The sequence below is a fragment of the Rattus norvegicus genome, chromosome 7 (assembly GCF_036323735.1).
Source record: "Rattus norvegicus strain BN/NHsdMcwi chromosome 7, GRCr8, whole genome shotgun sequence".
Classification (NCBI taxonomy): Eukaryota; Metazoa; Chordata; class Mammalia; order Rodentia; family Muridae; genus Rattus; species Rattus norvegicus.
In genome coordinates this window covers 136,320,629-136,389,420 of record NC_086025.1, presented here as the reverse complement: position 1 = coordinate 136,389,420, position 68,792 = coordinate 136,320,629, and the positions used below count along the sequence as shown (strand labels likewise).

The following is a 68,792-nucleotide window of genomic DNA, read 5'->3' as shown; positions in this document are numbered from 1 at the left end:
GGTTGGTGACCTGGTCTTACCATGTAGCCGTATCATTTCTCTTTCCCCAGATATTTCTCTCTTCTTCCAAAGACTCCACACCTAGTGGTAACTTCCTTTTTCTCCCTTCCTTTTTAAATCCCCGCTCCTCCTTTTGGTTTTTCCTCCCTGTACTTCCTGTTCTGCCCTTCCTCCTTACCCAGCCTTCCTACAACTTCTGTAGGCAGTTAACTTGGGGTTAGGGAATAGAGTTTAGTCTCAGGCTGCAGCAGTTTGGCCAGCCATGGCAGCCTGGGCTGAAAAGAAGCAACCTCAACAAACACCTAACTTCCCAGAGATAGAGGTCGTCTTACCTTTTCCCTCCCCTGTGGCCCAGCTCTCTACCTGACTTACCCAATTGTCTTCTCAGGCACTGGGAATTGAGCCCAGGACATTGTACATGGTACCACTCTAACCACTGAGAATATTCCCAGCTTCTCCAAGGTCAACCTCTATCATATAACCTCCCCTCTATCTTGGAGACTTAGAGAGCCTAGGCCTACCTCCAGAATTAGGTTATGTAGAACCACTAGCCAAATGTTGATTTGAGCCTAGAACAGGAAGGCACTCCGCTTGTAAGCTAGGGGACAGCTGTTGAAAGGGATCTCAGCCAAAGAATCAAGAAACTCATCCTCTTTCAGAGGCTGAGGGAGAGAGAAATGCATGGGCGCTAGGCCTTTGCTATATAAGTTTCGGTGGTAGAGATAGATTTGGGGGCTTTGGTTTGTTGTTTGCTTGTTCATTTGCTTTAAGACAGGGTCTTACTGTGTAACCTTTCCTGGTCTGGAACTCAACAGAGCTCTGCCTGCCTCTGCCTCTTGTGTACTGGGATCTAAGGAGTGCACCAGCAAGCTCAAAATCTGTAACAGATGAGCCAAGAAATTCAACAGATTTTGGTAGAATAGAAAGAAGCAGGGCTAGAGAGATGGCTCAATGGTTAAGATCCCTGACTAGTCTTCCAGAGGTCCTGGGTTCAATTCTCAGTAACTACATGGTGGTTCACAACCATCTGTAATGGGACCCGACGCCCTCTCCTGGTGTGTCTGAAAAGAGAGCGACAGTATAAATAAATAAATTAATCAATTTTAAAAGAAAAAGAAACTTGTTAATTGCAAGTTTTGAAACTGTGAACAACACTACTTTTATATTATTTTCTCATTTGGAATCCAGGGTTTTTTAAAAGACCTGTAAGACTTAGCTTATAGCTCAGCTGCTGAGTATTTGCCAAGCACTCATAGGTCTAGGGCCTAATCTCTAGCACCATGATCTTCATGAGCTGGAGGATCCTTGAGCCCAGGAGTTTGAGGCCAGTCTGTCAAACTTAGTAATACCCCATCTTACTAAATTATATATAATATTATATACTATGTAAGAATGTACACATTGTTATATATATGTTCGAGGATATACTATATATTTATATATAAAATTCAGTGATGAAACACTTTTCTAGTATATGAGGCTCTAGATTTGGTACTGGGGAAAAAAATCGAAGGCAACGTCATACAGCCATCTAGCAATTCCTCTGGGAATAACTGATGGAAATGAAATGTGTACGTTGAAAAGATATCTTCGTTCTTACTTTGTAGAATTGTTCTCAATAGTCAACAATGAATCAGTGAGTGAGTACAGAAACTGTGGCTTATAATGTGCCCAGTGGAATATGCATCAGCCATAAAAAGAATGAAATGCTGTCATTTAATCTAGCATAGATAATCCTGTCCTAGAGGACATTCTGTTGAGTAAAATAAACCAGGTGCTGAAAAACAAATGTCACATGGTGCCGCTCACATGTGCACGGTAAGCAAGTCAACCTGATAACAGAGAGGAGAATCCCAGAGGCTGGAGTAGGTAGAAGGAGGAGATGCTAGCCCAAGGATACATAATTATAATTAGAGTCAGTTTTGGGATCTACATAAAGCAAGGGTTTACTTTTGGTTTATTTTGTTTTTGCTTTTGTTACTTGAGACATGTCTCACTATATATCCCTGGCTGGCCTGAAACTCATAGAGATCCTCTTGTCTCTGCTTTGTAAGGTTGGAGTTGAGATCATGTGCCACCATGCCCATCAAAGTGACTACAGTTAATCATGGTGTGTCGCTTCTTGACAGTTATAAAAAGAGAGTCCCTTCCCCACTAAGTAACTCTGTTATACAATGCTCTGGTTAATTAGCTAGATTTTTTAAAATTTCCCAGTACACTTCAAAATACTGCACATAATCTTAAAAACACAATGTTACTTGTGAAGTAGAATTTTTCTTTATGTGTGAATGTGTGTTTTAAAAGGACACAAGTATTCAGCTGGGTATGGTGGGACACACTTTTAATCCTGCACTTGGGAGACAGAGGCAGGTAGATCTCTGAGTTTAAGGTGGTCTTCAGAGTGAGTTCCAGGACAGCCAGGGCAATACAAAGAAACCCTGTCTCTGTATAGATTGGGAGCAACTGAAAAATCTGCCCAAGCCAGTGGTGGCACATACTTTCAATCCCAGCACTTAGGGAGGCAGAGGCAAGTGAGTCTCTCTGAGTTCGAGGCCAGCCCCTTCTACAGAGTGAGTTCCAAGACAACCAGGGATACACAGTGAAACCGTGTCTCAAAAACCAAACAAAAAGAAAAGGAAAAAAGAAAAAGAAGGAAGGAAGGACGGAAGACTCAATGTCTGCCTTTGTATGTCATAGGCACACACATGCACATACACACAGAACATAAACAAGTGAAAAAATATCTTATAAGCCTTGATTCCTCCTCTAGCTATTGTCCTAGACGAAAAGCACATGAGCGTGCACACACACACCACACACACACACACACACACACATGCACACACACCACACACACACACACACACACACACTAGAAGTGCTCTATCACTGACCTCAGGAATTCCAGCCAGAGACTTTCTGTGTTATACATTGTTACTCATTATTATACAATGCTTGCTGCAACAGACAAACAGACACCTGGAACCCTTGTGAGGTCACTAAACCTCATGATTTAGCTCTGTGATAGGTAGACTCACTAAAGGGTAAGAAGGTCTGCCTATTCTTAGCCTTGCACATGATCCCTAGAAAACAAATGTGTTCATTGTGAAGTGTTGATGGACAAGAAGGAATCTGCAGCCAAGAAAGGAGTGTGTGTGTGTGTTTGTTTGGGGTGAGTAGAGAGATGAAGAGAGCCAAAGGGCTAGTGATCTCCTGAGGAGAACTTTTTCCTGAAAAGCAAGCAGGTGGTTACGCTGGGCCCTATCTTCAGCTTCATGCTATGTGTTAAGGATAAAGTGTATACCATCACACACACACACACACACACACACACACACACACACACACTCCTACCAGTATAGACAGTATAGAGATACTGTTATCTCTATAGAACCAAAAAGCTCTGTAGTTACTGAAATGTCTGGATTTAGGGTACAATCTCTGGCTTTCTTATTCTCCCTGACTGGGCCCTGCCCATGTTTCAACATCCTGTCTTGGCTGGAAATACTTCCAGAGAGAGCTAGAAATGGCAGGCAGAAGTGGAAGTATGAGGGAAGTCCTGGCTCATCCACAACCCCTTGCAGTCTCAATCGGATGTGCACTGGAAATCCTGGTGCTCCAGGTCCCTCCCTGATGGGCTCCAGATGTGCTCACATCTGGGAAGGCCATCCCAGGAAGCTGACACTCCCACTTACAGCTCCCACCCCGGATGGGTCTCTTCTTTCAGCTTCCAGGCCTTCAGCTAAGAAATATCAGTCACCCCTTCCCTCTCCAGAGGTAGGAACTATGAGCAGTCGGGGAACAATGACAGAAAGGAATGGGGGTGGGGTAGGAAAGTAAATCAAAGGAGGTCAATGTTTAGGACACCCCTGAGGATCTTATTTTCCTTTTAACTTCCTATCTGGGTTATTAAATTTTGCTGTGGAGCTCTGGTGACTCCCAAAAGGCTGGGAAAGAAGAGAAAGAAAAAATGAAGGAAGTTGAAAGAGAAGGTACTTAGTGAGAGTGGCTATTTTTTTTCCACTGGCCAACTTGTACCAGGACCAGTACTTTTTATCACAGTGTCCTTTTTCTATCCATGCTCATCACATACCCCCATCCCTCTATTCTAGCCCAGTCCAGAAAACTCCCAGTTTTCTGTGAGTTCCAAGCACCATTTCAGTCACTAGGTTCAGAGTTCCACGGCCCCAAGAGGACCTAAGCATTTATCTCCAGGACTGCTCTGGACACCCTGGCAAACACCAACTCCTCCTACATTCGGAGGGAAGTCGGGGCTGGGAGGAGAGTATAATCTCTGGGACATGAGGAGGGGTTTCTCCCAGGGCAGACGGGTGGGAGTGGTAAATGGTGACTCACAGATGATGGAGCCATCAGTTCCCCTAAACAGAGACCTGAGTCAGGGCAGTGACAGAGCCCCTGAGTTCAGAGGCCTTGCTCCTGTACTTTCCCACTTCCCTTTCTGACAGACAGCAATGCGCCAGCTTTAGTAGGCTCTGCCCCTAGGGATCTTGGTATAGATGGACAACTCCTGTAGTTTCATCCTCTTCACAAAGGGCTCCTCTTCCTCCCACCGAGGTCTGGCTCCTGCTCATAGCTCCAGTTTGGGACGAGGGGTTGGGTTCAGCAGTCAAACCTCTCCTCTGTCTCCTTTTCCACTGACCTGTATTTTTTTTTTTTTTTTTTTTGAGAACGTTAAGTCTGAGCAATACCTCAAGTAAAATAAAGGCTGCTCTGACCAAAAGCCACCTAGCCTAAGGTCTCTGGCTGTGCCAATCTCCCCAGTTTTGGGGAGTCTCAGAAACAGTCTATTCTAGTATACCAATGGCCTAGCTAGAAGAGGTTTGGGGAGAAAGGGGATTTGGGGGGAAGGATGGAAGGGGGGGTGCTTATGGGGTTTTTGTTTTGTTTTGAATTTATCAAGTTTCTCTGTGCAGCCCTGGCTGTCCTTTGTAAACAAGCCTGGCTTCAAACTCAGAGATTCCCCCCTGTCTCTACCTCCTGAGTGCTGGGATTAAAGACTGTGTCACCACCTCCATTGGTTTTTCAAGACAAGATTTCACTATGTAGTCTACACTGGCCTAGAATTCATAATCCTCCTGTCTTGGCTTCCCCAGTGTGGGGATTACAAGCATGTGCCACTGAGTCCAATCAGTGAGAGGTTGATTTTTTGAGGACCTCAGTCCCCTTTATCCAGACAAACTTTTTATAGAAGGTAGAAGCCTACTTCTTAAATTCAAAGCACCCAACCTCCGGACTCTCAGTTTCCAGGCATTTGAAAGAAGAAGCTATTGAGTCTTACCCCAGAGAAATTGTGCACAAAGAAACCCTCCAGTTTCAGAGGAGTAGTGCGGTTGTATATACAATCCTCTTCTTCTACCTCCAGGGACAGCAGATCTAGATTAAGATGCCTACTCCCCTGGAGATGTCCAGCTTTGTAGAGGCCTAACCATGGGAAGAACAAGCTCCTCTGCCCTTCTCCCCTTCTCTTTCTGTAACGTTAATAGCCACTCCTTTGAGGCTGTTTCCTAACATTAAAATTAGGACAGTTTTACCTTCAGTGCTGGGCCTTTAGGAAGATTCCACGGAGAAACAGCTTAAAGTTCAGACTAGAACCCAACATATAACATGTGTTAAATAAGGCATCACTGTTTCACACCCTAACCTGGCTGCCAGAGGTGTCAGGGCCACTGGGTGAGGACCTTGCATCTGCATCTGCATTCCTCTGTGGAAATTCACTCTTCTGCTTCTAAACTTGCAGCCTTCAAAGAGGCAAGGGCTGACAACAGGAGCTTGGTGAGTAGTGCCCTGGCCTTGTCTTTCACCCACTGTGCGGCCATCATGGAGCACGCTATGATAAATAGTAGCCACCAAAGCAAATCATTACAATGAAACAACAGGACAGAGGCTACCAGAGACCAGATCTGAGAGGGAAACCAGGGATACACAGAGGGGTACACAGATGGACCAAAGAGAAGATGAGATATACAGAACAGGGAGAAATATTGAGAGGAGACAGAGGACACAGAAGAGAGTCATGGGCTTGGAGTCAAAGCACCCAGGCTGGGCTAGCAAAATGGTAAAGGTACTTGCTACCTCAAACCTGATGATCTGAGTCTGATCCCAGGGAGTCACATGGTGGGATAAGAGAACCAGCTGCTCTGTAGTACTCTGACCCATACATGTGTGTCATTATCTGTGCACGATCTCACACATGCAAAATAAATGTAAACAGACAAACAAAATTTTAAAGACTCGGGTTCTAAACACTCCACAACTGGTTAGCCATGTGACCTTAATTAAACAGTCATCACTCTATAGCAATTTTCTCTTCCAAAGAAGATTAGATGGATAGCCTCTGGGGATCTTTCTCTAACTGGCCTGGAGGGTTATGCTGAAGCATCTCCAAGCAGGAAGAAATTCCAGTTAAGACTCAACAAGATGTAGAGAAAAGGGAGGCTAGGCAAAGGCAAGGAAGGCAAGTGAGAACGCCAGAGGTGTCAGGGCCACTGGGTGAGGACTTATAAGGGCAGAGAGAGCCAAGAGAGGAGGGATATTGGGGAGAGTAGAACAGCTAGCCAGAGAATGACTAAGGGGCTCCTGTGTAAACAGGAGCAAGGAATGGACAGGGAGGGGGCCTGTTTGAGTTGGCCAATGGTGGGGGATTGAGGAGGAGGACCAGGGCAGGACACCATGTCCCCTGTCCCCCACCAAGGCTCCTGGGAGGATCTGAGTCACACACCTCCCTAGCTGCATACACCCCCCCCTCCCCTAGCTCCTAAATCCTGGGAAAAAAATCTAAAAGTCTGGGCTGAGAAAGGAGAGGGCTGGATTCACACATGTGGGACCAAGCCTCACAGGGGTGTCTATAAACAGTAAAATTCCATCCTTCTCTCCAACTGGGGTCCCCCTGGCCAGTCACACCAGAGGTACTGCTTGCCCCAGATCCTGACCCACAGATTCCTTAGGTTCCCCACCTGGCAAAGGGTCAGGACCTGCAGATGTGAAAGTGGAATGGAGCCATCGTGGCTGTGTTCTGTCCAACTGGCCTCTCTCTGGGGCTGCAGTTGACTCTGGAGATCTGCTTCTGGTGACTGGGGACAGAAAGCAGAGTAAGAGTAACAGAATGAGAGGAAGCATACAGTAGGAAGAAAAATGACTCTGGGGTTTTTATTTGGAACTCCCATAGGCCACAATGGGTCGAAAGAGAAGGGCAAGAAGGGGGCAGGATTTTACTTTATGGGCATTATTTTGAAAGGAGAGAAGTCCTGAAGGGAAAAGGCACAGAAGAGAGTAGAAAGGGAAGGGGATTAGGGGAGACTCTAGGCCTCTCACCCCTCCCCCAGACCAAGATAAAGGCTAGAATCCTGAAAGGTGATCTCATCACACACAGCCTGAGCTAGGGACTAGAAAGGTACCTGCACTTACACAAGCCATAGGAGTGTCTTTGGGTTCCCCACCACCAAGAGAAACTGAGAGTTGGTTCCCTTTGAAGACTCCCCCCCACCACCATCACAACTGCTACTTATCTTTCTGGGGTTTATCCAGGGAATCAAGCAATTTGATGAAGAAACTGAATTGAGGGGCTGGCCACTTGGTCAAGTACCAAATCCAAGAAAGGGCCATAACAGAGACTTCCAACCCCTACATTAACAGCTAGAGAGCTAAGGCCTAATGCTCTTGTGTCAGAGACCCCAAAACTCCTGTGCTTTCCACTCTATCAGCTTGGGGAGGGGCAGCCGCGAAATTCGTGAGGGCAACAAAGTTGCTCTAGGAGGCTCCCTGAAAGCATTAATAACTGGGCTGCAGAGTCCCCAATCCAGCTGGCAGGAACCGATGCACCCAGTGGCCCCGGAAGGCAAGGGGAATCCCTGTTGGCTGGACGCCAGAGGAGTCCCCTGTCGCTCGACCCCAAAGTTTTTTTCCCCGAAGAAATGAGGGAGACCCCCGCACACAATATTCAGGCTCCCTCCGCCCCCCAGAGGTGATTCCTTTCCTCATTAGGAAATTTTCTGCTCCCTTTTTCCGACTACTTTTCCGAGCGTTTACGTTGTACATCTGGAAAGGAGGGGGAGGGAGGAGGGGGAACAGGAGAGGAGGGAGAAGAACCCAAGCCCGCCCAGTCTGAGCCAGGCCAGACCACCGGCCTCCAGCTGGGGCCGGAGCCAGGGGTGCAGAGGTGCGGCCCCCCACGCCCCTTCGGGGTGCGGGGCGCGGCCTCAGCGTCCCTGGGACCCAGGAATGCCCCCCCGCCAGCCGACCCGGCGGCCGGGGGGAGGGCCCAGCCGGGAGTTGGGCAAACTCCTCCCCGCGTTGAGTCATTCGCCTCTGGGAGGTTTAGGAAGCGGCTCCGGGTCGGTGGCCCCAGGACAGGGAAGAACGGGCGCTATGGGGAGCTGGACGCCACGGTCGCCACGATCTCCTCTCCATGCGGTGCTGCTGCGCTGGGGGCCCCGACGCCTACCGCCGCTGCTGCCGCTGCTGCTGCTACTGTGGCCGCCACCACTCCAGGTTGGGGGCTTCAACCTAGACGCGGAGGCCCCGGCGGTGCTCTCCGGGCCCCCCGGCTCCCTCTTTGGCTTCTCCGTGGAGTTTTACCGGCCGGGAAGGGACGGGTGAGTGGCGAGGTTGGAGGCGGGAAGCGGGCAGGGGGCCACCTGGAGACTGGGGGCGCGCCGAGTACTGGAGGCGACCAGGACTTGAGTTGGAGGGCGGAGTTTGGAAAGACTAAGACTTGAGTTGGGGGCCCTTGCTAGAATTGGGGGCCCGCGCTGCAGCAGGGAGGGACCGTGGCCGACGTGGAGTGTGAGATCGTTGTCGAAACTTGTGTGGCATGAGGAGAGAACTCGAATCTAGAAGCTGGAGAAGTACAGGCAGGGTCTATGGGCCAACCGGGAGGAGAGGGCGCAGAAAGCTTAGGGTCTCTGGCGATCTGTGGGCTGCGGGAGACCTGTGGCGGGTGGGAGTCCAGGGGGGCGCGGAGGCCGGGCAGGACCTTAGGGAGCAGTGGAAGAACCTCGAGATCTTCCGTGGGGCCATTGAGAGGGTTGGAGCTGGGTGAGCGTGTGCAGTAAGAGGGAAGACAGACTGAGGGGGTCGGAAGGTTACGTGGGGGCCAGTCTCATCCTCCCCTCCCCCATCAACTCAGACTCGGGAAAGACCCGGGAGGACAGAGGCTCCCTCCTCTTTCTCCTCAGTCTCCTGAATTGCCTTCAACCCCCAACCTCTTCAGGCGAGGGGATCCAGGAACTTAGGGAGAATCCCAGGACCCTGGCACTGGGGGTACTGGGGCTAGAGGCGGGATCAATCCAGGGCGGTGCACGGATGTGTCGGGAGGGGTGTGAGTGCGCGCGCCTGAAGGGGGGTGGGCGGTTTCCCTCTTGCTCCAGCTCTTGGGAGGAAGAGAAAAGCTGATTTCCTGTAGCTTGTCGGCTGTAGTAGAACTGAGACTCAGACTTCTGGGACTAGGGTCAGAAGCTGGAAAGACATAGGCTGTCTGGGCCTAAGAGCATCAGAACGAAGGTTCCTGAAAATCTCTTTGGAGAATCCTTATTTCCGGGTAATAAGCGGACCTAGACTGGTGCCCACAGGCTTGGGGAAATCAGAGGCCACATTGAAACAAACTGTGTTTGTTTAAATAAGGAGAGGAGGTCGGGAAGTAAAAGAAAAGTGACAGTCCCAGCTGCTGGGCCAAGGAACCCCAGATGCCAGATTCCTGAACCCCTTTGATGACAGCAGTGGATGGATGTTTCTCCACCTCCTAGCTCTGAGCCTCTCTCTGCCCGTAGCAACACTTATACCAACCCTGGGATCTTAGGGCTTGATAGGACCTTTGTCAGAAGTCATCTGATTTTAGCTGTTATTTAATTAGGGGCTTGAGGTGGGGTTAACTCTAGCTAATTTGGTTGGGGAAGGGACAGTTGTTTTTTTTTTTTTTTTTTTTTTTTTTTTTTTTTTGCTTTTTGCTTTATCTGAGGAACTTAGGGATGGAAAAACAGAAAGATAACTAGGCCACAGTCGTTGAATTTGAGTTTTTCAAGGTCCCCACCCAACCCCCACCCCACACCCTGGCCTCTTGCCCAAACCTCATTTCATCACTCTGTCCTGGAGCCTCTGCCAGGGTCCCCCAAACTTCTTACCACAACCCTAATGGAGCAGAAAGAATGGAGGAATATAGGGTCTTCACTTCAGGGTGTCACTCCACCCCACACAAAACTGTCAGTTCTCTTTCAAAACATCTGTTGGACTTTGCACTCCTGGTGACCCCTGACCTGATCCTTCAGCCCCTGAGGTTTCTAAAACAAGACCCAGCCTCTTCTTTCCTCAAGAGAACTCAGGTGTCCAGCTCATACTGCACTCCCTCCCTCCCCTTTGCTCTGAGCACAAGCTCTAGGGCAGTCTCCTTCCTTATGACCTCCCTCTCAGCACCTGTGTGTATTAGCCCGCCCCCGCCCTCGCCCTCTGGTGAGGAAAAACGTATGCCCTTTGTGGCTGTGGTCTTGGTATTCCTTGTTTCTCCCACATTACTTCTCTTGTTGAAGAGAACAGGGTGAGCTCTGCAGAGGTTACAGACATAAAGGGTGAAGCCTAAAGTCAGGCAGCTCTGGGTCTAAGTGTTTACCATTTACTAAAGAGCTGGGACTTGAGCAAGTTACTTAAACCCTTGCAGTTCAGCCTTCCCTTGGACATGATGCCTAACTTATTCTTAGGACTGACTGAGACAATATCTAAAAGGTGCCTGCCCACAGAGGTTGAGCAACATATGCAAGGCCTGAGTTTTGTGGGGGAATTCCTGATTCTGATGTTTTTCCCTGACATCCTCCTCATTCTAAGTTTTCCTCTCTTCCTTATTTGCATTCATTCATTCATTCATTCATTCCCAGGCTGGCCTCAAATTGTGTAGCCAAGGATGGCCTTGAACTCCTGATCCTACCTCTCTAGAGTGCTGGGATTGTAGGCAGGCTCTGTCACACCTTCCACCACACCCAGTTTATGGAGATTGAACCCAGGGCCTCTGTGCAGCCTTTGCAAGCAGTCCACCTGCTTGGGCTACATCCTCAGTCCTTACATGCTTTGCAGTACTCACTAATAACTATAGTAGTTATAATAGTTTCCTCGCATATCTCATGAGCTTTCATATCCACTTCTCATTGGATTGTTTTAAAAAAAACTATGTGGAGCAGAGAAAGAGTTGTTGCTTCAGAAGTCATAGAAATTTAGAGCTAGAAGTTAGCTTAGGAATCCCTCAAAAGCAACTCATCACTGAGAAGGCTAGAGGAGTGAAAGTGACCTTTAAATGGACCAGTCTGCTACAGGCAGCTCTTACTCAGCCAACCAGATGTCTCCCATTGGGATGTACACTGGGATGTACACGGGGTCCACCTCTGGCCTGGCCAGGAATGACGTAGGAGTGCGGGAGCGGGGCCCTGACCCGCTTACTGCTCTCTACCCTGACCTTGTCAAGCCAGGGGAGTCAAACAGTAACTGAATATTGAACAAGGGCTTAGTTAATCAGAAGCCTGGCTAGAAAGATAGTGAAGAGAGGAGGGGATGTTTTGGCAATGGGGCAGAACAGAATACTAGCCTAGGAAGCAGCATTACAGGAGTCCAGGATTCTGTTCACATCCTGGGAAAGATTCTGAGCAACCCTGGATGGGCGCGACTTCTCTTGGGTTTAGTCTCTCAAGTAAGGTCGTAAGACTAGGGCAGCAGTTTGGGGACTTGTTGAGGGATGTCAGAACCGAGGTGGCCCTCGGAGGGCATCTGCATTAGTCCTAAAGCCAGTGGATGTTCTGCGCAGTGACTTCCAGATGGTCTCAAAGGACTAACTTAGAACCTCCAGACACTGAGGCTTCCAGAGAAATGATGCCAAGTATTCCTCCCTTGGGCTCTAATAGAGTCTAACTGCCAAGCCGTATCCAGTGGGAGATAATTAATGGTCTTTTCATCTTTTCTGAACCAAAAGTATCTACAGCTGCCAATCATAGCTTCTGACCAGCCTGAGATAACCAGGTTCCCCATACCAGTTGGTGTAACGCCAGCCAAAAGCAAATGCACTTTGAGTTTTAATTAGCCAGGGATGCTTTATCAGGTAAATGCATGATTTCCGTTAGGCTTTCTGCAATATTGAAAATAGCCCAAGCGACCCTCCCTTGGTACCCTCTTGAACTACTATGAGGATTCTACTGCTGTAGATGTTAGCAAGCAGCAGGTAGGAAAAGAATAAGGGTAAAAAGCCTACATATATGGGCTGGAGAGATGGCTCAGTGGTTAAGAGCACTGACTGCTCTTCCAGAGGTACTGAGTTCAGTTCCCAGCAACCACAGGGTGGCTCACAGTCATCTGTAATGGGTTCCGATGCCCTCTTCTGTTGTGTCTGGAGACGGTGACAGTGCACTCACAATATATAAAAATAAATAAATCTTAAAAAAAAAAGCTTACATGGCAATCTTGGCACAGGCACCTCACCTGGCATGTGTGGGTGCCAGAATGAGGACTACTAAAATGGACACACCACAAAGACCTCGGGTAGACGTCAGGCCTGGTCTGGATCCATGACCCCTGTTTGCATTCTGGGATCCTCAAACCTTCACACAGTGAACAGATATGCCCCTGGCCTATGGGTTTACAAACTTCACAGTCTTTGAAAGGACTGACAAGTGCTTCTTTCTTGGTTTCTCCACAAATGCAGGCGGTATGGGAGAACTTTGGGGATCCTGATAGAACCCAGAGGAAGAGGAAACTCAAGCCCGTGTTGAGCTAGGGCAACAACAGGAGCTCTCAGCTCCTGGTGCAGCAGTCTGGTTCCTGGGCTCTGCTCTCATTCTTGTGGAACCAAAGGCAGTGGACAAGTTCTCTGTAGCAGCCTGAGGACCACACCCCTTTCCTCCCGGGAGGTGGGGCACCCCTTCCCCTCCCTGGGGGCTGTAGCTTCCCATTTTTCCCAGAATCCTCTCGTGAAAGTCACTAGGCTGGTGGGGTGGTATCTCAAACCTCTAATTGGCTTTAATGCCTGAGAGGTGGGAGACAAATGGAGAAGTGAGAGGCTGAAAACTGACAGGAAGCCACAGGCAGTAAACATTTCCTGTCCCCAGGGTAACCAAAGCTGGCACCTCCCCTCTCCACTCTATAACTTAAGGCACCTCCTGTCTGTTCCCATCCTGTTTCTCTGGACCCCTGCCCTATCCATTCTCACCTGTCCTCTCACTCCACCCATACTCCCTGGTGTCCTGGGGACTGCCTTCCTCTCTGCACTCATCACCTATTCATCTTAGACTCCTACTCTCCCCCTCAGTATACCTGACTCTCAGAAGACATCCTCACCTTTTCTCAACAAGTCCCCTTCTGGGCCCTCATTCCTATTGATAAAGACTGAGGAACAGCCACTGGCAAGAAAAGGGTAGGTGTTGGGAATGTTGAAAGCAGACAGGGTACAGAAACCATGAGGGGTGAAGAGACCTGTGATTTGAGATCAAGAAAGAAGCCAGTCAGTGGTGGCACAAGCCTTTAATCCTAGCATCCTGGAGGCAGAGGCAGGTAGATCTCTGAGTCCAGGGTCAGCCTGCTCTACAGAGTGAGTTCTAAGACAGCCAGGGCTACACAGAGAAACCCTGTCTCGGAAAACAAAACAAAAGGAAAGAAGAAGAGGTTAAGAACATTGGCTGCTCTTCAGAAGACCAGGGTTCAGTTCCTAGCACCTACACGGCCACGCATGACTACCTGTAACTCCAGTCCCAGCAGATCCAGTGCCTTCTTCTGGTCTCCTCTGAAACCAAGTACCCACACAACACATAAACACACATACATGCAAAAGTATCCATACATGTTAAATGAATAATTTTAAAAGATAGGAGGGGACCTGGGCATCTAAATCAGGAGAGCAAACAGTGCTGGGGACAGGCGGGGGTTGAGGAGCAATGCCAGTGGCAGCAGGGGAGGAGAGCAGAGGCCAAGGCTGGCAGGGACACTGGCCCAGAGCTGGGGAGCCAAGGAAAGCTGCCCAGACTGCCAGATGCAGTCATTGCAGGGGATCCTGAGGAGAGTGCCAGGAGAGAAGAAGGCTGTGGCTGTGTGGAGGGCCTGGAGGCAAGGGACCAGGACTAGTAGAGGAGAGTTGTGTGGAGACCCCAGAGGCAAAGGACCAGAGCTGGTAGAGGAGGAACGCCAGCAGCCATTCCTTGGAGGACCCCATCTCAGACATGTGTGTCCAGGAAGAGGATCCAAAAGAAGAGCATTTGAGTCCAATGTTCTGGGGCCGATTTGTGGGAGAGTGTGGCAGAGCCCCAGCTAGGAAGGTGAGGTCCACTGTGGGCCACAGGGTGGGGCAAGCCAGGCCCAGGAAGTGGCCTGCTTTCATAGTTCTGATTTCAGAGACTCACATTTTCCTCCAACATGCCCCAAGACTTAAGTGGCCAGTTGCCCGAGTTACAGCCAGGGGAGAAAAGGCTTGGGAAGAAAGGATACAAAATAGGTGAGGCTCTATAGGAGCCTGAATTGTCCCTTTAATATAAATGTGTATGTATATACACACATACATATATATACACATACATATATATACACACACATACATATATATACACATACACATATATATACATACACATATATATATACACATACACACACATATATACACACACACATATATATGCACATACACATACATATATATACACATACACACATATATATACATACACATATATATATGCACATATACACATACATATATATACACATACACATACATATATACACATTCACACATATATATGCACATATACACATACATATATATACACATACACACATATATACACACACATATATATACACATACACATACACATATATAAACATGCACACACATATATACACATACATATATATGCACATACACACATATATATATATATATGCTGGGTAGTAGTGGCACACACCTTTAATCCTGGAAGTCAGAGGCAGGGAAATCTCTGTGACTCTGAGGCCAGCCTGGTCTAAGGACTGAACTCCAGGATAGCCAGAGCTACACAGAGAAAAACACACACACACACACACACACACACACACACACACACACTAATCCACTTTCAACCAAAGGTCATACATTGCATTTGGTATTGTTTCTTAGCCTGGTGCTAGGGGCCTTGTGTGTGCCAAGCACATCCTCCACTCCTGGGCTACAGCCCCAGTTGGACTGGACATCTAACCTTGGCAAGTAGATGGAAGAGACAAAAAAGCCAGAGTCCAGACCCTAGCCTTCTTTTCCCTTTCCAGGAACTGACTCTGGTTTCTCCTCTCTAGTAGTAGGGGAAGAAGGTAGGGGAGTGTGGGAGGAGGAGGGAGGAGCTGAGTTAGTGACAGCAGCACATGGGGAATGCCTGAACTCCAGCCCCTGCCTCTGGCATCCGTGGCATCTTCTGAGATATAAATACAACCCAAGGGACATCTACCCCACCCCCTTTCTTCGCCCGAAGGTCTGGGTGCATCCTGCCTCCAGACACTGACCTGGAAATAGGACCCGTCCTAATCCACTTCTCCTTTCCCCTCTGCAGAGTCAGTGTGCTGGTTGGGGCACCCAAGGCTAACACTAGCCAACCAGGAGTACTACAAGGTGGCGCTGTCTATGTGTGTCCCTGGGGCACCAGTCCTATCCAGTGCAGCACCATTCAATTTGACAGCAAAGGTAGGCTGAAAGAGTTCAAGGAGGGGCCTAGCATAAGTGGGTGGGTGGGTCTGCAGTTTGGGGTTAGGGCCTGGGGATCCTGCTGTGAGGGGTGCTCCCCGGTAGTAGTTCTGGTGCTCCATCCAGCTCCTAGCCATGGGCTCCCCGTGGCACTCACTCCATGTTCCCAGCCCAGCCCAAGAGGGGCGGGCATGATTCAGAAACATGTGGCTCTCATTTCCACTGAATCACCCACAGCTCTGGGAGGCCAGGGCCATAATGCAGACAAAGGCAGAGGAGGCTGCAGAGTTCTGTTCCTCAGCTAAGTGATAGTGCACACTGGTCACAGCGATTCAGCCACTGCCCCAGGGAGCTCAGCCCTCAGGCAGATGGACTATGGAGGCTGAGGCTGTTCAGCAAGCGCTCAGGGAGCTTTTACTCCATGCTAGGCACTGTGGGGAGTGCCTTGGCTCACTTAATCCTGCAGCAACTGTATGAAGTATTAGTGTCCCCATGCTGTGAGGGAGGAAGCAGAGGTTAAGTCACCCAGCTAGTAAGAAAGCAAGGCTGTGAACTCAGGCAGTCTGTCCCCAGAGATAAGGGCAAGAAAAAGCAAGCATAAAAATGTGGGGGCCAGCTAATTTCTGAAGGCATTGAACCCAAAGTTTTATGCATAGTAAAGATGTGCTGTTTCACTGAGTTACAGCCCCAATTCCTACGGCTGACTTCAAAAAGCCTGAGGGCACAGGAGGCTAAGGCAGAAAGAGTGTCAGAGATTCAAGGCCAGCCTGGGCTACACAGTGAGACACTTGTCTTAAAACAAACAAATAAATAAAAATTCTGGAGGACAGTAAGAAGAGCAAGGAAGACAGTGCTACAGAGGGCAGAATTCAGACTTGGAAAAAGACAGAAAGGGAAGTCTAGTGTGGAGGCGAAAGGAGAGGCTGTTAGAGACACAGGGCTGGCTACAGACAGAGATCAGCCATGGGACTTGGCCAATCTTCCCCAGTACCACAATGAAAGTGTCCTGTTCCAGCTACAAGGAAGTCAGAGGAGCCAAGGAGCCAACTTGGGAATCTGGTGTGAGTGTGTGTGTGTGTGTGTGTGTGTGTGTGTGTGTGTGTATGTGTCTGTGTCTGTGTGTATGTGTGTCTGTGTGTGTGTTGTGTGTATGTGTGTGTTTCTGTGAATGTGTGTCTGTGTGTGTGTTGTATGTATGTGTGTGTGTTGTGTGTATGTGTTTCTGTGAATGTGTGTGTGTTTCTGTCGATGTGTGTGTCTGTGTGTGTGTCTGTGTGTGTGTGTCTGTGCCTGTGTCTGTGTGTCTGTGTGTTTCTGTGTCTGTGTGTCTGTGTGTATGTCTCTGTGGATGTGTGAGTATATGAGTGTGTGTTTCTGTGAGAGTGTGTGTGTTTCTGTCGATGTGTAAGGAGAGTGAGAACCAGTCAAGTCCAGCTACACAAAGGAGTCTAAAACTCCTTCCGTATACCTGTCCCAGTGAGACTCTGGGGTCTAGAAATGCTGAGTGAATCCTAGGGCAAGGCTAGGTCGCCTTCCTGAGAACCAGTGTGACAGTCCACTTTCAACTTCCCCAAGGCTCCCGCATCCTGGAGTCTTCATTGTATAGTGAGGAACCTGTGGAGTACAAGTCCTTGCAGTGGTTCGGGGCAACGGTTCGGGCCCACGGCTCCTCCATCTTGGTGAGGCATGCGTGGGCTCCGTGGTGTGGTCGCTAAGGGTTAAGCTGTGGTAGAGAGGGCCAGGCCTGTGGGGGGTGGGGAAGGGAGTGGTCATCTTTCAAAGCTAAATCTGAACACCCCCTGCCCCGCGCCCTCCCAGGCATGCGCTCCACTGTATAGCTGGCGCACAGAAAAGGACCCACAGAATGACCCAGTGGGCACCTGCTACCTCTCCACAGAAAACTTCACCCGGATTCTGGAGTATGCACCTTGCCGCTCAGGTAGGGGCCAGAGTGTGTGGAACGGCTGTGCCTTCTCCATGGGAGGGCCCCAGGCGCTTGGGGCTTAGCTTGTACTTACTTCAGTGCTGCTCAGGAGACTCTTGCCCAGTCTCCTCTCTCGCTCTTGCCTCTCTTCCCTGTCAGCACTCAGTGTGCCGCTAGCTCATTTTATTGTCTTCTTCCCTCACAGATTTTGGCAGTGCAGCAGGGCAGGGTTACTGCCAAGGGGGCTTCAGTGCCGAGTTCACCAAGGTGAGGTGATTGGGGAGGGGAGGCGGTAAGTGAGGATCTAGAGTCAGTACCAGACGGTACGGTACGGTATGCTCATTCCCCTTCTCCGCACCTCCCCCACAGACTGGCCGCGTGGTCCTAGGAGGACCTGGGAGCTACTTCTGGCAAGGTAAGCCCTTCCTCCGCCCTCTTCTGGCCGTGGCACCACATCCTTTCCTTGATCCAAACTTTTTCTTTTCTTTTTTTTTTTTAACATGTATTTATTTATTATGTATACATCATACAGCTTTCTGCCTGCATGTATGCAACTACAGGCCAGAAGAGGGCACCAGACCTGATTATAGGTGGTTGCGAACCACCATGTGGTTGCTGGGAATTGAACTCAGGAAGAGCAGACAGTGCTCTTAACCTCTGAGCCATCTCTCCAGCCCCAAAGAGGGATTTTTTGATTTCTTTCTTTTTTTTTTTTTTTTTTCGGAGCTGGGGACCGAACCCAGGGCCTTGTGCTTGCTAGGCAAGCGCTCTACCACTGAACTAAATCTTCAACCCCCCTCAAACTTTTTCTTTTCCTTTTTTTTTTCTTTCATCTCTGTTGGTTGGTTGGTTAGTTGGTTGGTTTGTGTTGTCTTGTTTTTTCAAGACAGGGTTTCTCTGTGTAGAATTCACTCTGTAGACCAGGCTGGACTTGAACTCAGAGATCCACTTGCCTCTGCCTCCCAACTGCTGGGATTAAATGCATGTGCCACCACTGCCCAGCTTTGATCCATACTTCTAAAATCCTATCCAGTCTCCCCAAAGCCTCTGTGACCTCCCCCTGCCTATCACCCTGCTCTCCTTCCAGGCCAGATCCTGTCGGCCACTCAAGAGCAGATCTCGGAGTCCTATTACCCACAGTACCTCATCAACCCTGTTCAGGGGCAGCTGCAGACCCGCCAGGCCAGCTCCGTCTATGATGACAGCTACTTGGGTAGGCAAGCGGGCAGGGAGAGGATGGGAGGGGAAATCGGGGGCCTCTATCCTCACTCGGCTCCCTGCTTCTCCCACTCAGTGCCGCCAGCTCTGCTGCCATACTTGTGTACAGGCTGACAATGAAGGGATTGAGGGCCAGAGAATAGGGGTCCCCAAGGAGGCAATGCTAACATCCACGCACTCTGTCCCCAGGATACTCTGTGGCTGTAGGTGAATTCAGTGGTGATGACACAGAAGGTAAGCGAGTCTTCGGGCCAAAGTGGGGGCTGGAGAGAAAGCCCAAAACAACATTCTGAGTCCACACTGTCTTCACCTCCGCCCATCAGTTTCTTCTCTTTGCAGACTTTGTTGCTGGCGTGCCCAAAGGAAACCTCACCTATGGCTATGTAAGACCCTGCCCGCCACCCTCTGCCTCTCGCCCAGACTAAGTACAGAGCCTTGAGTGGCAGTTTGTTGGGGACATTGAAAAGATAGATCAGAGCCTAGGCTCTGGGAGAACACACCAGATTTGAGAAGTCTGGTTCAAGGGAAGGAAGTGTGTGAAGTCAGACGCAGGTTCAAATTCCGGCACTGGCTCTGGACAGGTTCATCTGTTCTTTTATCGCTACACTGTCCCCTGCTTGACCGCTCTAAGTTGCTTCTTCCATGTACAATGGGGTAATAATAGTTCTGACCTCACAAGGCACTTGTGAGGGGAATGAAAGCACTTGTAAATCGTCAGACCGTGTGCAGGCACCGGCTATTATTAGACCGTGACAAGTGCCGCACACGGTCGCTCAATTAACAACATTTATTAAGGCAAGGTGAGAGATGAGATGAAGACATCTTATCCCATCTCTTAAGGAGAACCTAGTCAAATACGTGGGATAAAACGCACAGCTTTAATCTTGATGAAGTCACTGTCCATGAGCCTCTCGATGTCCCAGGCACTGTCCGTGCATGACGGTGTTCCCTTCCCCACCACAGGCCCGTGGGGTGCAGCACAATTTTGCCAGTTTGCACATAAGAAAACTGTTGTCCTAAAATACCAACTATGTTGCTTAGGGGCAGCTGGATAAATATTTAATATCTATCATATTCCAAATCTCATGCTCTTTCTGAATTGGAAGTTTCAGATAACAGCACATTTTAGGAAAGCAGTAACCTCCTTCCAGAGAGGGTGCCTCAGAGAAGGTTCTGTGAGGGTCCCACACAGATGGGGCAGGAGGGAGTCCCAGGCACAGGCATGAAGAACACAGAGAATATAGGACTGGGACTAGTTTGCAGCCTCATAAGGTAAAAGAGAGTGAGAATCATAAGGGAGGGTTGAACAAGCACAGGCAATGGGGCCAGACGCCAGAGACTTAGAGGGCTGGCCCAGAGGCAGGGACTGACAGTGGCTCCAGGGTCCCCTGGAGTGTACAGGTGGGAATCACAGTCCTCCATCTGCTCTCCGGCACCAGTGCCAGGGGGAAACCCAAGACCCAGTCCAGCCAGTCCTGGGAAGGCTCATACCAGATCTCAGCAGAGCAGTGGGGCAGAGAGCAAGATCCAAGAGACTTGGAGGTCTGCTAGGTCAGTGGCTAAGAGGAGACAGCAGAGATGTGAGTGCCTTGCAGACTCTGGTAGATGAGGGATGGCTAGAGTTCTGAATCTGTCGGGTTTGGAGCCCCAAAGTGTATCCAGTCACAATTACTGTTTGCCTACTGCCTGCTAAGCTCTTCTTCAGTCTCTGAGAGGCAAAAACCAAAGACCATGCTCTGGGTCCCACTAATCTGATTCTGGTCACTAGAATCTAGTGGATAGGGATGAAAAATCCAGAAAGGATATGGAGAAAGAAGGCAAAACAGCGAAGGAGTAGAGAAAACCCATAGGTGGAGGGAAGGCAAATTGGGAAGGAGTCAGAGGAGTGCTAAGGTTCTCCTAAGAAATACCTGTCCCATGTGTCCCAGACCTTCAGACATGGGGCATCCAGGAACTATAGGCCTTTGTCTTCATCTCCAGGTCACTGTCCTTAATGGCTCAGACATCCACTCCCTCTACAACGTCTCAGGAGAACAGGTGAGGGTACCCTCACTTCTCCCTCTTGCCATCTAACCTGCAACCCTGGGCCAACAGCATCAAACTTCCCACCTTCTTTGGAGCCTCTGAATGTCCACTTACAGCCTCTCTTGATCCCATTTACTGACCAATCTTTTTCTGACTCCATGCTGCCCTTTGTCCCCATAGATGGCCTCCTATTTTGGCTATGCCGTAGCTGCCACTGATACCAATGGAGATGGGTGAGTGACGGGAAGGGATGCATCTTCCAGACCTGGTCGGGGGTGTGAACGTGCAGGCAGACTACTCCCTCAGGGTGTTTTTTCTAGACTCAGTTCATGCTTGCCTTCTCCTTGGTCAGGGCAAGAAGAGCCCTCAGGTCTCCTGGGAATCCAGAATGCCTGGGTCTCCCCCACAAGGGCAATAAATTATAGCAAGACAAGGGTTATCAAGATGCTTGGGTCTTCCCTTTTCCTCAGGCTAGATGACCTGCTGGTAGGGGCACCCCTACTCATGGAGCGGACAGCTGACGGGAGACCTCAGGAGGTGGGCAGGGTCTACATCTATCTGCAGCACCCAGAGGGTATAGAGCCTACGCCCTCCCTCACCCTCACTGGCCAAGATGAGTTCGGCCGATTCGGCAGCTCCTTGACACCCCTGGGGGACCTGGACCAAGACGGCTACAATGGTAAGTATCATGGCCCAGGGGGCTGAGACCGAGTTGAGGGAATGCTAGTTGGTCAAGAACTTAGTGGGAGGGTTTCTGTCAACTAAACTACCAGGCCCTCTTGACTTTCCAAGGGTATTGGGGTTTAAAGAGATTAGAACAGGAATTAATGGGTAGATTGGGGACGGGGAGGATCCTGAGGTTGTTTGTTTGTTTGTTTGTTTGTTTGTTTGTTTGTTTTTGGTAGGGATTTGGACCCCTGGCCTCCTAACCTAATGAATAATGTGTGTTGTGTCTTGCAGATGTCGCCATTGGGGCTCCGTTTGGTGGGGAGGCCCAGCAAGGAGTTGTATTTATATTCCCGGGAGGCCCAGGAGGACTGAACACTAAGCCTTCCCAGGTTTTGCAGCCTCTGTGGGCAGCTGGCCATACCCCAGACTTCTTTGGCTCTGCCCTCCGAGGAGGACGAGATCTGGACGGCAATGGATACCCTGGTAAATTGTGTCCATTGCCTTTTCCTCTTAGAATTCAAACTTCCGGGTGCAGTGCTAGCTAGCTGCCACCAGATGGTGCAGTCCCCTGGCTCAGGCCTCTGAGCCATGAAACTAGAAAGCCTTGGATGAAGGCATTCCTGATTTGGGGCTTGCCATAAAGAGTAGTATCTTGACTTTCTACAGATCTAATCGTTGGATCCTTTGGTGTGGACAAGGCTCTGGTATACAGGTATGAACTCAGGGAGACTAAGGCAGCCTGGGCAACTAGTTTTCCCTTTGAAACTAAGACTGAGGCCGTCAGTACAGAGGAAACTGGTGTCCTGGAGCAGGTGCCCAGCCTTAATTCTGCTTACCCCACATCTACTCTTGGCAGGGGTCGGCCCATCATATCTGCCAGTGCGTCTCTCACCATCTTCCCCTCCATGTTCAACCCAGAGGAGCGCAGCTGCAGCCTGGAAGGAAACCCTGTATCCTGGTGAGCTGAGCCAGGAGCCTGCAGAGATCTGTACAGGCAGGGGGGCTGCGTCTGCCTCAGGAAGGGACAAGCAGGGATGTCCTAGTCTGGGTCTTTCTGAGGCAGGTAGGAGGCCAGTTCCAGTCACTCAGCACTTTCTCCTCCGTCTTTCTCCAGCATCAACCTTAGCTTCTGCCTCAACGCCTCTGGAAAACATGTACCCAACTCTATAGGTGAGAGAAGCTGCTCACGTGGGGCAGCGTGGGGTGGGGCAGAAGGACTAGGTCGAACAGGTAAGAAAAGCTGACTCTGTTTCCTGGCCACAGGCTTCGAGGTGGAACTCCAACTGGACTGGCAGAAGCAGAAGGGAGGGGTCCGGAGGGCACTGTTCCTGGCTTCCAAGCAGGCCACCCTTACCCAGACCCTGCTTATCCAGAATGGGGCTCGGGAGGACTGCAGGGAGATGAAGATCTACCTCAGGGTATGGCCTGAGGATGAGGGTGGCCTAGCCTGGGTAGATGGTCACATAAAACAAAGGACTTTGGTGGTGGTGGTGATGGTGGTGATGGTGGTGGTGGTGGTGGTCGTAGGTGTGCATGTGAGCTTGCATGTGGCTGGATGGCTGACTGGGAAGTTCTCCCTGAAGAGCCTGGGGCTTGGGGGAGGCTAAAGAAGAGGCCTTTCTGTCAGAAGAGCCAGACACCAAGTGCCTAGGCCTACAGAGCGATGAGATCAGATTTGGGCCCTGAGCAGATAACGGGGGAGAAGGTTGAGAAGAGGGTCACTGAGGCCCCAGAATCCCTAATCCCATGAATTCTCTCCCCTGACCCTAGAATGAATCAGAATTCAGAGACAAACTCTCCCCAATTCACATTGCCCTCAACTTCTCCTTGGACCCCAAAGCCCCCATGGACAGCCATGGCCTCCGGCCAGTCCTACACTACCAGAGCAAGAGCCGGATAGAGGACAAGGTAAGGAAAGAACTTGGAGGGAAGACAGCCCTCGCCCCAGAGACAGGGCCCTGGGAAAGGGGTGGTAGGACCCCTCTCAAGACTCTTCCACTCCTCAGGCCCAGATCTTGCTAGACTGTGGTGAAGACAACATCTGTGTGCCTGACCTGCAGCTGGCTGTGTATGGGTGAGTGGGGCTGTCACATAACAAAGGGACAGGGACACTGTCGCTGAAACTGACATGGACGCTGAGCATTTCTGGGTTTGGGTTTATCTACAGGGAGCATTCATTTCCCTAGCTCTAGACAAATTAAACACAGTATTCTGCATGCAGCATCTTGCCTTACGCCTGCCAGAGCCTGGGACCCAGTCAGCAGGGCCAGTCCCACTGTGCTATTCGCATGCCCCGTTGCCCTGGTTGATGGATTCATTCTTTGGTGTCCTTACTCTGTGTGCCCCTCCAGGGAGAAGAAACATGTGTACCTGGGTGACAAGAACGCCCTGAACCTGACATTCCTCGCCCAGAATCTGGGCGAGGGTGGGGCCTATGAAGCCGAGCTGCGGGTCACAGCCCCCCTGGAGGCTGAGTACTCGGGGCTTGTCAGACACCCAGGGGTGAGAAGGCACTCTCAAGGGGGGCTGCAGTGGTAATCCCCTGCAGAGGGGCGCCCAAGCCTGGCTGACCTGTGCCTGCCTATCCCCAGAACTTCTCCAGCCTGAGCTGTGACTACTTCGCGGTGAACCAGAGCCGCCAGCTGGTGTGTGACCTGGGCAACCCCATGAAGGCAGGCACCAGTGTAAGTGAGGGGTAGAGGAGGAAGGGCTAGGAGAGAGCACAAGCAAGCCCTGGCACATAGGTAGACGCCCTATCTAACAGCCCCTTTCTCCTCCCTGTTTGTTGCACAGATCTGGGGTGGCCTTCGGTTCACTGTTCCTCATCTTCAAGACACAAAGAAAACCATCCAATTTGACTTCCAGATCCTCAGGTAGGGAGTGACTGGGCCTGGACTGGGACTGAGTTGTGAGTGAAAGAAGGGAAGGCGGGGCAGGCAGCAGAGCCTGGGGGTTCCCTTCAAACTGCTTCACTCTTACCTCCGTCCCACAGCAAGAACCTGAACAACTCACAAAGCAACATGGTCTCCTTCCCACTCTCGGTGGAGGCTCAAGCCCAAGTCTCCCTTAACGGGTCAGTGCCCAGGCAGAAAGGGGCCTTTGGAGGGAAGGGTGACGGACTTCTAGAGAAGGACACATTGGTCCCTTTTTGTCCATTCTAAACTATCCTCCTCTTCAGTGTCTCCAAGCCTGAAGCCGTGATTTTCCCAGTCAGCGACTGGAATCCTCAAGACCAGCCTCAGAAGGAGGGAGATTTGGGCCCTGCTGTCCACCATGTCTATGAGGTGAGGAGGGTTGGGAGACAAGCCACAGGGGTCTGGCTACATGAAGGGAAAGAAACCTAGGACTGGAGTGAGGAGAAGAGAAGAAAAAGGGCCAGTCTGGAGAATGCAGAGGACCTGTGAGAGAGATCTGGAAGAGAGACATTCTGGTCCTTTGCCTCACAAAGTGAAGCTGTTTTGGGAGGATACTATGAGTCTCAGACTAGCATGGATTACAGAGTGAGACCTTGTCCCTTGTCTCACCCTTGAGTAATGGCTCAAGTGGACGTTTGCTGCCGTTGGATGTTCTTTCAGTTCTCAGACTGATACACTGTGGCCAAGACCTGCATGTCAGACCAGCTTTCCCTTCCTCAAAGTGTGCTCTTCCTTCTCAGCTCATTAACCAGGGGCCCAGCTCCATCAGCCAGGGTGTGCTGGAGATCAGCTGTCCCCAGGCTCTGGAAGGCCAACAGCTCCTCTATGTGACCAAGGTGACGGGACTCAACAACTGCACCTCCAACTACACCCCCAACTCACAGGGCCTGGAGGTGAGGACCTGGTCATCGTGGGGTGGAGCGATGGGGTTATGGGACAGGGAAAGGTTGCCTGGAGTGGATTGGAAGTGGTGAGGAGATACAGTCTGGAGGGAGGGAAAAGATCCATATCTACTACATTTGTGTTCTTTGCCCTGAAGTTGTCTTCCCTCTCTCCTGGTGTGCTATCAGATCTATGCTACCTTGTCCTACGAGACCTGTCCTCTGGCCCTCTTTGAGAGTGTGTTTGTTTGTAAACAGCATTTAATGAAGTAAATGTTAAAGTGAACACTGCTAGACCTAGGAAAACCCCACACCAAATGAAACCAAAAGGTCCCCGCACTCCTGCAGCTTGTAGCTAATGAAGGCTGGTAGACAATAAGAAGTAAAAAGAAACCGGGTGGGGCTGGAGAGATGGCTCAGTGGTTAAGAGCACTGACTGCTCTTCCAGAGGACCTGAGTTCAATTCCCAGCAACCACATGGTGGCTCACAACCATCTGTAAATCTGTAAAGAGATCCGATGCCCTCTTCTGGTGTATCTGAAGACAGCTACAGTGTACTTATATATAATAAATGAATAAACCTTTAAAAAAAAAAAAAGGAAAGAAAAAGGAACCGCGTTGTGGTGGTGCACACCTTTAATCCCAGCACTTGGGAGGCAGAGGCAGGAAGATCTCTGAGTTTGAGGCTAACCTGGGCTACAGAGTGAGTTCCAGGACAGCCAGGACTTACACAATGAAAGCCTGTCTCGAAAAATGAAAAGGAAGGAAGAAAAGTGCTGACACCTATAATCCCAGCACTTGTGAAGTAAGGCAAGGGGATCAGAAGTTCAAGATTATTCCCAGCCATTTACATGAGACCCTGAGTGACATAGAAGATGGACGGTCACACCTGTAACCTTAATCTTAGAAGAGGCTGGAACAGGAGGACAACCATGAATTAAAGGCCACTCCGGTCTATAAACTGAGTTCTGGGATAGCCAAAGACTCACAGTGAAAAGTTCTTGGAGGGAAGAAGGAAGACAGGCAAGTGAATCTGTGGGGTACAAAGCTGACCTCTGACAGCTCTTGAAGAGGTAGCCATTAGCCAGGTACACTTCACCTACTATTGCCCAGGGTTCAGTCCCAGCACTGCTAAGTAAACAAGTAATGATTCAACTGAAGCCTGAAAGACAAAGCTGTAAGACAAGGGACAAACATTACCAACAGAGGGAACAGCCAGTACAAAGGCCCTTAGGCAGGAAAGACTTAATGATTTCTTTATACATCCCCTACACAGTGCAAAGCAAGGTACACTTTGCTCTTGGCAATAGGTGGGCTGGCTGAACACAGGGACAGAGACAGAATCCAGTCCCTGGCTCTGGAACATAGGTTCAGGCTGACGTAGGTGCTATAATGGAGCAGGAAGTGCAGCTAAGGATGTCTCTTCTTCCAGTTGGATCCAGAGGTTTCTCCACATCACCTGCAGAGGCGAGAGGCTCCAGGGAGGAGTTCTACCACCTCAGGAACACAAGTCCTGGTAAGTCACTGCAGGGAAGGAAGTTTGTCCCAAGTGTCGGACACCTGTTTGAGTTCTCAGGGTCACCAGAGCAGAATTCTGAGCTCAGACACCTTCTTTCTTGCCAGAAATGCCCTGAAGCCAAGTGTTTCAGGCTGCGCTGTGAGTTTGGGCCACTGCATCGCCAAGAGAGCCGGAGTCTGCAGCTGCATTTCCGAGTCTGGGCCAAGACCTTCTTGCAGGTAAGGGAGCTTTATGCAGCCTGGACCCCCGACCTTTGGTCCTAGCAGGACTGACTCTGTTCTTTCCCTGCTGTCTTCCCTTCCACCTCTGCTTTGGTTACTGGACAAGCACACACACACACACACACACACACACACACACACACACACACACACACACACCAGGTCTCCCTCCTGCACCCTGACTGGTTTAGACCAGTCGTGTGTCCTTGGCGCCCCCTCTTGGTCACAGTAGGAGCAACTACTTCCCTTTCTGGCCCTGATAGAAGAACAGTAGAAGGGCGAGCATGCCTTTAATCTGAGCACTCAGGAAGCAGAGGCTAGTGGATCTCTGTGAGTCTGGGGCCAAACCTGGTCTTCATAAGTGAGTTCCAGGCCAACCAGGACTACATCTCTCAAAAAACATATCTCAAAAAACAACAAAAACGATAAATAACTACACACAAAAAAAGTAAAACCGTAGAAGGAGTGGGGGTGTAGGTCAGTGGTCAGTGGTAGAGTGCATAACTAGCACATGCAGTCCATAGGTTTAAAGACCAGAGTGGGTAGAGCCGGAGAGATGCAAACATGAAAGCCAGACTTCAGATCTTCAGCATCCACGTAAATGAATGCCTAGCTGATGTGCCAGCAACCCACATGTAATCCCAGCACACGGGAGGCAAAAACATGGACTCCCCATGGTAGGTCAACCAGACAGTTGAGACAAAATGGTGAGTTCTGAGTTCTAGGTTCAATGGGAGAGCCTGTCTAAATGTATACCTGACAATCAGTTTCTGACCCACTCACACTTGCACCCACACACACCACACGTGCATGAACATATGAAAGAAAGAAGAGAAAAGGTAAACAGAAAAGAAGGGCTATGAGATGGCTCAGTGAATGGGTAAAAGTACCCACCTCCAAGCCTAGCAACCTGAGTTTGATCTCTAGAACCCATGTGACAGAATGAAAGGCTTGATTCCCTCTAGCTGTCCTCTGACTTCCTTATGCAAGCCTTGGCATGTGCATACCTAAACACACACACACACACACACACACACACACACACACACATACACACACACACACACACACACACACACACCTCTCTCTCAAATGAATTACTGAATGAATGAATGTTTAAAAATAAATAAGAAAAAAGAAATGAGGACTGGGGAGATGGTTCCGTGCATAAATGAACTAGTCTGTAAGCCTGACCACTTGAGTTTAATTCCTAGGACCCAAGGACAAAGCTGAGTTCTGTGGCTTAGCTAAGCCTAGAGTATGTAGTACATACAGTGGAAGAAACAAAAGAGACCCAGCCTCAACAAGGCGGGAGGCAAAAACTGACTTGTAAGAATTATCCTCTGACCTCCACATATGTCTCATCAAACATGTGCACTGGCATGTGTGCACATACATATAACACGTATGCACATATGTACACATATAACACACAAGACAGAGTTTCTTTGTGTAGCCCTGGTTAGCTCTGGAGACCAACCTGGCATGGAACTTAGATCTGAGAGCCTCTGCCTCCTGAGTGCTGAGATTTAAGGCATTGGCCACCACCACCCACCTAATATTTTAGAAAACTTAAGAGAGTAGGGGGTGAGATGAATCAATGGTGAATAGACAAGCAGAAGCAGGAAGAGAAAAAAAGCCATCATTTATTGAATACACACTATAGACCAGCCATGGTCCTGGATGTTAACCCATATTAATCATTAAAAAACATGTATTAAACATGTAGTTATTTGGTTATGCATTAGTTATAATTACCCAATTTCACATTTATTATCTCTCTTAAGGGGCATCGAGATAATCAGAGAGAGTGAGTTCATAATAGGGGACGGTCACATCCTGAGAGACTGTAGGGAAGCCCTGTGTTCTCTATATTCCATAGGGGTTGCTCTGACCACTTCTCTCCACCCACAGCAGGAATACCAGCCGTTCAGCCTTCAGTGTGAGGCTCTATATGAAGCCCTGAAGATGCCCTACCAAATCCTGCCTCGGCAGCTGCCCCAAAAGAAACTCCAGGTGAGTTCAGGGTCAGGGGTCTGGATCAAAGAAGGCAAGCTCAAGAATTCCAGAAGCGGGATGAGGACGTGGATAGAGGCTGGTCTTGCTTTGTGCAAACATTTCCCGACTCTGTAGGTCCAGAGATAAAATGATCAGCCAGATTAATGTGTGTCTCTGCTCTGGAGGTCACAGCCTAGAGGGCAGTGACATCAGTGTGACGTGTGGCAAGACGGTCTACAGAAACATGTCATGGGAATACCTGAACCCAGTCTTACAGAGTCGGGAAGGGCTTCCTGGGAGAAGGAAGGGTGAGCAAGCCGAGGCATGAAGGAGTCAACTAGACTCCTCCAGGGAGGAAGACTCTGGGTGTGAGGAAACAGCAGATGTGCACTTCGGACTCTTAAGTTCAGAATGCTGTCAGCTAAAGATGAGAGTTGGGTCCAGATCTGACAGACGTAGCCAGGAATAGGGTGAGAAGAGTTTACAGGTTCTCAGTGTCATTGGCTTGTCCGCAGGTGGCCACAGCCGTGCAGTGGACCAAGGCAGAAGGCAGCAATGGCGTCCCACTGTGGATCATCATCCTCGCCATCCTTTTTGGCCTCCTGCTCCTAGGTCTGCTCATCTATGTCCTCTACAAGGTCAGCCACACCGAGCCTTGGCTTGGCTTCCCGCCTATCAGACTCTGCCTTTTACCCAGGAGAATCAAAGAGGCCACCCTCAGATCTACGTTGCAGGCCCCCATCTCTGCCCTAGCTACTCACACCCCATCTTGTCTTTTCCTATTGGACCCCTCCCTTCAGTCTGCAGCCCTCGGTTTACAAAGAGACCTCCTGTCTCAGGATAAGTTTGCCCACATTGCAAAACCCCAGATGGCAAATACACGATGACATTTGTGCTGTCATCTCTTCTAACATCTATCTAACAATAAATGATGGCGTCCTACAGGTGGCAGCTACTGCTCAGCAATCAGATGTGGCACTTGTTGAGTTGAACTTGTTTACCCTTCCTGGCTAGACTCGTATCACTTTAAAACTCTGACAAATGATCACCCCATAAAAACCCCCTGATTTTAGATCTCCCACATCTACTGGACCCCTTGGGAAAGTATCTGAAGGAAGCCACTTTGGCAGGATGGGAAAGGTAGAGGCTGGAGAGCCCTCATTCCCCTGGTCAGGGAGAATATAATCTCTAACTGTGCCTCCTTTCTCATCAGCTCGGCTTCTTCAAACGCTCCCTCCCCTACGGCACAGCCATGGAAAAAGCTCAGCTCAAGCCTCCAGCCACCTCAGATGCCTGAGCCCTCCTGATCTCAGAATCCTGATTCTGAAGAGCCAGTCCGCTATCTTCCGGTAGGGAGGGACTAGGCACTTCCTGAAGGTGCTGAGGGCTGGGGAGAAGCACTTCTCCCTAGCCCAAATACATACTTGAAGGGCCAGAGCTGGGGGGCAAGAAGCTTGTGGATCCTTCCCCCCACGCACTGTGATGGACCCTCGTTTACACATGCCCTCTCACGGATGGGGGCCTCAGGTCCAGGGACAGAAGCCCCAGCCTTCCTTCAGCCTTTGAATTTTAGAGACTTTTCTGAAATCAACTTGGAGCTGTAATTAGGGAATCTAGTCATGGTTCTCTGGGCCGGGCATGCCACCAGGACTTCCTGTCTGACTCCCGCCTGCAAAGATTCATCTTTGGCCTTGCCAGAGAACTAAAGGAAGCCTGCAGCGAAGAGCCTGAGACTTGGGGACCGAGACCTGGCAACTTCAACAGCCCCTATCCTGGAAGGCCAATAAAGAACACTAAGCATGGACAGTGCTGCAGGACCAGCTCAGGACAAATCCCAAACAAAGGTCAATGCTGGCCCAGACCCAGATCCATGGAAGTCAGCGTGAGAATGGAGCCAGACCCAGTCTGGGGCCTGGGGTTGATCTGGAACCCAATCTCAGATTCTAAGAACCTATGCTCGCAGACCCAGGATGACATTTGGGTCAGCTGCAGACCTGGGCCTAGGACCCTATTTATCCCTGACTTAGGGCAAGTCGGGAATTACCCAGGACACAGTGGCAAACAGACCTGGAACCTCAGCCTGACCAAACAGGCTCACTCATTCCCCAGAGAACGGGAAGCCCCAGGCCTGTACGACCTGGGTTCTGCCCACCAGCTGCACTGACGCTGCCCCTCTCTCCCTAGCCAACCCTCCCCTCTCCTCCAACCCCCCCAACTTATTTAAACTCTGTTGCAAGTGCAATAAACCCCACTCACTGCCCCACTGACCAAAGTTGCAGTCTGTCCTTCCATCCTACTCACCAAGTCTATCCTAAACCCATAAAGTAGGGCAAAAAGGAAATGTCTGTCTCCTGTGGGCCTATTCCCACTAGAAGCCGAGAGTGTTATTTCCCCTAACCCAGAAACGTCTAAGTCATTAAAAGACAAAAGAAGGGACCTAGGTATGCTGGCACGTGCTTACAGTCCCAGAATTCTGGAGATGGGACACGAGGATCAGTTCAAGGTCATCCTTAGCTACTCACTGCATAGTAAGTTTGAGGTCTGCCTGTGCTACATGAGACCGAGGGAGAGAAAGGAGGGGAAGGAGTCAAGCGGTAGTTGCCTTTAATCGCAGCATTTGGGAGGCAGAGGCAGGTGGATCTCTCGGTTTGAGGCCAGCCTGGTCTAGAAAATGAGTTCCAGGACAGCCAAGGCTACGCAGAAATCTTGTCTTGAAAAACCAGAAAGGGGATTCGAGGTCTTGTCTCTTGTTGTTCTCATCCAGCTCCCACTAGGGGGCTTACCTACTACCAAGGAGAAAAAAGAAATCTCTCTGGGGTTGAGAATTGTGAAAGCTGCAGAGAGGTCCCTGTGATAGGTGAGGGAAGATTGGTACAACACACTCACCTGGGCTTCCCTTAACCCAGAAAAATAAACTGAAAGGAAAGCCCACTAGGTTTTTTGTTGTTGTTTGCACGTTTTTTTTGTGTGTGGGGGTGGGGTGGGGAGGGGACACATGCCACAGCATGAAAATGGAAATCAGAAGACAACTTGTAGAACGTGGTTTTCTTCTACTAAGTGAGTTTAATTGAATTCATGCCAGGCAGAGGGTGACACATGCCTTTAATCCCAGTACTAGAGACAGCAGAGGCAGCTGAATCTGAGTTTAAGGCCAGCTAAGGTTTACAAAGCAAGTTCCAGGACAGCCAGGGCTACACAGGGAAACCCTGTCTCAAAGAAAAGAAAAAGAAAAAGAAAGAAAAAGAAAAAATAATCAAACTCAGGTTTTTGGGCTTAGGGACAAGTGCCTTTAGTCACCAGTCTGCGATTAGTGTTGTGTACCAGTGCAAGGGCAGGATGAAGGACTGTAGACGGTTCACATACGTGATCTCATCTGATTCTTCTTCCTGTGTGTGTATGGCCTCTTGTATTTATGTGGAAGTCAGAAGACAAACTTGGATATTGGTCCTCATCTATCTCGCTTGAGACAGGGTCTCTTGCTACCTGATGAGCACAGTAGGCTACCTAGCCTAGCAGTTCTCCCTCTCCTGGGTACAATGAGATGTCAGATGTATATGCTGTTGTGTCCAGCTTTTATGTGTGTTACAGAGCTCTGAACTCAGGTTGTCGGCTTGCATCATAAGCAATCCTGTGATGGCACCATTAACCCCATCCATACCAGGGAACACGGAGGACCAGAGCTTATGTAACTTGCTCAAGGTCACGCTGTAGAGCAGAACAGGAGTCACACTCAGTATTGCCTGACTGTGAAATCCCTTATTCTTAACCAACATGCCAGACAGCTCAGGTCTTCAAAGAGAAGTCATGTAACATGAGAGAGCCCCAAGATCCTCTTCTCAAGGTCTGTGCTGATGTGCAGAAGGCTAAATAAGGCAGACAGTAATGACACGCTAGGCCAGGATTTCACCACCAGAGGGCAGCATAGCTACAAATTTCTGGAGATCTCTGGCAGGGAAGTATGAGACCCAACCCTCGCCATCAGCAGGGCTATTATTATTAACTCAGACTTACGGCACCTTCAAATATCCCTCCACCTGAACCACACACCAATCTAAGGTCTTAAAATCCTATACTTAAGGAGTGTCTTCCCAGAACCCACAAAGGAAGAAGGACTGAGGCAGCAGAGACACAGTGAGGCAGGGAAGCACCCAGTACATCCAATGATAGCAGGAACTCTCGATGAGGAGTTCCTGTTGAAAAAGGCTAACACCAACTCCAGGGACTGAATCGAAAATGTCTCCTACTCCAATGAGGGAATGGTGAAGATCAGTGAGCTGGAACCCTGGGCTGGTGTCAAGGGTATGTCAGTGTACGGTAGGTACTGAAGAGAGTAGCAAGATCTCCCTCTAATTAAGGGATTCCTTGGGTTCAGACATGCCATGGGTGTGAACTAGTACCATCCCTGAGCTTACTTCTTTTGATTCTTCTATGTCTCTGAGCTGAGCTGCCTCTCTTCAACCACCCTACCCTGCAGATAGAATGTGTCTTCCACTCTGAGGCCTAGCAGCCCAAAGGAGCATGGAGTCTGTGGCGATCAGCCACCCGAACCCTCTCCTTGCCTGAGTTGGTGGAAATGGAAAAGAGGAGTGAAGGATATGCCAGAGGGGGAAGGGGCTCAGGAGAGGCATCTGGCGAGCGGGAAGATGATCTGGGGGTCTCAAGTTTCTTGACATCAATTAGGGCAGCCGGCTTAGACTCATTAGTAGCCTGGGGTGCAGGGCTCATCAATAATGAATCTGCCCCACACAATGCCCCCCCAGCTGCTTGCAAGGTCACCCCACCCTCTAGCCAGCTGCCTCCCATAGTAAACTAAGCAATCCCTCATCTGAGTTCTACCTAGCTCGGGAGACCCTAGAAAGACAATGTGGGCAGGCAGGCCTGAAGGGCAAAGAGGTGGGGGGCTTTCGGATAAATCAAACCCAGTTCTGGCCCTTGTTTAGTGGTCTCTTCTCCAGGGGAGAGACCTGGAAGAGGAGAGAAGGGGCTAAACTTAAGAAGCAGGCTTTCTGTTAAAGAAGTGCAATAGGATCCCGGCAGGTTAGACTCAAAGCAAGAAGTTTGCCTCTGGTGGACCCAGAGACCCCACATCTTTCCTCAAAGCAGGATCACAGGACCCAAAGACCACGGTGCTGGCGCCTATCTTTCACCTAGCCTTGAGCCGGTGCATCTTGGCAATTGCATTCACAGATGCAAGGCAGACATTGCTGGGGCTCACAATAGGAGGGAGCCTAAAATCCCTGAGTTAGCCATTAAGCCCCAACTTCCCACCAGAAGCTAGAAATTCCCTCCTTTCCTCAAAGTTTCCGGATCCAATCCTACCACTCTTGATCCTACATTTCAGCTTTGCCTCCACCCTCCCTAAACCCTGAGTGTTCCAATTCCCAGTCTCACCCCCTTTCGTGCTGGCTGGGTTGGCCTAAAGCTGGCTGCTTGGCCTTCTGGGAACTCTGCCGGCAGCCCTCCCTCTTGTGGCAGGTACAGACAGGTTGAGGCAGCTGCATCTTCCCCAGACACCTAGCCAACTCTCACACTCCAGGAGGATCCTGTTTGCCTTAGGAACATCCCATTCTCAGACGTTCTCCCCAGCCTTCTAACACCCCTGCCACCTGAATCAAAGCTCTCCTTGGTGAAGGTGTCCTGCATCTAAGCCCGAGATAGATGCTCCTCCTCCCCAACTCAGTCCAGGACATCTCTATAAGGTTAAACCTCGCTGATTCTGATCTTCTGTCATCTTCCAAATAGCCTAGTGATAGCCACTGCAAGCTTCTGTTTCTACCTCCTCAGGACCACTGAATGCAATTTGTTCACTTAGCTTCCCTAAGAACACTGTCAGATCAACCTCAGGTCCCTCTTCAGACCCACAACTCACCTCTAATCCTGCTCCGAAGCGGAACAAACTAGGACCCAGGCATCCTCCCTGCACCTCCAGGGCCCAGCCCCATTGCTCTAGAGGGGCATCATTATCCCACTCAATCCAGGCTCTGTTCCTCCCCAGAGCACTTAGGATCCTGTCCCCCAATCAGCCGCGAATGAGTCTTCCCGCCCTCAGACTGAGCCCCTCAGGAGCCCAGGCATTTTAGTTCCCAGCCTCCTCCATAACCTCACCATCTTGTTCCCCAACCCCAGCTAAAGCGACATCGTAAAGCCCAGAGATTGGGGGCGGTAACTGAAAGGCTGGAGGAAGCCGGAGGCTGCCAGGACGCCCCCTCGCGGAGCCCCGGGTGCCAGGGTGCCCCCTCCGGTCTTCACCTGCTGTGGGCTCCGCCCCCGCTCCGCCTCGACCCGCCCCTGCTCCTCCCCGACTCCTCCCCCCTGTACCCCCAGTCGGACCAGAACGGCCCCCGGGACAGAACGACGCGGAACCCCGGGAGCCAGGGTCCCCAGCATGATCCTCGGTGAGTGGTCTCCACTACTCTGGGCTCTGGGTACCTGGTTCCTTCTCACTGGGTCACCAACCCCCCCTTCACCTCCGCACCGCGGTGACTGCGGCCGCCGGTCTGCCACTCATTCCCCCTCCCCCCTCATCTGGCTGCACATCTGGGGTCCCTCTCTTCCTCTCTTCCCCTAGCTGCGGCTTCTCCTGGTAAGATAGGGAGGGGCAAGAGGAAGGCCGAGAGAGTGAGACCCCCGCCCCATAATGAAACATTGCGTATTCATGAGGCTCATGAATATTATAAGACAGTGTAGGAGAGACTGTGGGAGGGGGCTGGTCCTGGCCTGGTGGAGTTGAGGTAAAGGTTCTGACCCGTCACCCCCAGCGCCTTCCCCCACCCTTGGCTTAGCCACTCCGGCAGCCTTCTGGGCCCAGGATAAGAGGGAAAGGAGGAAGTGGGGGGCGGAGGATGAAGATGCTGGGTGTAGCTTCGAGGTGAGTGCGGTGGGAGGTGGGAACCTGACGGGTGAAGATAAGGGGGCTGGGTAAAAGAGCGGGTGGGATACTGTCCACCCCGGGCTCTTGCGGCTTAGATCCTGTCTCCGCAGCCATCCTGCCCCGACACGCTGGGACCTGCCCCTCTCTCCCTGAGCCGGCTGCCTGGGCCCTTCTTCCTCTCTTCCTTCTTCCCTTCCACCCCAGCGGTGGGTCGGGGGCTACAGGAGACCAAGGAGAGAAGGAAAGTCAGAGTGGGGGAAGGGAAGTCCCGCTGGGCTCTGACAGCCAGCCCGTTCAGCCTTGGCCACCCCATCTTCATGACCTACATCGGGAAGGGAGCCCCAGGGATGGGGGAGGAGAGGGCCTAGCTGTACTCCGGACTCTGCAGCAGCCCCTGCCCACAACCCTGCTGCTACAGCAGTGCAGGGCCTGCTCTGACCTCTGACCTCCACCCTGGCTAGGCGGGTTCCAGGGCCCTGTTTATTGTGAAGCCCCCTACCACTCTCAGACACCTGTGGTCTCCCTGCCCCCACTGAGGACACCTGGTTCTGTGCTAATGCTGAAGGGCTGAACTATATCCCTTGTCCTCATCCCTCTCCCAAGGCTCTCTGCCTGTGTTCTCTTTTTTCCATTGACTGTGTATCTTCACTAGCCCGGCTCTCCACTCTACCCTCCTTCCTCCCTCTAGCTGTTGTGTGGTCTCAGCCTCTCTCACGACTTTTATGCCTTGCCTCCCTCCAGCTGGCCAACTATCATAGCTATTTAAATGAATGAGAGAACCAAGATGTGAATGTCTGTCACTTCCCTCTGCCCCAAGGCTGTCTCTAGTAGGTGGTCTGCCTTCTAACTCCAGGAGACACCCCCAACACAGTTTAGAATCAGGACCCTAACACACAGGCTCCACATTCTGCCTGCCGGTGTGTTTCCTATACTCTAGCTGTACCCTGGGCCATCTGTAGTGGCTATAGCATGCTTGCACAGAACAGGCCAGGCTAAGACTTGCTTGCCCTGGTCTAGAGGCCTCAAAAAACTAGGTGTCAGACCTGGAAGACCCCTACCAACATCCAGCCACAAGAAGACTGAATCCAAATTCTCTGACATTGGACCCTGCCACTAACTGGCCCCAGCCATCTCTTTGGAGGGCACGATAATTAACTCTGTCCTATTGCCAAGTCCACAGAGGGGTGGGAATCTAGTGGTGCCTCATTCGGCTTAGCTCTTCCCCCCCCCCCAAACCCCTTAAATCCCCTCTTAAGAAGGAAAAGAGGGAGGAAACTGCCCATCAGGGCTCAAAACTCACCTTCAGAATCGTACTAAGGTGTTCGGGTCTGAATGCTAAGGTCACCGAGTCCTCTACAAGGCAGCCCTAGAGGAACCCTAAGATAGCTATACCCAGCTCAGCTGAATGTGGTGGCTTATGCCTATTATCTCAGCAGATTGAGGGAGAAGGTTATTGGGAATTGAGGCTTAAGAATGAGTCCGTGGCCAGAGTGGCTACAGGGTGAGAACCTGTCTCAAGTCAAAATTAAAGCATACGTAAGAATCAGGGCCTCAAGATTCAAGATGGTAGTTCTGAATTCAGATTCCCTAGGCTGCCATCATCCTTGGCAACTAAGTCTCTGGTTTAGTGAGGGGCAGAAGCCTGGAGAGGGAGGGCTTTTCCATTCAGGTTGGGAAGATTTCCCTAAGCTCTGCAATAAGCCCCTCCCACCCTAGGCACCGCCCTCCTCAAAGCCCCACCCCCACCCACACATATACCCGCAGGTTAGTAGGGCTGGTGTTTTTACTTGTGCACAATCATCCCCTTGTCTCTTTCATCTTTGACTTCAAAGCCTTTCCGGCCCTCTGCCCGCCTCCTGTCAGGATGAAGGAATTGAGGCAGAGGGGACAGATTCACTGGACTTGACCAAAAGGATAAGAAGCAGGAGTTCAAGCCTTCCCCCACTACCCTGACCCTAATTTTGGCCATTTCTGAGGAAGAAGCTAAAATCCCTGAAGGGAAGCAGAGGTGGTTAAAGATGAAATCTCAGTCTCTTGTTTTGCCTCAGAGGCGGGTTCCCTTCTTAGCCTCACGAGGTCCTTTTCACCACCATGATTTCAGTCTCGCCCCAGTGAGACAGTCACTCACAGCCCTACCCTAAAACCTTCCCTGTTCCCGCCCTACCCTGCTGAGCCACTTCCAGAGCAGACTCGCCCAGGCTGTTGCTTTTCCCTACAGCAAGCCTGCCCAGCCCACCTAAGAAAGCCCCGGGGCCATGGCACGGGACCTGACCAGACCTTTTAGGAGGGGGGGGGGGGGCGCAGCCCTTGCTGAGATGCAGGAAGCTAGATATGGATTGACTGCGGGATACTGAATGCAAAAGTACCCAGGGCTAACCCGGGTTTGGAGATGGACAGGTGCATTCAGACCAAGAGTCTGCAAGCTCACCCTTGGAAACCGCCTTGAATAGAACGTGTTAACAATCCCCCAGGGAGTGAGGGTGGGGCTCTGTCTGTTGTAGGTAATTACTCTAATGAGCTTCCCTCTAGAGTAGCCTGCTCCAGCCCGACCTGACTCCTCCCAACCCCACCTAACCATCTCCTCTTCCAACCTTTATGCAGCCCTCACCTTCCACAAGACAAATGCCTTGAATTTGTTCCTTCCTCAGCCCTTCTTCATCTCCTGTCTCCCCTTTCTTCTCCAGTCTTACCAAGGAAAGCATGATTCTTGAAAACCTTACTCTGGAGAGAGACCCATTTAAGTTCCCCACTAACTGTGTGACCTTGGTCTAGTAATGCCCGACATCTGAACCAACTGTCATTTATCATAAAAGAATTCATTTATTCAGCAAACATTTATTGAGTGCTCACTGTGTCGTGCCAGCACTTTACACAGACTCGTTCAATCCTGTCATCAACTCTGGGAGGCAGGTACTGTTGTTCTGGTTTGACAGATGAGAAATGAGACTGAGCCAGTCAGAGAAACCAGCTACTCACCCAGTTAGTGCACAGTGAAACCATCTCATGGGAGATTGTTTATATAAAGTCCTGTCAATGAATAAGCCTCAGGAGGCTGGAGAGATGGCTCAGCAGTTAATAGCACTTGCTGCTCTTGCAGAGGACTTGAGTTGGGTCTCAATACCTACATTGCAGTTTACAGCCAACCCTTGATTCCAGTTCCAGGGGATCCAGCACCCTCTTCTGGCCTCTGGGGGTACCAGGTACACACGGGGTACATTTTTTTATACATGTAGGCAAAACACTCATACATATAAAAATAATTAGGTTTTTTTTTTTTTTTAATTTGCCAGTTGTGGTAGTGTACACCTCCCAGCACTTCGGAGGCAGAGGCAGGCAGATCTCTGTGAGTTCAAGGTCAACCTGGTCTGCAGGTCTGCATAGTAAGTGCCAGGACAGCCAGGACTATAGTCTCAAAAAAGAGAAAGGAAAAAGGAAAAAGAAAAAAAAATAAACTTTATAAAAAAATGGCAACTATTTTTCTCAGAAAACAGTAGATGGGCCTGAGGCTTCAAACAGAGAAGCAAGTGCTCTATCACTGAGCCTGAGCCCCAGCCCTGAAGAGCCGGGTTTCTGCTCACCCAGCTCTTAAGATGGCATCTGCCCCTCTCCCACCTCAGATTTCAGAGTGGAGAAGCCATGAGAATCCAGGGAAAGTCCCTCACCAGTTGCCCATCCCCCCACTTCCCTCACTCTGACCCCATCTCATGCCTTTGTCCCATCTCTCTTCTCACCCCAACCCTGTTCCACATCAGTTCCAGGCTACAGGCAACTGAGTGGCTTCGGTCTGTTCTCCTCCATTTCTCCTCCTGTAAAGCTAAATGAGGACTCCACACCCAGGAAAAGCGAGGAATTGCTTTCCGCGTTCTCTGCTTAAACCAGATGTGAGCCTGTGCTCAGTCCTCCGATTCAGCGTTAAATGAGAGCCCTCTGGGAGCAATGTAGCAGAGGAAGAATTTGCTAGAGTGCGACAGATCTTGATTTGATTCTTAGCCCTGACTTCTCAAGGCTGTGTGGCATCAGCCAAGTTTTTTAACCTCTCTGAGTCCCAGTCTTCTTGCATGATGAGTGGAAGAAATAATACTGGCTACTTCACAGACTCGAAGCCATCTCCCAGACTTCCCCATCTCCAAGCTTAATCAGATAAGACTCCGGCTCATGGCCTGGTACATGGCAGTTCTTCGAATGTTTCCCTGTGGCTTTTTCTGGAACTCATCTCTCTCCTCTAAAATGGATTTGGGAGTGGGATCCTAGCGAGTTGACAGCCAGGGACAAGGTCAAGGAGCCAAGCTGTGTTGTGGAAGTGCCAGCCCTGAGCCAGCTGCTGGGAGTGGGAGCGGGGGACACTTCAAGCACTCGGGTTTCTCTCACCATTCCTGAGGCTCGTTAAGGTTGCCCTAGTGTGCCAGGCAGTGAGGAAGGGTGGGGCTTAGAGGAAAGGCCTGAGAGGACAGACCAGAAGGAGGAGATGACCAGCGAGTGTGTCTGTCCCTGTCTTCACCTTGTCTTTCTCACCTTATGGTCTCTGCCCCAGGGTCTTCCTGTCCTCATCTAGGTCTGCATCCTGCCTGTCAGGTTTTAAACTCCCTTCCTACTTTCCCATCTTTAGCCTCTTCAGTGTCTGTTCCATTGCTAGTCATCTATTCCTGCTTCTGCCACTTTCCCACATATTGTCTCTCTGTCTCTCTGTCTGTGTCTGTGTCTCTCTCTCTCTCTCTCTCTCTCTCTCTCTCTCTCTCTCTCTCTCACACACACACACACACACACACACACACACATCCCAAATGTGAAGGTAACACTGACTGAGGCATTCAGACTCCCAACAGTTCAAAGGCCAAAGGCAAACATCCTAGCCTCTCCTTCAGGCCTTAGGATTTAGAAACCAAGCTCCCAGCAGTCTTAACCCCTGTCTGCCTCAGGCACACTGACCTCCAGTGTTGGCATTGGGTGGAAGAAACAGACCCCTCCAGATCTTTCTGGACCTCATTCTCCACCCCCAGCTGTGCCTGAGCCCTCCCCACCCCCTCCCTCTCTCCTCAGATTCCCCTAATCCCTGCTCCCCCGCCCTCCCCTCTGCCCCACTTTTCCAGAACTCTGATTGGCTGATTCTACTGACTGGGCTGGGGGAGGGGGATGGTAAAGGAAGGGGGCAGAGGGCAGAACCAAGGGAAGGGGACGCTGTCAGGCCCAGGCCCCTAGGGGGCCAGGGCCAGGCCACTGCCTGGGGGGCAGCAAGTGCCAGCTACAGAAGGTATGACAGGGGTGAGTCAATGGAGGGACAAGAAAGGAGCCTGGGGACCCATTACCCTAAGAAGGTCAAGGGAGGTCCAGGGCCAGGCAGGCAGCCTCTTGGTCTGGCCTTTGTTCCAGAAACCCCTGCAGCTGGCAGAGGGTGCTGGAGTAGTAGAGGGCAGCAGGACTTGCCCAACTGATTGACTACAACGCTTCAGGAGGAAACTGGGCCAGTGGAAACCCTGAGGGTCCTGAGTACCTTTAGGCTGGGTCCTTTGGAACCTGGTAGAGCCTCCTCCAAGACTCCAGGGGGAGGAGAAGACTTCTGGGGTGGTACTGAATGGCTGGCTGGACTTTCATTTCCCCTTGGGGTCACATGGAGGCCCTTCTCTCGCAGAGGCGGTGGCCATGGTTCCTCTTGCAGAGCTGGGACTGAGCCTGCCCGGTGAGACAATGGGGTCTGGTGGTACCAAAGGGGCTACAGAAGGGTCAGAGCACATGGCGCCCAGAGGTGGCAACAATTTTTCAGGAATTATGACCTGAGCAGCATTGTAACTTAGGGAGCCAGATGCAGCAGCCTCCTCTGAATCCAGGTTTCAGTGTCCCCCCTCTGGACAGTGTGACAAGTCACCCCCTTGACTCAGATCTGGTGATGCAACAAACCTCCAGATACACAAAGAACCCCAGACCAGAGGAAGGAGTCTGGGATTCAGAGTAGATCCAGAGGCCAGAGTAGGCTGTCTGCAGAGGAGGTCTAGGCCTTTCTTGGGTCTGTAAAAAGCCTGAAGGGCTTGGGGAAGGAGGATGCAGAAGGGGGAAGTGAAAACCACCCCCAAGGGAAGACCAGCCTGTGTCCCCAGGCCCACAGTGGATCTGCTTCTTGAGCAGCAGCAAGGGGAGTGTGCGTACGGTTCCTACAGATGTACACTCACGAGGCCACACTTCTGATTATGGGAACCTCAGCTAGGGAGCACTGTGTACTTGGGTGGGGTTCCCAAGCTCAGTCTTCCTACTCCACAGAATGTTTTCTCTGCTCTTCAGGCAGCCTGAGCCGAGCAGGGCCCCTCCCTCTGCTCCGGCAGCCCCCCATCATGCAGCCCCCGATGGACCTGAAGCAGATCCTGCCCTTCCCACTGGAGCCAGCCCCAACCCTGGGCCTCTTCAGCAACTACAGCACAGTGAGTACTGTCTGTCTCCCCTGCCCCACGCCCCTGAGTCCCCTAACTCCCAGTGTACCTCCGTGCTGTCCTTCTAAGCCTAACTCGTTCTCACTTCCTGTGACCCTGTGTTCCTCATGTCTAGTCCCTGGATTGCTGACTCTCTGATGCTATAGTAACTGCAATGAAAACAGTGTATGTCCTGAGAGTTCTCTCTGCCATCCAGTCACTGCTCCATTCCACTCATCCTTCAGTAAAGTGTTCAGCCATTCAGAGAATAAGAAGGTCTAAGTGGTAGTGTCGTAGGAAGTCAAAGAGCCAAGGATGCTGGGTTTGGAAAGAACCAAGGGGCAAGAAGTATGCGCGCGCACGTGCAGGTACACACAACATACATGCCACTGTACAAGTGTGGAGGGCAGTGTTATGTGGGTCCTGGGGGCCACTTTTTTTTTTTTTTTTAACCATCTCCAGCTCTCCAGAGTACACAGCTGGGTGGGTAGGATCAGTTTGTTGCTGGAGGGATGGCAAAGTCTTCTATAGTTAATAGGAAAGAAACAGAGAGCTCCTTCCCATTCTTTATCAGGGGAGTGCCTTGGTAAGACTTATGATTCAGGAAGATGACCAGGACAGCCAGTAAAGGGGACAAATCCCCTAAATGCCTAAACGGGCAGTAAGATTGGGAAGGAAAAGAAGGAAAGGCTGGGGAGGTGCCTGCAAGGAAATATTGACCCGCCATGGTGACCAAGTGGCGTTGAAAGAATAGAGGCGAGGGAGAGGGTAAGCTAAGGATGAGTCCAGGGCTCGGGTCTCTGGGAGACCTAAAACCACCCCTGACAGAGACAGCCTAGCAAGGTAGACAGAAGTATTTCAGTTTGACAACAAGGGTCAGAAGCTGAGGCTCAGAAGCACTTAGTAACTGATAGGTGTTGGTTGACACAGTATGTGCCTGAGATGTAGTTCAGACAAGCCCTGGGTTTGATCCTTGGTACTTAAATGAGATGTGGCAGAACACACTCTAGCCCCAGCACTCAGGAGGTAAAGATCGGAGGATCAGACGTTCAAGGTCACCCTCAGCCTGATGTACTTGACCCCTGTCTAGAGACAGAGAGATCTTCAGCTCGTAGCTGCAGCCTCCAAACACCTCCTAGAAACCTAAAGCAGCCTCTGCACTGCACTCTGACTCTCACAAAGTGTTTGTCACATCTCAACCTTTGGGGTGGCTGGTGACATTAGCTTAATTTTACAGATGAGGGAACCTAGCACTGACTGTAAAAATAGCACTGTCCTAGACCCGTGCTAACAGTAGGGTGAACAGAAGACAGTTTATCCTCAGTGAACTTACATCGGGAGATAGATAGGCGTATATGCTACAAAGCAGAAGGAAGGTTATAAATATTGTCGCAGACACGCTAGCGAGGATGTGATTTCGGTACACAAAAGGTAGAGTCAAAAAGATCAGGAGTTCTATTTTCAGTCACATAACAAGTTTCAGGCTTGAGATTCATGAGACCTAGTCTCAAAAAAAAAAAAAAAAAAAAAAAAAGGGTAGGCGAAGGGTCTTAAAATACAGCTCAGTGGTAAATAACTTGCCTGGCACGAGTGAAGCCCTATGTTCAATTCCCAAAACTGCCAAAAATAAATAAATAAATAAATAAATAAATAAATAAATAAATAAATAAAGCATTTAATAATGATGGTGATGATGAGTCAGTTGGCCACTGCCCGTAGGTTGCCCATGTTTTAGCAGAAATAATATCAAGTTAACTATAACCCTGAAGAGCCAAGTTGAAGGCGTTTAGTTTACATGAGAGCACAAGGGGATACCAAGACAAATCTGCTGGATGTAGGGGGACCTAAAGAGCCAACTGGAGTTAAGCAGGATAAAGAAAAGCAGAAGAGGGGTTGGGGATTTAGCTCAGTGGTAGAGCGCTTGCCTAGCGAGCGCAAGGCCCTGGGTTCGGTCCCCAGCTCTGAAAAAAAAGAAAAAGAAAAAAAAAAAAAAAAAAAGAAAAGCAGAAGAAAAAAGACTTAATCTAGCTGGAACAAGGACTCACCACTTTTGCTTTGAAGAATCATTAACAGTTTTTGTTTTGTATTGCTTTGTTTTGTTTTTGAAATAAGGTCTTCCTGTGTGGCAGAGACTGGTTCCAAACTCTTGCGGATTCTCCTGTCTCAGCCTCCCCCAAGTACTGGAATTTCAAACATGGGTCATAACACACAGAGTATTCACAGAGTTGTAAAAGCGGCCTTAGAGAAGAGCTGGAGAGATAGCTTTATTATACTGCCTTTCAGGGGACCTCGGTTTGATTCCCAGAACTTTCATGGCAGCTCATAGCCATCTGCAACTCCAGTCCCAGAAGGTATGGTACCTCTTCTGGCTTCAGAGGACACCAGGCATGCATGTGGGGTGCATACAAACAGGCAGACAAAATACCTGATACAAAAACCCAGTTTGGCAGCACATACCTTTAATCCCAGCACCTGGGAGGCAGAGGCAGGTGAGTCTCTGTGAGTTCAAAGCCAGCCTGGTCTACATAGTCAGTTCTAGGATGACCAGAGCTTTAAATTATTATTTTTTTTTTTTTTGGTTCTTTTTTTTTCGGAGCTGGGGACCGAACCCAGGGCCTTGCGCTTCCTAGGTAAGCGCTCTACCACTGAGCTAAATCCCCAGCCCTTGAGCTTTAAAAAAAAAAAAAAAAAGACTAGCCCAGGAAAACACACTTCATACTTCATACACATAAAATAAAGCAAACTAAGATAAAATGAAGGAAGATCATTTCAGATTGAATCAAATCACATGAACAATAGCTAAAAAAGGATCATTTGGGAAAGTGCAAGTGACCTGGTGTAATTAGAATCAAAGGGCAGGGAATGCTGTCCTCTATCTAAATACCATATTCTCAGGCTCTGCAGCCCGGGAACTGTCCCCATCTATAAAAGAAACGCAGAGGTTAAATGACTCATCTGAGACTCATCTTTAGTCCACTCATGTAAATATGTTTTGTTTCTTGAATTGTTTGTTCCTCTGGTATTTGCCTCTGCCTCTATAAGGTCAGAATTATAGGTAGATGCCTGCCACTCCATCCAGTTGTAGCCAAGGGTTTCTTTCTCTCTTTTTGTTCTTTTTTTGCCAGCATTTTCATGTAATCTCAAGTATTTCAACTTCATATGGGCCTTCTTTTCTTTTTTTTTTCTTTTCTTTTTTTTCTTTCTCTTTACTGCATTTATTTCTAATGTCTACGTGAGGTGATACTATTGTGCCAAGGTGTGAGAAGGTCAGAGAGCAAGGTCGGGAGGCAATTCTCTCTTTCCACTGTGGGTTTGGGGGCTTGAACTTACGGTGTTAGGGTTGGTGGCAAGCATGTTCATTCACTCAGCCATTTTGCTGTCCCTGCACTGGAATTTCTGACTCCCTCCGTTCCGTGGCTTCTGGTGGAGCTAGTTAAAGCCTTGAGCACAGCAAGCTGAGGCTCTTGCTCAACAATTTTTGTTGGTTTTTGTTTGTTGGGGTTCTGGTTTGGTTTGGTTTGTTTGTTTAAATATTTATTTATTTTATGTATATGAGTGCACTATAGCTGTCTTCAGACACAGCAGAAGAGGGCATCTGATCCCATTACAGATGGTTGTGAGCCACCATGTGGTTGCTGGGAAATTGAACTCAAAACCTCTGGAAGAGTAACCAGTGCTTTTAACCACTGAGCCATCTCTCCAGCCCCCAGGTTGGTTTTTTGAGTTAGGTTTTGTGTTTAAGCCTGGCTGTCCTGGAACTTTGTAGATCAGGCTAGCCTCAAACTCAGAGATCTGCCTGTCTCTGCCTCCCAGGTGCTAGGATTAAAGGTGTGCACCACCACTGTCTGGCTTAAAAAATATATTTTTTATTATCTTTAGTTGTGTGTACATGGTGGGTATGTGTGCATGAGTTCAGGTGCCACTAGAGGTGTCTGTCCCTGGAGCTTACCTTACATGGGTGCTAGGAATGGAACTCAGGTGATGCGTTCTCTGCTAGAGTATCAGGTATTCAACTGCTAAGGCATCTCTCCAGCTGCCTCAAGCTTCAGCTTCTGCCTATGATGCATGAAGTCCCGGGTTCAATCCTCAAGATTAACATTAAAGAGAAAAATTAATAATAATAAAAGGGTTGGGCACGGTGGTTATACCTGGAACTGTAGAACTCAGGAGACAGAAAAGTAGGAAGGATGTATGTTCCAGGCACACCTGAGTGACCTAGCAAGACAATCTCAAAAAAAGCTGGTGAGGTGGCTTAGTGGGTCTAAGGCATTTGCCATGCAAACCTGGTAACCAAGTTCAATCCCTAAAACCTACATTAATGGAAGGGGAGAACCAATCCCACAAGTTATCCTTGGCCATCATATGCACACCATATGTGCACATGATATATGTGCACATGTCCCCATGTGATCATAAAGTAACATTAAAAACTTAAAACTAGGGGTTGGGGATTTAGCTCAGTGGTAGAGCGCTTGCCTAGGAAGCGCAAGGCCCTGGGTTCGGTCCCTAGCTCCGAAAAAAAGAACCAAAAAAAAAAAAAAAAAAAAAAAAAAAACCTTAAAACTAGACCAGGCAGCATTGGCCTGTAATGCCAGCTGTTCTAGAAGCTGAGGCATAGTAGAGCCAAATAAAAAGGAAACACTAAGGTGGAAGGATTACAAGTTCAAGGCCAGCCTGGTCTACAGAGTGAGTGAGGCTATTGAACAAAACTGAGGGGGTTGTGGCTCAGTGGGTAAAAAGATGCTTTCCATGAAACCTGAAGACCTGAGTTCTATCCATATGGTGGAAGGAAGAACTTATTCCTGCATACACACACACACACACACACACACACACACACACACACACACACTATAAAATTAAAATGTAATGAAAAAGGAAAGAGCAAGATATAAAACACCAGGTACTGTTTATAAGACTGAAGGAAGGAGCATGATCATATGTGAGTGCTGGAATATGTCAGCAGGGTGGATACCCAAGAAACTGCAAATGATGCCACTCTGTGGGGGAAGGGGAAATTACAGTTAGGAACAGAGACGTATTTTAACATTGGCTTTTACTACTCGAAAATATGTTGGTGCATGTATAAGCATGTACAGTGGAGTGCAGGTGCCTCAGGAATGCAGATGTATGAGACCCTGGTGGAACTGAAATTACAAGCTGTTGTGATGGTGTAGGTACTGGGATCGGACCTCAGGTCCTACAGAAGAGAGCAGCGTGTACTCTTAACTGCTGAACCATCTCTCTAGCCTGAGAGGTAGGGTTGGTTTTTGCTCTGTTTTGTTTGTTTAAGACAAGGTCTGACTTTGTAGCCCTGGCTGACCTGGAACTCACTACATAAAATAGGTTGCTCTAGAACTCACAGAGATCTACCCACCTCTGCTTCCCTAGGGCTGAGATTAAAGGCATGTGCCATCTCACCTGGCTCTGAGGCAGTTTTTTTGGTTTTGTTTTTTATATATTTAGTTATTCAGGGATGGAGAGATGGCTCAGTGGTTAAGAGCACTTATTGATCTCGTAGAGGACCCATTTGGTTCCCAGCTCCCAACCATTCTAGGGAATTTGATACCCTCCTCCACGGACATCAGACACATACATAGTGTACAGACATGCACATGCAGATAAACATATTCACTTAAAAATAGTGAATCGATAATATTTATAATTTTGTTTGTGTATGTAAGTGCAGGTGCAAGTGTGGAGGTTAGAAGAGGATTAGGAGTTGGTTCTCTCCTGCCACCTTTGAATCAGAGGTCAAACTCAGGTTATTAGGCCTGAGGGCGGATGCTTCTGTCTGCTGAGCAGCCTCCCCAGACCAAGGTGGACTTTTTATTATACTATCATCTCTTGTCAGTCACGAGCACTGAATCCAGGACCCCAAGAGTAACAAGACTGTGGATGGTAAAGTCCTTTGTATAAAGTAACCCAATATTCACAAATAACCTACACATCTGCTATACTTTGAATTGCTTCTGGTCATTTATAGTACCCATTCGAAATGTATTGTTTATGGAATGATGACAAGAGAATAAAAGTCTGGGGATGGCTAGATGGCTCCATGGGTGAAGGTGCTTGCTGCCAAGTGTGAGGACTTGGGTTTGGTCTCTCAGGCCTACATAGTCAAAGAAGAGAACTGATTCTTACAGGTTGTCTTCTGACTCTCGCAAGCACACTGTGGCATGAATGTGTATAAAAGACGTCTATTCTCACACACACACACACAAATACGTGTAATAAAAAATATTAAAGAAAAAGTTTTACATGTTTAATACAGCCATGATTTTTTTTTTCAAATATTTTCAGCATACCGTCAGTTAGACCCAAAGGCTTGGAGCTTTGGCCAACTTCATACCCTTTTGTGTTTTGGGTGCTTTTCTTTTATCAAGCTTGTTTTGTTGTGTTTTGGTTTTTAAGATGTCAGTATTGTGTACATGTGCATATACATTCTACAGCATGTGGGTGGAGGCCAGGGGACAGCTCCTGAAAATTGGTTCTGTCCTTCCATAGTGGGTTCCAAGTCTTCAGACTTGGGTAACAAGTGCTCATACCATCTCAGCTGTCTCACTGGTCACCCTTTATTTTTGGCTTTTTTGAGGGGATGAGGGGACAAGGTTTCTTTGTATAGCCCTGGCTGTTCCAGAACTCAAAGTGATCTGCCTGTTTCTGCCTCCCAAGTGCTGGGATTAATGGCATATGCCACCACTACCCCGGCTATTTGTGAATTTTTGAGACAGTGTCTCAATATGTAGTTCTGGCTAGTGGCTAGCCTGAAACTTAGTATTGTAGATCAGGCTAGCCTCAGATTTGTGGAGATCCTCTTGTCTCTGCCTTCCAAGTAAACTGAATCACCCTGTCCAGACTATGAGGATTTTGTTTTGTTTTGTTTTGTTTTTTGGGACAAGTTTTTACTATGTAGCCCAGGCTGGCCTCCAACTCCCAAAGATCCTCCGGCTTCTGAGTGCTGGGATTCCAGGCATGAACAACTACACCACCAAGCTTTCTTCTTTTTATTACATTATCTGTCTGTCTGTCTGTCCATCCATCTGTCTATCCATTCATCTATCTATTTATCTAGACAGGTCTTTCTATACAGACCTATTTGTCTGTAACTCACTCTGTAGACAAGCTGACCTCAAACACACAGAGACCCATTTGCCTCACCCTCCTGAGTATTGGGATTAAAAATATACACCACTGGGGTTGGGGATTTAGCTCAGTGGTAGAGCGCTTGCCTAGCAAGCACAAGGCCCTGGGTTCAGTCCCCAGCTCCGGGGGGGGAAAAAAAAAAGATATCTCAGTCTTGTCTGGGCTGGGGATTTAGCTCAGTGGTAGAGCGCTTACCTAGGAAGCGCAAGACCCTGGCTTCGGTCCCCAGCTCCGAAAAAAAAGAACCAAAAAAAAAAAAAAAAACCTGTTTCAAAAATATACACCACTGCATCCACTACACATTTTATTTGTTTATTGTGAGGGTGGGGGTGGAAACGTGTACATACAGCATGCGTGTGGGAGTCAGAGGAAAGCTTGGGGAATTAGTCCCCTCCTGTCCACTGAGTTTTCCTCCTTCCATTCATAGATTCTGGCAATTGAACTTAGGTCATCAGACTTAGCAGCAGGTATTTACCCAGTGAGCCATCTACACACACACACACACACACACACACACGCACGCACACACACACGCACACACACACGCACACACACTCTTACACTTTTTAAGTGCAAGATAGAGAATGCCTCAAAATAGGTGTGGAACCAGGTGTGGTGGTTCAGCATTCAGGATGCTGAGGCAAGAGGATCACCACAAATTTCTAGCCAGCCTGGGCTACATGGTGAGTTCTGGGCCAGCCTGAACTAAAGCAAAACTTTGCCGTTGGCAAAGAGTGAAGCCCAGGGATACAGCTCAGTGGTAGAGTACTAAGATGTGTGAGTCCAGGGGTTCAGCCCCCCAATACCTCAGATGGAGTGAGTAAATAAATTATAGCAATAAAGCCATGAGTATGAATAGACCTGGGAGTGCAGCAGGGAGGCAAACAGCACCACTGATAGCATCTGACTTCTAGGACATGAACTGATGCTGCAAACCCCTTGCTTTATAAACTTAGGCAAATCAGTTAAGCATCCCAAACCTTAAATTTACCAACTGTAAAAGTAAATATTGGTCAGGCCTGTCAGCAGAGGCCTGTAACCCCGGCACCTAAAAGGCTGAGGCAGGAAGATCACAAGTTCAAGGGCGGATTGGGCTACAGAGTAAGACTGTCCAAAAAAACAAACACGGGGGGATGGGGGTGGAGGGGAAGTAATGTACAAATTCACAAGGCCCTGTGAATTGTATTACAAAATCATAACACCTAGCACTGAGCTGGTATTCAGTCAGAGTTTTGCCACGTGATCACTGTTATTTAAGGGAAAAGAGGGAAAGGAAGGTTGGATGACCAAGGCTATGGCCTCGGAAAAGAAGCTGAATTGGGTAGTGGGAACAGGAGGAGGAGGCTCACGGAGCCAGCAGCTGGAGGGGTTAGGGAGGTAAGTAAGTCTGTTCTGTAGAGGCAGAGAGGACAAGAGAGAGTATCTGGTTGCATGACGGTTCAGATTCTGCAGGGCAACGAGGACTGCAGAAACACTGCACACCCGTCTCTCAGAAGGCCTGTGCAGCTGCTAAGTCCATGGCTTTGGAGTCAGGCTGCTCAGGTTTAAATTCAAATCCCAGTCCAGCAACTTACTAGCTTATGACCTTGAGCAAATCATCTAACCTCTCTAAACCCCAGTTCCTTCATCTATAAAGTAAAGACGATAATAATAGCACTTACTTCAAATCGCAGTTGTGATGATTAAATTAGATAATCCGAGCATAGAGCCCAGTGCAGAGCTGGCACATTCCAAGGGCTCAATCGACAGTAAGTGGTGGTGGTGGTGGAATTACGGCAGTCTCTCCCTGTGGATTAGTATCTCCCTCCTTCTCTCCTACATGGGCAGTTGCTGCCCCTCAGACAGTTGCAGTATTATCTTCCCTCACTCTTCCCTCACTCAGTCCACTGTTTGCCTTTGCCCTTGGACATCCATCACTCTCCCAAAGTCGGCTTTTCTTAAACCAGTATCCAGCTTAACATCTCTCTGGTCGCTGCCCTGGGTAGGATGGGCGCCATGAGATCCAGAAGTGGAGGCCTTGCCCAAGGAAAATGAAGTGTCTTAGCCGTGGGGAAGTCTTTGGCCTTCTCAATACTGCCCCACTTGACCACCAGAGGGCAGTAAGTGCACGAAGCGTAGCTCTGAGAAACTGGTTCTGGGGCAGGTGGAGAACCCAGAAGAAGAGGTAAAAAGAGGTTAAGCAGCAACGTCCACCACTCTTAGGTCGCTTCTGCTCAGGCAGCCATCGGCTCCACTGACCAGAGAAGTCGCCCAGAATCTTTGGTACTTGGACTTGGTTTTCCACCCACGTGAGCGAAGTGACTTGTTAAAAGCAAGGGCACAGGGGTTGTGTACAGAGAAAGCTGGGGAAGCGTTGTATGGGAAAAGCTGTCAGCAGAGAGGCAGGGAGCCGGGTAGGAGGGGTGAAAGAAAGGACAATGTCTGAGCTAGACAAACATGGTCATGCATAGGACTGGTGCGGTCACTGGACCCAGGAAGGAACCCAAGTGCTGGTAGCCGAGGTCATCAGGTCAATGCCCCTGCCGCCTGGCCGAGAGGCCCCGGGCCGGAACAAGGCCTTTCCTGGAAGCAGGGTCTAGTCGCGGTCCCCAGCTTTCTCCGCTGGAGCCCCCTGGCCTCCCTCTCCTGTGCCCTGTCCCCGCCCCCGTTCCCGGACCGCCCTCGGCCCCGCCTCCAGGGCGGGCTCCGGACGAACCGGCGCCGCCTCCCCTCCTCCCAACCAGCCGGGCCTCACAGCCCCGAGCCGCCGGGGCAACGAGCGCCGCGTCTCCGGCCCGCCCGGCCGGCCAGGCTCGGCCCCCGCCTGGGTCTGCCGCCCCGGGCCATGGAGCCGCGGCCACCTGGGCCCCGCAGGGTAAGCCGCCCAGCCCCTCCCTCCCCGCCTCCGCGGCTGCCGCAGCGCCCCCCCATCCCATCCCCGCCCGCCCTGCGGGGCCCGGCCACCTCTCCTCGCCCGGTCCTCGGCCGGCGCCCATCCCCCACGCGGCGCGGCCCTCGCCGATCTCTGGAGCCCAACTGGCGCCCCCGACTCCTGCCACCTTGTTGGACACGCTAGCCTCTGCTTCCCAGGTCCTTGGAATTCCCCAAATCTCAGACTTGCCATCGGTCCTACCCCTATCCTTCTATCACCATGCTGCCCAGACCTCTCTTCTGCCTAAGCCCTCTTCCCAGCAGCCCTTCCCCACCAACTCCCACCTGCTCTCTGGGCACCCTCAGCTCCCTCTTTCCCTTGTCAGCCCTGTCTGCTCCTCAGGTCTTTACGTCCCTGCCATTCCACCCCTTTCTCTCTCGTCGCCTTATTTTGAGGAGTGGGTGGGGTAGGGAAATGGATGGTTGAACAAGGGGCAGTGGGTTCCATCCGATAAAGGGCATCGAGAGGAAACCTAATCGTAGCAGGCCCCCTCCTGCTCGAGGTCTGGTGTCCCCTCCTCCTTGCCCTTCCCTCCTTGCCTGATTCGTTTCGCCCAGCTTCAGGGAGCCTTTCCCCTTCACCACTGTTGGAGGGCAGGTGGGAGGGGACTGCTTTGGAGAGTTTGCCAGGGTGTGTCTAGGCCAGGAGCTGAGAGAAGGGTCTCTAGAATGAAATGGGTCTTCGGAGATGCCAGCCTCCACCCTTCCCCAGGGAGCCTTCATCTAGGTCACCGGGGCCTCCTGACCTTGGTTTAGAGGAGCACCTCAGTGGCTCACATTCCACCTACTTGGGGATTGGGGCCCTGAGCCCTCACCTTCAACCAGCTGTCCCCTCAGTCCCTAGAAGAAAGAGTGGGGCAGGCTAGCTTGGCTCCCTCCATTTCTTGTTCCACTCCCCAAACTGCTCACTTCTGAGGAGGGATCTGGGTGGAACCTAGACTTTGAGGGGATGGAGACTGGGAAAATCAGTCCACAACTCATCCTTGGGATTCTTGGCCTTAGGCCTTCCTGGGAACTGGCTGAAGTGATGGTACAGATAGAACCAGGAGACTGCTTTCTCCTCTCCATCCTATGCTCTCCCCACTGTTTTTATACGACTTAGGTTTCCTGGCCCAGATTGGGTTTCTGTTTGGGCGGAATTCCCATTCCCCACCCAGCGTATGAGGAAGCCCAGGGCTCACGAGAACCCTGGGGCAGAACTAGTTGGGGGTGTGGGGGATGTCTCTGAAAAAAGAAGGACTGAGGCCTGGAGACTTGAAGCTGAGAGCAGCAATCTGTCTCCCCTCTCTGATTAAAGCCTGTCTCCAACTTTCTTTCTGCCAAACATATCATACATTTGTAAAGATAAACACACAGCTGAAGATTACACAACCTGACCATCCGCAGTGTCAGCAAAGCCCCCAGTGAAGAAATGTTGATCTTCAGATGATACACACAGTATGTGGCATTCATTCTGCCTTCCATCATTCACGTACTGATGGAAAGCTGTCTACTGCTCATGGGTGTGCACACACACACATTCTCTCTCCCTCCCTCCCTCTGTCCCTCCCTCCCTCTGTCCTCCCTCCCTCTGTCCCTCCCTCCCTCTGTCCCTCCCTCCCTCTGTCTCTCCCTCTCCCCCTCCCCCCCCCCTCTCTCTCTCTCTCTCTCTCTCTCCTACTCTGACTTTTCCCTGTATGTGATTGGGGCTTTCAAGAAGTTTGTGGGAGATGAAGACAGCCACTAAGAGGGGCTGCTTCTGGCCAAGGGCAGACCAAGAGACTAACACTTGTCCAACTTGTCCACACAGGTTATCATAACTCAGTCATGGCTCCAACATCCACCACTACCAAAATGAGACAGACATAGGTCTGCACCAAGTTCACTGGGACCCATTCCTGGTAGTAACTTCAACCAGCTGGAGAGACTCCTGTGGGAAGGCAGGGAGATGCATGTTCTCTACCCCTCATATTGTCTCATGGAAAACCCCAAAACCTGAGCACAGAGATTCAAGTGATTTGCTAGGGACCCCTGAGTCACCAGCAAACATATCTTAACCTGCTCCCTTTGGAAGATAAGGTTTCAGTCCCGAGCTGTTCTAAGACATCCCAGCTATACCTTGTCTGTGGCTGCATTCCAGGTTTTCCCCTCCCTGGCCACCAAGGGGAGAGGGGCAGAACTACTCGGAGTAGCTGTTTCTGTGCCTTTGACCCTTTAGCTGAATCCCTTGATATCAGAAGACCTCAGAGACAACCCTGTCCTTTTCCCTGCTTATGTGAACTCTTGGCAGGAGACTGCAAAAGCATCTTCTGATCCAGCATGGAACAGAGGAGGTTCCCAACCCCTCCAATCCCAACAGCTCTGCCCTGAAGCCCTGCTGATGCTGATAGTGAGAGAAGGTTCAGAAGGTCCTGGGTTCCCTCAGACCATATCAGTTTTTCCCATCCTCTTCCTCATTCTTCACTAGAACCACCAATTCTATCCCAAGTTCCTATTCACTGTTAGAAGGTACTGTCTTTCAGAGATCCAGAACCTAAATGTGTTAGGATGAGGTGGAGCCCAGAGATAGGAAACTGGGAAAATCTGGCTCCTGGAACCAAAAGCTGCACTTGGCAGACAGTTGTGCCCCAGAGCAGGGCCAGAAGGATTCAGGAGCCCTACAACCTCTCTCTGATGCTTTGGGACTTGTCTGTCAGTGGCTTTTGACAGGTTGGCTTCACTGCAAAAGATAGGCCAAGGAAACAGAGAGTTGAACCTTCTTGGTGTATGGTAAATCAGTAAGAATCCAGGTCCAACTTGCAGCTCTGCTATTAATTCATGATGTGGCCTTGGATAGACCACTTCTACTTCCTATGAAATGGGAGCATTGGGGCCAGTGTGTCTATCAGGTCCCTTCCAGGGCTATGAAGATTGGGCTGAAGAGAACCAGAAAACAGCCTCAGAGGCCTTAGGCACCTTGAGGCCTGGGGCAGGGCTTAAGAACCTTGGTTCACCTCAGCTGGCAGAGGGAAATGGGGGTGATCGATGAGCTTGTGCAGGGGTTCCTAACTCACCCTACCCAACATCCACAGATGGACCCTGTACAGAAGGCTGTGCTCTCCCACACATTTGGAGGACCCTTGCTCAAGACCAAGCGGCCAGTCATTTCCTGTAATGTCTGTCAAATCCGCTTCAATTCTCAGGTAAGAAGGCCCAGCTGTGTCCTTCTGGCAAGTAGGATGGGGAAGCCATGGGACCTTGAGGGAGGGCGAGTGCTGGTAGCTTTGAGTGAGGGGCAGTGACCAAGGGAATACTGAGGGAGAACAAAGTGGGACCCTGGGAGGAAGGTGGCAGGAGTGGGTGGAAGGCTGGTGAGAGAGATTAGTGTATGCTCTGCCTTTTGTTTGCTTTTTGGTTTGTTTGATGCAAGGTTCCTTTGTGCAGTCCTGGCTGTCTTGGAACTCGGTCTGTAGACCAAGCTGGCCTCACACTAAGGGATCTGCCTGCCTCTGCCTCCTGATTACTGGGATTAAAGGCATGTACCATGGTGACCTTTTCTTCCTTTTTCCTTTTTTTTTTTCTTTTTTTTTTTCTTTTTTGAGATGGGATCTCTCTACATAGCCCTGGCTGTCCAGGACCTCACTTGCATGCATGCATTACCACACCCAGCCCAGCTTCCGGCTCCTTTTTCTATTTTTTATTTTGAGGCATGGCTTCAGAAATTCCCCAAGCTGGCTGGTACCTTACTGTAGCCCGGACAGGACTTGAACTTTCAATCCTCACCTCTCAGCCTTATAAATAGCTATTACAAGCCTGTGCTACCAGGCTTGGATATTGCTGAGCATTCTGGCAGGAAGTAGACAAATCCTCTAAGGCTGGCCCTTCTCTCCCTTGGGGTTGGAGCATTCCCTGCTCGGAAACACTACACAGGGAAGGTGTGTAGCCTCTAATCTTCCCTCTGTAGGTGCTGAGTTTAACCTCACTGGCTCTCTACAAAACCTGGATCCCCTTTGGCATCTACTGCACTGCCCTGCCACTTCACCTCCAACCTCCCACATCCCTCCTCTCTCTGCCCCTTTCTTTCTTTCTTTTTTTTTTTTTTTTTCTTTTTTTTTGGAGCTGGGGACCGAACCCAGGGCCTTGCGCTTCCTAGGTAAGCGCTCTACCACTGAGCTAAATCCCCAACCCTCTCTGCCCCTTTCTAACCTCCCTCCAAATTACACCAAAAGTCTGGGGCTTTCCTCATGAGGAGAAGTCTCTCAGATTCCCTTCCTCTAGAGCTCCATTGGGATTTCTGTTTAGGTCCAGACCTTTGTAGGGCTGCAGGCTCTAAAAGCTTTAGGAGAAAAACAGCAGAGCCTTATTCTGCTGAGCAGGGGAAGATAAAACTCTGTTTTTCTACCCAGCACATGTATACACATGCACAGGCCTCCTATAGAGCAGGGCTCTGTACACCACTGCTGTATCCCTGTCAATCTTGTTTCCAGGCCCATTCACACCTTTATTTCTACCCATTTGGGTGACCTTGTGACTCTGATGTTATACATTCTTAGTCATGGCACAAGTGGGGAGAAGGGAGTAGGTAGGTGGAGTCAGAACTAAACTAGTGTCAGGCCTCATTGCCTCCTCTCTTCCAACCCTGACTCCACTTGTTGGTGGAGGGAACAAGATTGTAGGGATAGAAAGCCAACAACAGACGGTTGTCCCCCTTTTTTTGCCTTCCCTTTTCCTCCCCCATAAAGTTTCTCTGTTTTGACAGCTGTCTCTGCTGCTGTCTCCTGTCTCCAGAGCTGGGCTTGAGTCCAGGGTCCTCCAGGGTGTCCACAGACAGAGGCTCCAGGGAAAATGAGGCCTAGAAGGAAGTATCAGGACAGAGCCCGTGAAACAGCAGAGCAGGATCCTGGGCAGAAGAGGGATTCAGGCACCCAGGATCTGAGATGCCAACTAGTTTTGTGTTCTGCCTCCCCAGCTCAGCATTCTCTTGCAGACTTGAAGGTCCCCTCCCTCTTCTCAGGACTAGGTGGGGGGCCTGAGTCATCAGCCAGGTCCTGGGTGTGGTGGTGGAGTACAAACTGGACTAGGCCAGGGTCCAGATTCCCAGGGACTAAAGCTTGAGAAGCCCATCTGAGCCACAGCAGTAAGCAGACGTGATAGCATGGGCTCCACACAGCAGCCTGCTGAGGCCACCCTGAGACCTGAAGGAGCTCCGTGGGGTGTAGTAGATGAAAGGTGATCTCAGACTCCGTGTTCTTCCTCCATCCTTGAAGAGCCAGGCTGAGGCGCACTACAAGGGTAATCGCCATGCCCGAAGAGTCAAAGGCATCGAAGCTGCCAAAACCCGAGGCAGGGAGCCTAGTGTCCGGGAATCAGGAGATCCGGCTCCAGCAGGCAGCACCCCTCCAAGTGGGGATGGCGTAGCCCCTCGTCCAGGTGTGTCTGAATCCCCCTCACACTTCTCAGCTGATCTGTTTTTCTTTCCCACTCCCCAGAACTCCCCCTCTGCTCCTCTCCCCCTCCCTTAGTCCCCATTCCCACTAACACCCAAGGTGAGTCCCGGAGCCAGGCACAGTGATGTCAGAATTCCATCCTGTCACCCCACCCACCCCTGCCTCAGCTCTTCTCAACAGAGTCCCTACTGTCTGTCCTCTCCACTGCCCAGTGACTCAGCAAGGGGCTAGGGTGAGGCCACCTGGCAAGCGTCCCCAGGAGCAGGGAGACATCCATCTACTCCAGATGAAGCCCCCTCTGTGCTAGCCAGGCTTCCCTGGAGACCAAGGGCCATGTGCCCAGAAGATTCCCTAAATGATCTTGGATGGACCTGTGAACTTCTCAGAGCCAAGTTAAGAAAGAGAAACTTCTTTCAAGAAAGATCTTTAAAGTTCTTTTTCTGCTTTACAGAAGGCAGTTCTGCAATTCCTCTCCCCTCACTGCCGGTAGCAGGTCCTCAACCCTAGTTCTAAGGAACTGGGACTGAGAGGATATGGGGACAGAAGGATATCAGCCACCCCCACCCCGGGATTACCACATCAGATATCAGTCATGGCCAACTCCAGAGAGACCTAACATTCCACTGGTCCTCATTTCCTCAGTCTGGCTTGTCTTTTTTGCCCCACCCTAAAAATAATGAGAAACAAGTCTCTATATCGCCAGCTTGGGATCCAGGCCCCCACTGTGATTGCACGCAAACAGACACACAGAAACACCCTCTCACATTCCAAGATCTGGGAGCCAGGCCTGAGTTCTAATTGTGCTCTGGCTGGTTCTGAGTCTGATCATCTTGGTTCGGTTTGTTAGCACTTGTATAAAATAAGGACGGGTAGAGTTGGTGATGGTGACAGTTAACATCTCCTAACCACTATTGTTAAGTAGTAACAATACTGCTTTACACACATTGCTTGCTCCATTTAGCCCCTGCACGCTCTCTGAGGACATGGGATAGATAGTGTGCCCACACTGCTTTCATAAGCAGTGACATCCTGTCTGGTTTGAGATGATGATGGAAGATGTCATTGAATGAGTACAAGACACAAAGGGTGGATCATAGGAAGGACAAGCACTTACCTGCAGGGGTTAAAAATTCTTCCACCTTCTTCTGCTCCCACCACAACCCTCCCCGTGACCCGGAAACTGGATCATCTGTTGGAGCAAGAGTGGGAGTGCTAGAGTTTCCCCTGTAGAAGCAAGAGAGGCCTGGGGCCTGTGCATCTTTAATTGAGCCATGAATTATAGAGCAGCCTGGATCCCTGCTTCTTCCCTCTTTGGTTCTTGTTTCTGTTTCCCTCTGCTATGCTTACATCCACCTCTCCTGACTTTCCCTCTCCTCATTCTGCACCTTCCCGTTGCTCAGTGGTGTGCCTCCTTGAGGGTCAGGCAAGACTTTGGGAAGGGGGCGATCCTGGCAATCCTGGCAGGAAGCCCAGGCTGGACCCCAGGTTATGATGGGATGAATCCTTGGTGTCTGCCTTTACCTCTGGCTGGGCAGGGTACCCATTTTACACTAAAGGTAGCCTGGTAGAGAGAGCCTCCCTTGGCTATCCTTAGCTTTGGGAGAGTGAGCCAGGCATTGCAATTGCACACCCAGCCAGTGGCAGCTGCAAAGAATTTGGCTGTGGCCCAGGACATGAGAACATGCATGTTGTAACAGGGTGGGGACTGACTCCTGGGCCCTTATCCTCAAGAAAGTAGGGAGGACTTCCACATGAAGAGTCGTTTGGGACGACCCCATGTTTCTTCCACAACAGTTTCCATGGAGAATGGCCTGGGTCCAGCCCCAGGATCCCCAGAGAAACAGCCGGGCTCCCCATCTCCTCCCAGTGTTCCAGAGTCTGGACAGGGTGTAACCAAGGGTGAAGGGGGGACTTCAGTCCCAGCTTCCCTGCCTGGGGGTAGCAAGGAAGAAGAGGAGAAAGCTAAGCGTCTGCTCTACTGTGCACTGTGCAAGGTGGCTGTGAACTCCCTGTCCCAGCTTGAGGCACATAACAAAGGTATGGGTCCTCTACTCCTAAGAAGTCTCCTGTCCTCAGCTCACTTTCACCCCAATCAACTCTGCATCCTAACTCCCCTGCCTTCCAGCATTGCTGAGTCCTCTAAGACCTCAGTGTGTCTTCTTTCCCAGACATCTCCCCTGTTCCTTACCCTCTTGCTTCCCAATTCACCTTCACCTTTTCCCAGACCCATTTGAGCTAGAAGGGACCCATAGGACTCCAAATAAATCCCACACTTGCCTCGTTCCTTTACACATTATAATGGGGAAGGTGGGTATTTGAGGCCTGTAGAATTGTTCAACTGCTTTCACCTCCTATCTCTGTGGGCCAGGTACTAAGCACAAGACAATTTTGGAGGCCCGAAGTGGGCTGGGACCCATCAAAGCTTACCCTCGGTTGGGGCCTCCCACTCCTGGGGAACCAGAGGCTCCTGCCCAGGACCGAACCTTCCACTGTGAGATCTGCAATGTCAAGGTCAATTCGGAGGTCCAGCTGAAACAGGTATGTCCTGCATCCTTCCCAGAGTATCTGAATAGTTTGTCCCGCAGAAAGGAAGGGAACTTGGGTAAGGACCACTCAGAAGGAAGTATGGCCCAGTGCTTAGCAATGGTTCTGCCTCTGGGGATTACTCTTTACTGAAAGCTCACAGCCCGCTACCCACTGCACCACAGCACATCTCCAGCAGGAGGCACCGAGATGGCGTGGCTGGGAAGCCCAACCCTCTACTGAGCCGGCACAAGAAACCTAGGGGCGCTGCAGAGCTGGCGGTGAGGCCTGGATGCTGGGGAAATGGGCTATGGGAGGACCCAGGAAAGCTTGAAAGGGATCTGGGCAAGCTGGACTACTGGCCCAACCTCTGTCCCCATCTTTCTGCCTGCTGCAGGGCACGCTGACTTTCTCCAAGGAGCTGCCCAAGTCCCTGGCCGGTGGCCTGCTCCCCAGCCCCCTAGCGGTGGCTGCGGTGATGGCCGCTGCAGCAGGCTCTCCGCTGTCCCTGCGCCCAGCTCCAGCTGCACCTCTTCTGCAGGGACCACCGATCACACACCCTCTACTCCACCCTGCCCCAGGACCCATCCGAACTGCGCACGGACCCATCCTCTTCTCCCCCTACTGACCTCAACCCTGAACCCCTCCCATTGAATCCCCCACCTCCAGCCGGGACCCAGGTCTCCGGGCTCCCAGCCCGCCCCTTCTCCCGGCGCTCCCTGAATGGTCTCTCCTTCCCCCCACCCCGAGGTACGGGGTTCCAGGAAAGGGGAGGGGTAGCGGGGGAGGGGGGCTTCAGAAGGGGGGGAACACCCCAGATCTCAGGGAACCCCGCCCCCTGCCCTTCCCTCTCCCCTAGAAAAGAGGGGGGCCGTCTCACCCCCGAGCCCCCTCGGAGACACCCCCTCCCAAAAGCCATGTCCATCCAACCCTTCCCCTCCAAACCTAGCACAAAACGGGGTTCACAAGCCATGGTCGGGGCCCGGGGGGAGAACATGGATTTTCTTGGCAATAAGCGGACTCTGGGACTCCGGCTCCCCTACCCCAAACTAAAGCGCTTCCGTGAACAACCCCGTCCTCCGCAGGGGGAGGGGAACAGGCGGGATCCTGGGTCCCTCGTAAGCACTTTGGTTTTACCGCCTGCAACCTCACTGTGCCCGCCCCGCACCATGCCCCAGCCCCAGGTCCAGCTGGGCCCATCGCAGGGGGCAGCACTTGGGGGCATCTCAGGCACTTGGGTGGGACCAAGGAGATGCCCTCATAGACCCTTCCCTCGCCTTCTTCCTCCCCGGTCCGGGTTCCATTCTTTTCACCAGCACCCATCGCCCAAGGGGTACCAAGGGGGGCAAGGGGTGTCCAGTCCAAGCCCACCCCCGCCTCGCCTTCCGCAAAACTGTGAGCAAAAAGCAATAGAAGCCTCGCCCCCGCCCCGGCCCGTCCCTTTCCGCAGGATTTGCCGTCTGTAGCCTCCCCATTCCAGTTCCTAGACCTCATGGCTGCCCCCTCCCGTGACACCTCCACTGCACAACTCGGGCGGGGGCGTGACCCCCAACCCATCCCTTCTGTGGTTTCTATGTGGTCAGCCCTTCCAGCCGCCGACCCAGGATGGGGACCGGCCCCCACTGGCCCTCCCCTCCCCATGGACTCTTTCTGCTTGACAATGTAGCAAACCCCCTTCCTCTTTCTCCTTGACAATAAAGTCTAGATTTGTTCTGCCCTCCTGCCCAGGATTCAAACTGTCTTTGCTTGCTGTTTGGGTAGTGATTTACTCGGAAGATGTGTCTTATGGTGAGGAAGTCCGACGCCTAAGGAGGGAGACTGGAAAATGAGATTGGGAAGTCTGTGTAAAGCCAGCAGAAACTTCTAGTCCCTGTCTAGCTCGTATAAACTTGGCTAGAAGGAAATCATTTATAGTGTCTCAGGCTACAGCTGAAGCTGTTGAGAATTCGCTGAAACTCCACTAGGCGGCGCTAAGTACGCATAAAAGGAGTCTCCTGTTCGATAATGTTTCAATTCTCCTGGGGGGTCTAAACCCAGACGAAGGAAGAAACCAAAACTTTTGTGTCACTGATGGGAACTTACACCAACAAGACAGGCAGAGGAAGGAGGGATGGGTCTCATATACTGATTCTTGATCAGTCATTGTCCTGTATGACCTCAGTTTCCTGATCTACAAGTCCAAAACACAAACAAAAAAAGCCTCCACTCAGAGTCTTCACTTGGTCTCATGATCTGTTATCTCATCTCATATCTCTCCCCACTTCCCAATCTTTCGGAAGACAGAAGCAGGGAAAGTAGGATGTTGCATGTACACCCCCACTCCCCTGACATACACATAGAAAATAAATAACTAAACATGAAACATGAACAACTGAATAGGTGGAGAACTGGCTGGCCTGGTGTGAGGAGGATGGCGCAGAGGGACTAGAGATGAGTTGGAGAGGCTGGGAAACTGATACGCCCCAAACTTGATGTTTGAAAGAAGGAGAGGGAAATAGGGGCCCCTAGATTTATCAACTAAAGTGGGACCCCAGCAAGTGGGGTTTTTAGTTTGCAGCTCAGAGAGACAGAGACAGAGACAGAGACAGAAGCAGAGAGAGACAGAGAGAGACTAGGGCTAGAGGGATGGTTAACTAGTTAAGAGCACTAGCTGCTCGTTTAGAGAACCCAGATTCAATTCCCAGCACCCAATGAGTGGTTAAGTAATTCCAGTCCTGTGACACCTGAAGCCGTCTTCTGGTGTCCCCGGACACCAGGTATGCACGTGATACACCCAAACTAAACACCATACTTTTAAGTGCTTGGGATTAAAGGCACGGATTTTCCTTTAGAGGAAGGAATGAGGGAATGGGGCACTTGGTAAGTTTAAGGGTGCTTGTTTCCAAGTCTAACAACCTTAGTTCTTGATCCTTAGAACCCAGCTCCCTCAACTTATCCATCTGCACTGAGGCATGTACACCCTCCACTCCCCTGACATATACATACAAAATAAATAACTAAACATAAACAGTTGAATAGGTGGAGAACTGGCTGGCCTGGAGTGGGGAGGATGGCACAGAGGGACTAGAGGAAATGAGTTGGAGAAGCTGGAAAACTGATACGCCCCAAACTTGATGTTTCAAAATGGAATATATCATTCATTCATCTCCCTAAGATTGTTCTTCCTCCCGTGTTCTTTATCTTTCTTTTTGGTGCTGGGGAATGAACCCTGGCTATATCATAGTCCTCCAGTCTCTTGTTTAGCAGCCCCACCAACCACAAAACAAGGGGTCATCTGTTTTTTTATTTGTTTTTGAAGCAAAGTCTCACTCTGTGCCCAGCCTGGCCTCAGCTTCTGACTCCTAATAGCTGGGATTACAAGCAGGAGTCAGCAGTCTGGCTATCAATTTAATTTAATATCATCTGTAATTTTGTTTTGATCTGGCTTCGTGAGACAGGGTTTCTCTATTTAGCCCTGGCTATCCTGGAACTCACTACCTAGAGTAGGCTATCCTTGAAACTCTGAGGTCCACCTGCCTCTGGCTCTTAAGTGCTGGGATTAAAGGCATGGACTACTGTGCCAGGACTAATTAATTTATTTAAAGACATAGTCTAGCCTCAAAACTAATTCATAGCTGAGGATGACCTTGAACTTCTGAATTTTCCATCTTCTGAGTGCAGAAGAGGGTATCAGATCCCATTACAGATGGTTCTGAGCCACCATGTGGTTGCTGGGAGTTGAACTCAGGATCTCTAAAAGAGCAGACAGTGCTCTTAACCGCTGAGCCATCTCTCCAGTCTTTTTTTTTTTTTTTAATTGCACTTGTTTGTGTAGGTGTTTATAGGTGCACATGCCCCACAGAGCTTGTATGAAAGTCAGAGAACAGCTTGCAGAAACTGATTCTTATTTCTATAAGTCCTGGAATACAACTCAGTCTGAGCCATCTTGCCAGTCTCTTTTTTTCTGACTCTACTTCTCAGACATGCTGAAGTGTCATTTGGGACCCTCTGATGTAAACCATCTCCAGTCTCTGAAGAGAAGAAAGGAAGTACTATTGCAAAACAAGCCTAAGCTCTCTGGGGGTGCTTAGCATTGCGTCTAGCACCTGGTCTGTTTTTGACCTCTTGAGAAGTGGCCCAGTCAGATTTGGTTGGTAGTTTGTGCTTATACTCAGAGTGCTCAAGTAGCTGATGCAGAGGAATTTCTGTGAGTTCCATGGCAGACTGGGATAATGAATCAGACCCTATCTCAAGAGGGGTTGGGGGGACAAAAAACAGAAGTACTCCAGGGGATCTGACACTGTCTCACTGTTCAACAGTTCTCAGCAATGACTTTAAAGAGGTTCTGCCTCAGAGAAAGGAAGGAAATAACACTTGGGTTTCAGGAAGGAGAGAAGAAAGAGTGAGACAATTCTGGAGTAAGTCTGGGGGGATTTCAACAGAGAAGCTCGGACTTTAGTAGCCACGGTAAAATTAGTAGGACTAGCTGGAGGTGGGGAAGGAAGTGACTGAGGTTGGGTAACTAGGGAGTTTTTTTACTTCGGTCTAGCATAGTAGGAGGCATTATATGTCCAGCTGAAAGCCTGGCTGTCCCTCAAAAGGCATGCTCTTTAGGTGAGCTAGATATTGTTTACTGAAGACAAGTGTGAAAACTGGGAACCTCAGGTGAGGTGAGCATATCATTTGTGTGTGTGTGTGTGTGTGTGTGTGTGTGTGTGTGTGTGTGTGTGTGTGTGTGTGTTTTGTGCATGGTCTTACTTACTTTATCCTTTCATTTCCTAGGTAGTTACAATCAGAAAAGTTGAGGACAGGAGAATAGTGGTATGTGTATGAGGCCTGAGAATCTTTGTGAGTTAAGGCCAGCCTGGGCTATATAACAAGACTCAAGAGAGAAAGAAAGGAAGTGGGGAAAAGGGGATGGAAAGGGGGAAAGGGAGAGAGAGAGAGAGAGAAAGAGACAAAGAGAGAGAGAGAGAGAGAGAGAGAGAGAGAGAGAGAGAGAGAGAGAGAGAGAGAAAGAGAGACGGGACTGGGCTTCAGGAACTGGGAAGTAATTTCATTGGAAGCCGCCAGGCTTATGGGGAACATCCCACACACATTAAAGAGGCCTGAGGTTTGGAGAAACAAAATTAACATATTTCCAGAAAAGACATTTGATAAGAACTTAGAAAAGAAGTCTGAGAATGTGAAAGGAAAGGGTAGAGAGAACCTAAGGAGATAACGGGGAACTTTGAGAGGAAGTGGTATGATAGTGGCTTTACAGCCAAGAATTAAAGTGAGTTCTAGGAGCAGAGCAGGGGACAGTTGTTCCAAGGAGGCAACTGGAGAAGCAAGTTCTCATAACATCTCCCTCTCCTCCTCCTCTCCCTTCAGTCTCCATCATGTGGAACAGCTCAGATGACAACTTCTCCTGCTACCATGAGTCTGTATTGGGCTATCGATACTTTGCAGTTATCTGGGGCATGGTAGTGGCTGCAACAGGCACCGTGGGCAATGTGCTCACCCTGTTGGCCTTGGCCATCCGTCCCAAACTCCGAACCCGTTTCAACCTGCTCATTGCCAACCTCACCCTGGCTGATCTACTCTACTGCACGCTCCTGCAGCCTTTCTCCGTGGACACATACCTCCACCTCCATTGGCGCACCGGCGCCATCTTCTGTAGAATATTCGGACTCCTCCTCTTTACTTCCAATTCTGTCTCCATTCTTACCCTCTGTCTCATTGCTCTAGGACGCTACCTTCTCATTGCCCACCCTAAGCTCTTTCCCCAGGTTTTCAGTGCCAAGGGGATCGTGCTGGCACTAGTGGGCAGCTGGGTTGTGGGGGTGACCAGCTTTGCCCCCCTCTGGAATGTTTATGTCTTGGTGCCAGTTGTCTGCACCTGCAGCTTTGACCGCGTGCGAGGCCGGCCTTACACCACCATCCTCATGGGCATCTTCTTTGTGGTTGGGCTCAGCAGCGTGGGCGTCTTCTACTGCCTCATCCACCGCCAAGTGAAGCGTGCGGCTCGAGCGCTGGACAAATATGGGCTGCAGGAGGCCAGCATGCGCTCCCATCAGGTGTCTGGGACACATGAAGCTGTGCCAGGCCACTTCCAGGAGCTAGACAGCGGGCTTGCATCAAGAGGTCCCAGCGAAGGGATTTCATCTGAGCCAGTCAGTGCTGCGACGACACAGACCCTGGAAGGTGATTCGTCAGAAGCGGGGGACCAGGGCATGAGAAAGGCAGCTCAGCAGATCTCAGAGAGAAGCCTTCCAGAAGTGCATCGCAAGACTGGAGGAGCTGCAGGAGCACGCAGAGCCACGGATGCACCATCGGAGTTCGGGAAGGTGACCCGTATGTGCTTTGCAGTGTTCCTTTGCTTCGTCCTCAGCTACATCCCTTTCCTGCTGCTCAACATTCTGGACGCCAGGGGCCGCGCTCCACGAGTAGTGCATATGGTTGCTGCCAACCTCACCTGGCTCAACAGCTGCATCAACCCTGTGCTCTATGCAGCCATGAACCGCCAGTTTCGCCAGGCTTATGGCTCCATCCTGAAACGCGGGCCACAGAGTTTCCGACGGTTCCATTAGAGCTAGTAGTCCACTCACCAGGCCAGGTCAAACGAGAACCAGAGTGGCCTGCAGAGGACAGGATAAGAGCCCCTCACATTTCACAGACAACCTCAGTGGTATAGAGGTACACCGTTTCCCCACTCAGGAATCAGTGTGCCAACCCTGTGTGACCCAAGGAATGTGGTTATTAATAAACACATTGCATTGCATCCCTCTGCACTCCGTGTGTGTGTGTGTGTGTGTGTGTGTGTGTGTGTGTGTGTGTGTTTTGTCTTCCTGGGTCTCTTTCCATCTTAGTTTTTGCAACAGTGTTTTTGTGGCTCGGGAATTTGGCTAGATTGACTGACTGGCCAGCAAGCTCCAGTGAGTGACCCTACTGACACGACCTCCCTAATGCTAGGATTACAGTCATCCACTGCCTTGACCAATTTTTACATAAGTGTTAAAGATCCAAACACAGATCCCATGTTTGCATAGTAAGCGCTTCCCAGCCTACCTCCCTAACTCCAGATTTCGTGCTTTTAGTGTCTAGGAGTGGCTATGTGAGAAAGAAGGATCTAGACCAGATTCAGAACTGGAATCTAGTAGTTGAGATTTGGGGTGACCTGTGTCAAAGCCATTTAGAGAGTAGCTATCCAGGGATAGACACAGCTTGTGACTGACAGGGTTCCAAGTTACAGGAACTTGGTACTTGGAATTAGCTTTCTCTTTCCCTTTTATTTTTCCTTGGAGACAGTCTTACTATGTAGCCCAACTTGCCCTCAAATTCAAGATCGTCCTGCAACGATGGCCACAGCCTGATTACATGTGTGTGCCTTTTTCCTTAATAAAACAGCCCTAACCGCTCACGCTTACTACTACTTCCCGAATCCCCCATCTAGGCTGGGTTTATTCAACACTACAGGTTATACCCCTGCAGTGAATCCTGCCCATTGTACCCCATGCAAGGGGGCAGTCAAGATGGAGCTGTGCTTCAGGGAAATGGAACCAAGATTAGAGGGTAGCAGCTGTACATGGAGGCTCTCTTCCTCCACTTTTCCTCTACAGGCCGAAGAAAGCCGTGCAAGGCACACCCCTGACTTACTCACCATCTTTCTGTAAATACTGCCTGAAAGCACAATGTCCACCAGGTGGCGCTGGTTCTCTGTGCTTCCTTTTTTACTTCCGGTTGAGTATTGAAAGTGCTAGCAAGAACCCTAACCAGGGGTGGAGACTCAGGCACCAGCACACACACACACACACACACACACCAAGCTTGGTTAGAAAAAATGAAGACTGAGGGAGAATGTTTCTGTTTTTTGATAGTCTTACCATATAACGAGGTCAGGCATGTAATCTTTGCTGAAACCATTATTTTTCTTTTCTTTTCTTTTTTTTTTTTTTTTTGGTTCTTTTTTTCGGAGCTGGGGACCGAACCCACGGCCTTGTGCTTCCTAGGCAAGCGCTCTACCAGTGAGCTAAATCCCCAACCCCATTATTTTTCTTTTAATTTCATGGGAAACAGGCTGTTATTATGTAGCTGATGCCGGCCTTGAATATTTGGTCTTCCTTCTTCAGGATCCAGAAACAGGGGTGGGGAGGGTTGTGTATGAGTCTCCATGCTCCTCTATCTTTATCTAAGGAGGGACAGGGTACTTACTGGGTGAGCACTGTGAGAACACTGAGGACGGAATGTTTGAGTTAGGTTGACAAGACGCCCCTTCCTATGTCCAAATGCCTGGCTTGAAACAACAAAATCTTGAAGAATTGAAATAAGAATAGGAAGACACTCTGACTCTTACCCCCCCCCCAACCCCCCACCCTTCAGCCCAGTCAGGACCAGGAGTCTGGCTTGCTAATCCATAGCCTGTGTTTCTAGATGTTCTTCACAACCCCACAAACAAAAAAGGCTACCTAGACAAGGTTCAGATAGGCCAGGTGTCTGCAGCCTGGGACCGTGCAGCTGAGACTTACT

The 68,792-nt window shown here is 50.2% G+C and overlaps 3 protein-coding genes and 1 long non-coding RNA gene across 15 annotated transcripts; 3 read left to right on the top strand and 1 right to left on the bottom strand.

Annotated features, from left to right (window-relative positions):
- The first annotated feature begins 8,115 nt into the window (after nt 1-8,115).
- Nucleotides 8,116-31,324, top strand: Itga5 (integrin subunit alpha 5). 4 transcript variants are annotated; one of them, NM_001108118.1, is made up of 30 exons: nt 8,116-8,612; nt 15,555-15,685; nt 17,261-17,364; nt 17,504-17,624; nt 17,815-17,876; nt 17,979-18,024; nt 18,697-18,822; nt 19,017-19,061; nt 19,167-19,210; nt 20,808-20,864; nt 21,033-21,085; nt 21,323-21,531; nt 21,813-22,004; nt 22,188-22,233; nt 22,378-22,479; nt 22,636-22,691; nt 22,785-22,939; nt 23,292-23,429; nt 23,528-23,595; nt 23,873-24,023; nt 24,113-24,205; nt 24,315-24,394; nt 24,514-24,594; nt 24,700-24,805; nt 25,177-25,329; nt 26,750-26,833; nt 26,941-27,054; nt 28,972-29,073; nt 29,571-29,693; nt 30,269-31,324. In NM_001108118.1, exons 1-30 carry the CDS (start codon nt 8,239-8,241, stop codon nt 30,350-30,352), a joined length of 3,300 nt encoding a protein of 1,099 aa, NP_001101588.1. In that variant the 5' UTR covers nt 8,116-8,238; the 3' UTR covers nt 30,353-31,324. The 4 variants fall into 4 exon arrangements, with proteins under 4 accessions (NP_001101588.1, XP_063119755.1, XP_063119754.1 ...); XM_039079352.2 differs by having other exon boundaries at nt 8,148-8,612; nt 28,975-29,073; nt 30,269-31,322; XM_063263685.1 differs by lacking the exon at nt 30,269-31,324 and having other exon boundaries at nt 8,143-8,612; nt 28,975-29,073; nt 29,571-30,231.
- Nucleotides 31,325-35,403: 4,079 nt separating this feature from the next.
- Nucleotides 35,404-62,028, top strand: Zfp385a (zinc finger protein 385A). 7 transcript variants are annotated; one of them, XM_039079900.2, is made up of 9 exons: nt 35,426-35,450; nt 41,553-41,600; nt 42,197-42,333; nt 55,428-55,538; nt 57,603-57,765; nt 59,577-59,819; nt 60,151-60,320; nt 60,491-60,586; nt 60,703-62,028. In XM_039079900.2, exons 1-9 carry the CDS (start codon nt 35,441-35,443, stop codon nt 60,931-60,933), a joined length of 1,209 nt encoding a protein of 402 aa, XP_038935828.1. In that variant the 5' UTR covers nt 35,426-35,440; the 3' UTR covers nt 60,934-62,028. The 7 variants fall into 7 exon arrangements, with proteins under 7 accessions (NP_001102940.1, XP_038935828.1, NP_001128561.1 ...); NM_001109470.2 differs by lacking the exon at nt 41,553-41,600 and having other exon boundaries at nt 35,404-35,450; NM_001135089.1 differs by lacking the exons at nt 35,426-35,450; nt 41,553-41,600 and adding an exon at nt 41,077-41,174.
- On the bottom strand, nt 46,265-51,266 carry LOC134479585 (uncharacterized). Its single transcript, XR_010053119.1, has 2 exons — nt 51,129-51,266; nt 46,265-46,406 (listed from the first exon to the last, which is right to left on the bottom strand). It is a non-coding gene; the product is annotated as an uncharacterized LOC134479585 (long non-coding RNA).
- A 2,744-nt stretch (nt 62,029-64,772) lies between the features above and the next one.
- Nucleotides 64,773-67,047, top strand: Gpr84 (G protein-coupled receptor 84). Of its 3 annotated transcripts, none has more exons than XM_006242449.5 (2): nt 64,773-64,898; nt 65,658-67,047. In XM_006242449.5, the coding sequence occupies exon 2, from the start codon at nt 65,666-65,668 to the stop codon at nt 66,854-66,856; it is 1,191 nt and encodes a 396-aa protein (XP_006242511.1). In that variant the 5' UTR covers nt 64,773-64,898; nt 65,658-65,665; the 3' UTR covers nt 66,857-67,047. The 3 variants fall into 3 exon arrangements, with proteins under 3 accessions (XP_006242511.1, XP_006242510.1, NP_001102979.1); XM_006242448.4 differs by having other exon boundaries at nt 64,795-64,949; NM_001109509.1 differs by having other exon boundaries at nt 64,848-64,954; nt 65,658-67,043.
- The last annotated feature ends 1,745 nt before the right edge of the window (nt 67,048-68,792 follow it).

Coding starts and splice junctions, on each gene's coding strand:
- Gpr84 (XM_006242449.5), top strand. CDS start 65,666: ATGTGGAACAGCTCAGATGACAACTTCTCCTGCTACCATGAGTCTGTA.
- Itga5 (XM_063263684.1), top strand. CDS start 8,239: ATGCCCCCCCGCCAGCCGACCCGGCGGCCGGGGGGAGGGCCCAGCCGG. Junction 18,823..19,016: donor CTATGATGACAGCTACTTGG/GTAGGCAAGCGG, acceptor CTCTGTCCCCAG/GATACTCTGTGGCTGTAGGT. Junction 22,005..22,187: donor GGACGGCAATGGATACCCTG/GTAAATTGTGTC, acceptor GACTTTCTACAG/ATCTAATCGTTGGATCCTTT.
- Zfp385a (XM_039079899.2), top strand. CDS start 42,076: ATGTACACTCACGAGGCCACACTTCTGATTATGGGAACCTCAGCTAGG. Junction 57,766..59,576: donor TGGCGTAGCCCCTCGTCCAG/GTGTGTCTGAAT, acceptor CTTCCACAACAG/TTTCCATGGAGAATGGCCTG. Junction 60,321..60,490: donor CGGAGGTCCAGCTGAAACAG/GTATGTCCTGCA, acceptor ACTGCACCACAG/CACATCTCCAGCAGGAGGCA.